The sequence below is a fragment of the Ylistrum balloti genome, unplaced genomic scaffold (genome assembly GCF_031769215.1).
Source record: "Ylistrum balloti isolate Yb309-2 unplaced genomic scaffold, AGI_CSIRO_Ybal_v1 Utg369752, whole genome shotgun sequence".
NCBI lineage: Eukaryota > Metazoa > Mollusca > Bivalvia > Pectinida > Pectinidae > Ylistrum > Ylistrum balloti.
Window position 1 is genome coordinate 911,182 of NW_026781955.1, and position 68,506 is coordinate 979,687.

At 35.7% G+C, this 68,506-nt stretch overlaps 4 protein-coding genes across 4 annotated transcripts; 2 read left to right on the top strand and 2 right to left on the bottom strand.

Annotated features, from left to right (window-relative positions):
• The first annotated feature begins 7,073 nt into the window (after nucleotides 1-7,073).
• On the top strand, nucleotides 7,074-29,768 carry LOC132543287 (cotranscriptional regulator FAM172A homolog). Its single transcript, XM_060206771.1, has 11 exons — nucleotides 7,074-7,161; nucleotides 14,353-14,377; nucleotides 18,184-18,234; nucleotides 19,693-19,793; nucleotides 21,584-21,649; nucleotides 22,308-22,432; nucleotides 25,363-25,495; nucleotides 26,991-27,110; nucleotides 27,758-27,874; nucleotides 28,649-28,739; nucleotides 29,242-29,768. The coding sequence occupies exons 2-11, from the start codon at nucleotides 14,356-14,358 to the stop codon at nucleotides 29,613-29,615; spliced, it is 1,200 nt and encodes a 399-aa protein (XP_060062754.1). The 5' UTR covers nucleotides 7,074-7,161; nucleotides 14,353-14,355; the 3' UTR covers nucleotides 29,616-29,768.
• A 4,489-nt stretch (nucleotides 29,769-34,257) lies between these two features.
• LOC132543313 (hillarin-like) lies at nucleotides 34,258-40,903 on the bottom strand. The gene is made up of 8 exons (XM_060206802.1): nucleotides 40,817-40,903; nucleotides 39,747-39,875; nucleotides 38,516-38,745; nucleotides 36,955-38,077; nucleotides 36,152-36,317; nucleotides 35,492-35,772; nucleotides 34,703-34,888; nucleotides 34,258-34,290 (listed from the first exon to the last, which is right to left on the bottom strand). Exons 1-8 carry the CDS (start codon nucleotides 40,901-40,903, stop codon nucleotides 34,258-34,260), a joined length of 2,235 nt encoding a protein of 744 aa, XP_060062785.1.
• Nucleotides 40,904-45,430: 4,527 nt separating this feature from the next.
• On the bottom strand, nucleotides 45,431-53,854 carry LOC132543276 (Golgi phosphoprotein 3-like). The gene is made up of 3 exons (XM_060206759.1): nucleotides 53,600-53,854; nucleotides 51,611-51,857; nucleotides 45,431-50,923 (listed from the first exon to the last, which is right to left on the bottom strand). Exons 1-3 carry the CDS (start codon nucleotides 53,777-53,779, stop codon nucleotides 50,499-50,501), a joined length of 852 nt encoding a protein of 283 aa, XP_060062742.1. The 5' UTR covers nucleotides 53,780-53,854; the 3' UTR covers nucleotides 45,431-50,498.
• Nucleotides 53,855-54,551: 697 nt separating this feature from the next.
• Nucleotides 54,552-60,654, top strand: LOC132543331 (cilia- and flagella-associated protein 161-like). Its single transcript, XM_060206821.1, has 7 exons — nucleotides 54,552-54,626; nucleotides 55,772-55,861; nucleotides 56,289-56,527; nucleotides 57,112-57,196; nucleotides 57,647-57,805; nucleotides 59,607-59,680; nucleotides 60,202-60,654. Exons 1-7 carry the CDS (start codon nucleotides 54,558-54,560, stop codon nucleotides 60,344-60,346), a joined length of 861 nt encoding a protein of 286 aa, XP_060062804.1. The 5' UTR covers nucleotides 54,552-54,557; the 3' UTR covers nucleotides 60,347-60,654.
• Nucleotides 60,655-68,506: the final 7,852 nt, after the last annotated feature.

Consider the following 68,506-nt stretch of genomic DNA (forward strand, 5'->3'; position numbering starts at 1 on the left):
ATTATTTAATGGCTGTCGGATCAGCTGTGATTCACAAGGAAGAATTTTGCCTCAAGGGGCTACTGTCAGCTTCGTCACTCTAACGAATTTCGCAATTGCACACTTCCGTTTTTGTACATATGTTGACGATATTGCATATTAGGCCTACCTGACCTGTGGTCACCAGGCCATCATCCAAACAGCTGATTGTTCGGTGCACTTTCGACTTACCTCTATATTGACAGCGCGGTACACTGCACCATGCGTTGCAACTGCACACAAACTACACGTCACTTACTACCGGTGTGACTGTGCTCGCGTTCCTCCAGCTTTCCCTAGATACACTAGAAGAAAAAGCGTCGATACGGTTCAATAGCTTTTCATGTCCTCACATAACGTGATAACCCTCGATTCTGATTGGTCATTTGAAGGTGTTCATGGAAAATCCTTTCCAGCATTTTAGTTCCGGTTGATTAGTCGAAAGCAGTCAAAACTGGTTTTTTCAAACAGGGACGTCTTCAAACCAGTTTTTTTTTCTAAATTTTACAATATTGTCAATCAGATATTCTTCATTATCATATTGTTTTCAATGAATATTACAAATGAAAAGATTATAAGCAAATTATGATCGTGATAAAAATATGTCTCTCTTTCCGTCAATTCTATTTCATTCTGTGTTTGTAAGTACAATGTATGAGCTAGTGTGTGAGGGTGTATGTAGATAATGACAATGACAAGTCTTCTTTGCTATTTTGTAGTTATGTCAGTGTTTTGTGAAAGCATAATGATATGATGAGGATATCAAGTTCTGATAATGATGACAGACTAGGATTGCGTATGATAATGAAATATTAAGATGATGATATAGGGTCGTGATGAATAGGATGATAGGTGATGATGTGACTGTGAGGATGAAGGTGAAGATATCGCTTATGACTGATAAATACAATTGATTGATTGATTGATGACAGTGATGATGATGAATGTTGGTGTTATAATGATGATTATGATGATGACAAGAATTAATGATGATAATAATTATAATATTGATAATTATAGTTATGAATGTGAATATCTATTATGAGGATGATGTCGATGATAATGATAGATGATGGTATTGTGACTATAGATGGTTATAATGATGAGGAAGAATGATGATACCATGATGATAAATATGATGAATGATTATGAGGATGAGACTAATGATAATGATGATGATGGATAATGACATTAATAATGATTGATTAGCAATGAGGATGAAATGTTGATACCAAATTATTGTAAACTACAGCTTGTTGGATGATGATGATGATGATGATGATGATGATGATGATGATGCTGATGTTGATGATGATGATGATGATGATGATGATGATGATGATGATGATGATGATGATGAGGATGATGATGATGATGATGATGATGACAGAGAAGAAAACATGAGAAAATGTGCGTGTGAGTGAGTATAGATGCTGTGTAATGGTGTGAGCGGGTGTATATGAATACTGTATATGATTATATTTCCTAAAGTCTTGAAAATAAAACAATTACAAAAACGAAAAGAAAAGAAAGTTCTCTAAGTACTGAGGACAAAAACGATAGAAAAGATTTCCACTGAGGTGTTAATGCTGAATATGTTGTAAACGTTATCATGACAAAATAAAGAGTTCAAATATCAATAAAAACAGGAAAAATGAAAAAGAGTTACGAGGATAAAATTGTATTACTTGAAATTATGCACATGTAGCTGTTTTTTTGGAATATGCATCGAATATTTATTACGAAGTTTAAATGTTGCCGGTTAATCCATGAACACCTACTTATGACTATTAGACTTTGTGTGATGATGTTGACGATAAACAGTAAACTGAGTGGAACTTTATGTGTTGTCCACAATATATGAACGACTGTGGGTTTTGGGCGTGAGGCAGTGAAAACAGATATTTGAGTGTCTTCTCTCCTGGGAAACGAATAATTTTTATAAAGTACTTAATATGGTTGTACTATTAAAGAGTAGCTCGAGCAAAGTAGCGACATTGTATAAATGAAGTATGCAAAATACACGCGTATTCATTTAATTCAGATGAAATCATTAGTGAGTGTAAGTAGTGGATTATTGATATACGAGCTTAATTAGACTGGACTACTATATATTCCGAAGAGTTTTCAGGAATAATTCAACAACCTTTAACACATTTAACTAACAATCGATAAACGCTCTGTAAAATAATCTTAATTTAATGACTGGTGGCATGTCCATATTTTTTTCCTTTGTTGTTTTCGCAATGTTTTACTAATTAATTTAGTTTTTTTTTTAGACTTTTCACATTTTAATTTTCTCTTTCACTAACTTGTTCACTATCCTGTCGAAACCGTTTTTGGCAAATACACCTAAATCATCAAAATACACGAATATCTATTGTAATCAATAGAAGGGAGATAACTCAAAATATTGTGCTTTCCTTTTGTATTCACATATTAAAACCGTGATACATAATTCTTTATAAGGATTTTATATACCAATTTCACTCGAAAAACTTTTTATTTTCATTGCCGGTGACCTTTAAATGCTCGAAAAAGGATGGGCATTATCGTTTAGTAGATAAAAACTGATATCAGATAAATGTATTTGTGATATTCATCTTAAAAACTATACATGCAATATCAACCAAAAAAAAAACCGTAGAAAAAATATTAGAAAAGAGATGGGCCATGAACATGAAAATACATATACATGTCAACATAATCATAATCCTAAATCAAATTATAAAAAAAGCAGGGCTAAATTTTGACAAAAGAATGATTTACATGGAGAGTCATGAAAAAGTATAAAAAAATTAACCTTGGCCAATCCAATGAGAACAAGGTATATAACAACGGAACTAACAAGCAGACACGTCCCGCTTCATACCGCACAAAGGAACAAAATATTTCTCAATGGCGAGACAGAAGATTAAAAATTGTTATATAAATGTACGTCGGATATGTTGTTATTATTTATTTATTTAGAGAGAGAGAGAGAGAGAGAAAGAGAGAGAGAGAGAGAGGGCATGGTTCATCAGAGAGAGAGAGATCCTGATCCTGTCTTTTAGATAAAGTAAAGTACATTTAAAGTTATACGTTTTGTTTTGAAAAGAAAATCTCCAGTTGTTAATTGAAAATTTTACCCAATCTATTTGCTTTTTGATGGCAATAACAAATAGATTGATTGAATGAAACCTTTTGATTACCTCTACATCATTTAGTAGAAATTTCGACGAATGTCTTTGCTCCGTAATAAGCCCGTCAGAAAGTTGAATTAATCAAAACAGGAAAAATTTAAAGACGCGTGCATGAAAGAGACGCTCTCTAAGCACTGTTCTTGTCGATTTTTTACTTTATCAGTTTGCCCATACTTTAAAAAGATACGAAACACGATGAAAAATTCGGACGAGAACTCTCTGAGTGGTCGCGACCCTGTATGTACACTACACATATGACCCTCGTCGATGTAAGGAAAGTAAATATGACTACGATTTCATTCAAAGTGTTAGATTCAAGAAAACTTTAAACAACTATCTCATTGGAAGTTTCTGCAGAACGGAGAGTGAATAGTATCCTAATCTATCAAATATTCCTTCACGAATTGATGTTGAAATAAGGTATACGAAAATTCAAATGATTTAAACAGAATTAACAAACATAGACACTAAAGATTTGAAATCCGTAATGTCAAAATCTTGTTTGTGAAAGATGTTAGCCAATCATTCCCTAAATATTTCATTTCCGGTTTACAGCGCGGGGCATAATAAAACACTCCACTACGAAATAGTAATATTTTTTTTAATCATACAGTAAGACGGAACTGAGAAACTGTGTTCTGTGGCAGGCAACCAGTCAATATAAAGAACTATCATTGCTTACCCATGTGAGCACCGTCTTACATTCAACCGCTGTCAATGGCTCTCACTAGTTTGAGTAAAATGTATAAAAATTCAAAATGGTTTTTGACTCGAGTAGCTAGGTGAATTTACACCTCATATTGCGCTTGCACTTCAGCAGTGTGTCTATTTCCTGTTATCGACTACAATTACATCAGAAATCACGTTGTTTAAATATTTGCATCATGACCTCTCAAATCAGTAATCTGGTCGCATTCATCGGAGTCGTCCAAGCAATAGATTTCTCTTAGTGTGACACATAGTCGATGTAATTGTAACGGCTGTATCCCGGAACGCATACATATCATAAACATGTACCTGGAACTTTGTTTTTACAGTGATTATAGTCTATATCATTAATGTTAGTTCGGTTTATCTGTGTTTTTACCTGTGGTTCTCACCTGTACATGTATAAAAAAAACTCAGCCAAAAAAGGAAATAAAATAAAATAATTAAAGACGTTATATGATAAAAAAATATATGGTGACATAATGTACATGTAATTATTATGCAATTTTTAATGATGTTATATTATTTTTGTTGTATATTCCAAAATAATGTAAACTATTGTGATATCATTTCCAATATATAATTTTTGATTATAATATTTTTGGGTTCAGATGACATTTTTCCAGTGAAATGTTTTAATATGAAAACTGTTCACTTATCTTAGTTCAGTCTTTTAAAACATGATTCAAAGTTAATTCAATTTATTTCTCTTTTTACAAATGTACATAGAGAATGTCATACAAAACACATATACAACAATTAAAGGTTCACAGAGGCTGAAACATTAATAATATATATAACTGATGTCATGGAGGACAAACAATTGAAAATATAAATCTGATGAATTTACACATTTGTTTTAGTAATTAATATTATTTGTATTCATTAATGATTGGAATTTAATTATATTTACTCTTTTACAATAATATTCACCTAAGTAATACTTCCTTTTACTCAGAAATCTAGAATATTCTAATAAATAATGAAATTCATCTCCAATTTTATAATCATTACAATACGTACAGAATCTTTCTTCCCGCGCAATACCATTCCATCTACCCGTTCCAATTATAAACTTATGATTAGTTGTTCTTTGCATATCCCATATATAGCTTAAACCACATTCATTCAAGATTTTTCTGATATATAACAGCCACGGACTAGTTATACCATTTTAAATGTTACTTTTATATAAAACAGTGTATAAAATATAAGAGTACTTGCTATCATGTGCCTGTAACCATTTAGACCAAAAGGTAATCATGCGGACCTTTACATGATTATGTAAATGATTATGCGTAGATTTATTATTTATCAATTTGACATAGTAAGAAGATGATTCAATTTTTTAGAAGGACATGTGCATGTACACATGTACTTTCTGTCTGCAATACTGAAGTATTAAGAGACAAAATATCAATAATTAATTGTTGATTTATAATGATACATCTGTAATATCTGTAAAAATTACAGGTAGATCCACAGGTAAAATATCTCAGGTAAATACAGCATCTATATGAAACAGATTATAATTACCCTCCCTTTGATGTTTCTACCTATTGTCATGGACATGGATGGTTCCGGGAACACCCCATTGTAACTTACGTGCTGACAAATCCCATGAAACTCGCCAGGTAATTAATGGAAGATTTACCTTAATGGCATCTGGCAATTATATCGACTATAATTACATTTAGTAAATATTTCATTTATTATACATTACATAATAATATTTCTGGTAATAGTGAGAGAAAATGCCTATTAAAAACTCTCAGGACATGAAATGGCTAGCAAGAGTATAATACAGCCAAGCCAGTAGCAATCATGTATGTAAGATTTCATTTTCTCTAGCTTACCCTGCTGGCCTTGTTTTCCAATGTACTCATTGTTGGCGTACGTAACCGCCGTAGTAACATTGCCGACGTGACTTCTACTTCTAAATGATAATGACCAACTTCAACATGTTGAAGATAATGTCATGACAGAAAAGGAGATTTACCTTAATGAAAAAGAAAGAATATATGTATATAAATATTTCATTTTAAGGGTACAGTGAGCGGAGATCAGTTTTGAAGGATTCAATGGTAAGACCGGAGGAGATGATATATGGTGAGATATGTTGGGTGTATGGGTCCCAAACAGGACATGCATACTATAGGAATGGACGAACTAAAGATTTAAATGCCTGTGCCCTAACTGATGTTGAACTTATTTTTAGATTACGACGGAGGAAGCCAAGAGTAGAGCTTGCTTTGTTGGTAATGCTGTTGATATGGGAATCCCATTTTAGGCTGGCCTGAATTATAGCACCAGCTATTTTGCTGTGTCTACATGACGTTAGCAGTGTCGATTAAAAAATCTATATGATATGAACAGAGATGTGTCAACCCATGGACCAAAGTTGCCTCTTGTTCCACTTTAAAAACATGATGCCCACATGTACTGCAGAGCTGAGATAACTGTCCATAACACACAGAGGTCATTGATTCTATTTCTCTTACATACTGTCGATGCCTTTGAAATTGTTGTAGTGAACACTTATACAAATGTACATTATGACATCATACATGACTCGTGAAATGGCTGTAGGATGACATTATGTCATTGTCACATGGTTACTATTCATTGAATTATGACGGAATGACTCTGATGTGAGAAATGACGTAAATGAAGAAATGGATTTATCTTTCTCCGAAAAAAAATTGAAATACGCAAGCGACTGAAACCGATATCCCCAGATCGCCGTCATTTTTGCGTCGCAACTCGTAGATGGCGTCACGTCAGCCGGGCATTCTCGTTTGTGACTTAGAAATACGGAAGGTTAAAAGGTAGAAGTTTCACGTTGTGTGAAATAATACACATACTATAAGAGAAATATAATTAAATAAATGTTACCCGTTTAAGTGTTATGTGTTTAATAATTTGTAATGCTATTTTTATGTTACTGATACTTTTAGCATATGTATGCAATATATCTATGTGACTATGCACATCTCAATCGCTAACTGAAGGGAGATGGGTCTAAAACAACATATCACCACCACTCCTTTCTCCTCTCCCTTTTATGTGCATACCACGGATCTATTTACTTGGCGAGAAATTGGCGCTCACCGGAAAAGGGGAGTCCCCATTTTCCAGAACGAGGCACACTGGAAATAGATGGTGGAAATTCCATGTTTCACACTGAATATATTTTTTCGTGTTCGTTGCTGTTTTAACGATTTGTTTAAGAATTGGCAAAGCTCAAAGTAGGGTAAGCATTATTCTATTTGTTTGTCTGATTGTTGTCTAAACTGTCAGACGTCCATTCATGTTTGGTAACTTTCGGTGATATAATTGTGGTGATAACCTTCGCCTAGCTTGTTTTGGAATGTCGTTTTACTTTTCTTAGCACCCTTCCCCTCTCTTCACTACCTGCTGTACAGCAATTTTTGTGGAGGTTTTCGGGTATGCCCGGGCATCATATCCAAAAATTGACGAATCCAATTACAAAGAGGCATAGTAGGTTCCCAAAATTTGAGCGTGTCCTACAGGAAAAGGATGTTTCTAGCCTCTAGGACTCAAATATCACTGGCTGTACCATAGCCAGTCCATCTGAATTTATTTAAGACAAAATGAAATACACGAAATTTTATGTGTGATGCACCAAAAAAACATTGTCAGTCCGTTGTCATAAAATTTTATTTGGCTTCATGTATATATGTTTCCAATATTATTTTAGTCAGCTTGTGTTTAAGTCAGAAGAGACGTACATTTCTTATAATCATCTCTGGATTTAGTGAATTGTACATGTATTTAACTTAATATAACAATCCTGAAGCAACTCCCGGTATTAGTGTACTGTAAAGTTAGTTGATCATATTGTTATTTTTGATGTTAGTCTGAATTATATTGACAATCAATCGACTTTCATATATCAGTGTGGAGTCTTTTGTCATTCAATGACTCCAAGCCACGCGATATGTAAAAGTGGATAGAATGTCAGAATAATTAGGAATATGTTAATGCCAATAATATTGTCATTGTGTATATACCATCTTTCAGAAAGTAAATTATGACTAAGTAGGGATTATAAACCATAAGTACAATTTTATTTCTATGCTTGCTCAAATCCAGCTGATTACACCAGTAATCTGTAATTATAAGGCAGCAGCCATTTTGTTTTGTTTGTTTTTTTTCTTTTAAGTTGTTCTAATATCAAGCTCAAGCCTGAATCGAGATAGTCTCCAAAAGATAGTCTATAGGGTCTGTCAGAAGTCAAAGCTATAAAACTGTAGTATCATGAAACAGTTTAAGGTTCGCACCATTCAATAGGTTCTTGAGAGTATGGTTTTAGCTCCAAAAATGTACTATGTTTGTTCGGTTAAAAGTGATTTTTTTTTGACTCATCAGATTTGTGAATCGACTTCTGAAATTTCCACATGTCACTGTTCAACTCTGTGGCCCTGATGCTGAATAAGGAAGCAGATTTAGAACAGACAGAAAACTGTTGTATATATGTATATATTTACAATAAGCCTATAGGCTAGCACAAACCTGTAGCCTCTGACTCTGAGTCATTGGTAGGAACATATATGGTTGGGGTTAAAATAAAGATATTACCAAATTTGGACTTATTGCACGATAAATACAGTTACACTACCCAAGCTTTGATAATTAATTGACAAACAAATCTTAGGCAGTTAAACCAGATATATTAAAAGTACATGTTATTTGGAGAATGATTGATACTGGTCAATTATTCTATAAATGACTACTTCATCATCCTGTGAGGTATGTTGCCCATGGAAGACCACCAAACATTTAACAATGAAATTCCTTTACTGATTTAATTAAGATATACTAGAATTATGAAAAGACTGGGAAACAAAAATTAATTTCCATGTAAATAACTAAGACATTGCAAGTTTAACGCTTAAAACATGAAAATTACAAGTGAATGTGGATATTTATTGTTTTACGCTTTAAACATGCTGATTTTATGATTTTGTTGATATCATTTTTAAGTTCTGGATTTCTTAACTCTGACTGCTTGATGTTTTATAGAGCTAAAATCATTTCAGTGAAGGCTTCCTCCATTTTATTAGAGGCGTGTACCCATGGGTAACTTTCTAAAGGTAGAGTTGCACTTGTTTTGTAATAATCCATGCTTGTTTTCAATTTTGTAACTACTCAGGGTGAAAGGTGTGTACTGTGTTCATGTAATTTATGTTAAACATCTCCCATATTAATGTTAAACAACTCCTATATTAATGTCAAACAACTCCAATAACAATGTCAAACAACTTCCATAACAATGTCAAACAACTCCAATAACAATGACAAACAACTTCCATAACAATGTCAAACAACTTCCATAACAATGTCAAACAACTCCAATAACAATGTCAAACAACTCCAATAACAATGACAAACAACTTCCATAACAATGTTAAACAACACCTGTAATGATGTCAAAAAAAAATATCATAATTGTTTCAAACAACTCCCATATTAATGTTAAACAACTCCCTTGTTAATGTCAAACAACTCCATATTTCTATCAAACAACACATATAACAATGTCAGAAAAATCCTATAAATGTTTCAAACAACTTAAATAACAACGCCAACACCCATAACAATGTCATACAACTCCCATAACAATGTCAAACAACACCTGTAATGATGTCAAACAACACCTGTAATGATGTCAAACATCTCCTATATTAATGTCAAACATTTCCCATAACAATGTCAACAATGTTAATGTCCATTAGTGGGGAAAGACTTTTTCATGAAGTATTTTGAGATTTTTTCTTTTCTTTTTTTCATCACCATTCAATTTTTCACATGATAAATTAATTTATACTATGCAGCTCAAGTTTTTTGTTTTGATCTGCTGCTTTACAAGTTGTCATTTCCAAAGGGCCAAGTGAGCTTATGCCATAGTGCGGTGTCCGTCGTCTGTCAAGCCGTCTGTTGTCCGGCATCCCTCCGTCCTGCATTTGTCCATCCTGCGCCTGTCAACTTTTCATTTAAAGAGCCAGACCCACTCGAAGATATAGAATATTGCGAAATGGATCTATCTAAAGCGAATATTTGATGATAAGAGTATTTATGAATATGATTTTAGAGTGATACTACACGAAAAAGCCAAACAGAGAGTGATACAGAGTATGAACCAGCCATCTACCTTTTCGCCTCAGAGTCCATCAAAACACATTTTCTTCCTTGTTTCCCTCGGACACTTTCTGCCATATTGGAAGATTTATTTATAGTACTTTGCGCATGCGTCAAACGTTTATTACGTTAGATTGGTAGCGTTTTACTTTCAAATTGTGGTATTACAGGGTTAGTCAGAACTTTTGCTATCCGAAAAAAAAATAGAAAATCAAGAATTTTTTTCAATATAAGATAATATCGATCAAGAAGTGGGTCTGGCTCTTTAAACAACTTCTTCTGAAATACCGAAAGGCGTAATCATATTTGGCTTGAAAGTTCCTTTGATGAAGCCCAACACAGTTTGTAAAAAGAAATGACCTTGACCCATATTCAAGGTCACAGGGGTCAAATGTGTTAAAACTTTTAAACGATCTTCTTCCAAAATACTGGAAGGCCTAGAATCATTATGTATGGCTTGAAGGTTCCTTTGATGAAGCCAAACAAAGTTTGTAAAAAGAAATGACCTTGACCCATATTCAAGGTCACAGAGGTCAAATGTGTTAAAGCCTTTTAGCAACTTTTCTGACTAACCAAATATAAACTATAAAATAAAAAAACCTATACCATATATTTGGCCAGTAAAAGTTTCACAGAGGCTTACATACAAATATGTAGAACCTTCCAATGGCTTATTAAAGAATATATTTGGCTGGATATTTTCTTGGCATAATATGGAATAAATTATAAAGACCTTTCACAGTGATGTCACACTGTTCCAAAAAATAGATTAGGCCAAGCCCCCTGGAGGTCTGAGAGGCTTGAGCTAAGTAATGTGAAAAACTACATGTTAGCCAATTACTTATGTTCTGTTCACAACATTAAAATACAGAAAATATGATAGGAAAGAGAATTGCAAGAGCTTCATTTTGATTTAAGATTCTTCATAATTATAGCATAAATAAATAAGAAATTCTAAGTTGATCCCATTTGCTAAGCAGTGTTTATAGGCCTACAGTAAACTGTTATCAGTATATCTCCAGTAACCGGGGCTTAACTGACCATGGTGATATCACATATGCATGAAATGTTTTATTATTGGTTTTGAGTCAGGATTATGGTTTATAATTACATGTACCTTAATTTTTGCTGTCTTTATATTTAATTGTTGCTATATATTGTTAACTTGTGCAAGTCTCAGATATGTTGTAACTGTGTTTGTAAACAATGATCTAAAGGGCAAGGAAGCTTCTGCTGTCCTGGGTCATCTGTCCAGCTATAGCTAAGATTTTTACTGCTATATTATTTGACCATCTTCTTTCCTTGATTTAAAAGAAAGCTATCAATTATATTTAGCTGGAAACATCATAAGAAAGTCTAAATTCAACATTGCACAGATGAGGGGTCTGACTACTAAGGGACAGAACCCATATGCAGTAATTTATCATATTGCTTTAAGCATCTACTGTGGAACATATGCACAGATATAGTACTGTTGGTCAAAAAGATCCAGGTGAGCAATACAGGCCCTCTGGGCCTCTTGTTTATGTATTCTCCTCAAATTGCTTTTAATACACATATATTAATCTATCTTATTTGTAAAATCAGTGTAATGAATAATTTTGTCATTCATTATCTGTATATGTATAAAGGAAGGTTCTTGTTTAGATTTTGTCACTAAATGAGAGTATAGCTCTTGGATACCACATGTGTCCAAGCTGAGCTTTTTTTAAAGCTGAGACATGCCCTCTGTTAAAAAGAAATTGCCTCCCTTCCCATATGTGTTCCCAGAATAATTGTGTTGTCCTTAAACAGAAATCAACATTCATACGGATATCGGAAGTATACTCTTAAACCATAGGGAAGCATAAGCTTTTTTCATAGGCACAACACTACAGAATGACCTTAAATACTTGTTTACACCAATTGTTTTGTTTATGTAAGTTTTAAAATTTTTAAATATTTTCATTCCTTCATGACAGTGTCAACAAATGTATGAATATCATGATGTCATAACAGACGCAATCACACAAATCGTGGATGTCTTAATAAAAACACGCTCATCACCTCAATCATAATTAAGAAATTGTCATCTGTTTTAAGTGAATCACACATAAGAAAATAAGAACTATTTTCTCTTGACAGTTCTTTCTATTTGATTTTGATTCAAGTTATGCAATTTACACTCTGTACTTATGCAGGTAATGGGTAACTTGCAGGTAATCAGCAATGTATTGTGTATAACAGGGGAATGGACACTCAATGCATGTCTCTTAGATGATTAATGTTTTGCATGTTTCCGCTTTGCAAGTCATACATACATGTACAATAGTTTTTGCATGCACATCCAAATGCTGCTGTCTAAATTTGTATACCGGCTTCTTAACGGTTATTGGAGTCTTATAACTGACAGTTTAAGAACATTTCAGGCAGCATAGATGGCCCTTCTCTACCTATATATGTATCCCACTCTCTCCCATCACTTCTTATTTTTCCATTATACCCATTTTCCTATCTTTTCTCATCTGCTGAAATGTCGAAAGGCCGTAATAGTGAACATAAAACCCGTTAAATAAATAGAGTAATAACAAATAGTAACAAGAACAAGCACTTACCTCCTGATACAAGGGTGGTGGGATGGGTTGGTGGGTATATCCATATGACCCTGCTTACCTGTACACCAGTTAAATACGACAGGAATGTAAGGGAAATATAGGCGTTGTTGCATTATGTTATCATAATCTGAAATCCTTTATTATCATTGCTGACATATTATAAAGGTACTTCTTTTGGTATAAATTCTTTCACATTATCACTTTCTAGCAAATTATCACAATGGTGAATTGGCTCGTCCATAATTATTGCTACTTGTATATGAACAATATATGATAACTGCTATTAGTACAACCATATTTAAGTGCATGGCTTTCAGCATTTATTACTGCTGAAATACATTCAGATTACTGCTATACAAAAGAGGAACTGTGTCATTACTGTGACCATCATCTTTTTTCTTTAGTTGTTTGTACGGTAAATACTCCATAGAATTCAATGTCGAGTGAAATTTTTTTTAATAGAAGTGTAAAAAAAAAAGAAGATAAATGATTCTGATTGGTTCTTCAAATAAACGCATGTGACCTGACAGAATTACTTCTTCTTTTTACATGAATTGCATATGAAAACCTGTGTCATTGCATTTTTTTTTACGATTTCCACTCCTGCGAACTTTGCACTTGGTGCACCCGTACAGAGCCAAGGAAATGTAGATCCACATTACATGACATCCCACAGTCAGAACATTCTCTTCGCTTGGTTATTATCACATTAATTCTTCCAGACCTGTACGTTTTCCTTTGGAAAGTAAACTTGATAATTCTTGTAAATATTCAGCCATTTTGGTTCACAATTTGTTTGCCACATTATGGTCGCAGGAGAACTTGTGAAAAAATAATTACATGATCAAATGTTGAAAAAAATTATACCTGAAGTTGTGTATTATCAAAATAAAATAAATTATAAGTATTGAAAGCTTGACAGTTTTTTTTTATGCAACTATGAAAGAAAAAAACGAATTGCCAACTGAACAAATGCACCCAAGTTTGCAATTCGTTTTTCTTTCATAGTTGCTTAAAAAGTTATCATGCTTTCAATGCTTAAGTTATACAATTAATTGCACCCCTTAACTCTATGATTTTGTTACTTTTTGCTATGGATTGTCAATGAGCTATGTAAAGCTATTTAAATGTTGTTGGTCAAAATACATTAACAACATTCAGGCTTGTTGGTAATTAATTATTGACTGTATAACAGTTTACAGTGAAAGGTTAAATGTCACCATGACTTCGTTCTTATAACAGTGATTTCATGATTCTGTAAGTTGGGAAACTTCACCTATTCTGTCCTTTTGTTAGTAGGGAAACAATAAGATCGTTTTAAAAGTTAGCGTGAAAAGTCAGGGGCAAAAATGAAAAGTTTTATGTCAGATGGTTGTTTTCTAATCATATAATTTGGTTTATTAGGACTCATTGAGAAGGCATTCAGTTGCCATTTTTTCAATATCAGCAATCTGCATGCTGTTACAGGTCTGGAGTTAAGCTCCATGTATATAAAAGCTTTTTATATATCAGGTATTTAAGTGTTAGTTTTTTTTGTATAAAAAATTACACTTTATGTATAAAAGAGTTAAACTTCATGCATGAAAGAGTTTAGCTTCATCATTATGTATAGAAAAGAAGTTAGTATAAAGATCAACGAATCATGAATGACAACAACTAATAAATTTTCTTTTCTTTTTATTTTTCAGAACATGTCAGATAAGAAAAGTAAAGGTATGAATATTTTAGATGTTATCATTATCTGGTGTTGTGATGTTATCATTATCAGGTGTTGTGATGTTATCATTATCAGGTGTTGTGATGTTATCATCATCAGGTGTTGTGATGTTATCATTATCAGGTGTTGTGATGTTATCATTATTAGGTGTTGTGATGTTATCATCATCAGGTGTTGTGATGTTATCATTATCTGGTGTTGTGATGTTATCATTATCTGGTGTTGTTATCATTATCTGGTGATGTGATGTCATCGTTATCAGGTGTTGTGATGTTATCATTATCAGGTGTTGTGATGTTACCATCATCAGGTGTTGTGATGTTATCATTATCTGGTGATGTGATGTCATCGTTATCAGGTGTTGTGATGTTATCATTATTAGGTGTTGTGATGTTACCATTATCTGGTGTTGTGATGTTATCATCATCAGGTGTTGTGATGTTATCATTATCTGGTGTTGTGATGTTATCATCATCAGGTGTTGTGATGTTATCATTATCTGGTGTTGTGATGTTATCATCATCAGGTGTTGTGATGTTATCATCATCTGGTGTAGTTATCATTATCTGGTGTTGTTATCATTATCTGGTGATGTGATGTCATCGTTATCAGGTGTTGTGATGTTATCATTATCAGGTGTTGTGATGTTACCATTATCTGGTGTTGTGATGTTATCATCATCAGGTGTTGTGATGTTATCATTATCTGGTGATGTGATGTCATCGTTATCTGGTGTTGTGATGTTATCATTATCTGGTGTAGTTATCATTATCTGGTGTTGTGATGTTATCATTATCTGGTGTTGTGATGTTATCATTATCAGGTGTTGTGATGTTATCATTATCTGGTGATTTTATCATTATCTGGTGATGTGATGTCATCGTTATCAGGTGTTGTGATGTTATCATTATCAGGTGTTGTGATGTTATCATTATCTGGTGTTGTTATGTTATCATTATCTGGTGTTGTTATGTTATCATTATCTGGTGTTGTGATGTTATCATTATCTGGTGTTGTGATGTTATCATCATCAGGTGTTGTGATGTTATCATTATCAGGTGTTGTGATGTTATCATTATCTGTGATGTTATCATTATTGTGATGTTATCATTATTGTGATGTTATCATTATCATTATCAGGTGTTGTGATGTTATCATTATCAGGTGGTGATGTTCTCATTATCTGGTGATGTTATCATTATCAGGTGTTGTGATGTTATCATTATCAGGTGTTGTGATGTTATCATGTTATCATCAGGTGTTGTGATGTTATCATTATCATGTTATCAGGTGTTGTGTGTGTTGTGTGAGGGTTGTGTTATCATTATCAGGTGTTGTGATGTTATCATTATCAGGTGTTGTGATGTTATCATTATCAGGTGTTGTGATGTTATCATTATCTCAGGTGTTGTGATGTTATCATTATCTGTTGTGATGTTATCATTATTGTGATGTTATCATTATCTGGTGTTGTGATGTTATCATTATTGTTGTGATGTTATCATTATCAGGTGTTGTGTTATGAGGTGTTGTGATGTTATCATTATCAGGTGGTGATGTTATCATTATCAGGTGTTGTGATGTTATCATTATCATTAGGTGTTGTGATGTTATCATTATCAGGTGTTGTGATGTTATCATTATCTGTTATCATTATCTGGTGTTGTGATGTTATCATTATCTGGTGTTGTGATGTTATCAGGTGTTGTGATGTTATCATTATCAGGTGTTGTGATGTTATCATTATCTGGTGATGTTATCATTATCAGGTGTTGTGATGTTATCATTATCAGGTGTTGTGATGTTATCATTATCAGGTGTTGTGATGTTATCATTATCTGGTGATGTTATCATTATCTGGTGATGTTATCATCATCAGATGTTGTGATGTTATCATTATCTGGTGTAGTTATCATTATCTGGTGTTGTGATGTTATCATCATCAGGTGTTGTGATGTATATCATTATCATTATCAGGTGTTGTGATGTTATCATTATCAGGTGTTGTGATGTTATCATTATCAGGTGTTGTGATGTTATCATTATCTGGTGTTGTGATGTTATCATTATCTGGTGTTGTGATGTTATCATTATCAGGTGTTGTGATGTTATCATTATCTGGTGTTGTGATGTTATCATTATCTGGTGTTGTGATGTTATCATTATCAGGTGTTGTGATGTTATCATTATCAGGTGTTGTGATGTTATCATTATCTGGTGTTGTGATGTTATCATCATCAGGTGTAGTTATCATTATCAGGTGTTGTGATGTTATCATTATCAGGTGTTGTGATGTTATCATTATCAGGTGTTGTGATGTTATCATTATCTGGTGTTGTGATGTTATCATTATCAGGTGTTGTGATGTTATCATCATCAGGTGTTGTGATGTTATCATTATCAGGTGTTGTGATGTTATCATTATCTGGTGTTGTGATGTTATCATTATCAGGTGTTGTGATGTTATCATTATCAGGTGTTGTGATGTTATCATTATCAGGTGTTGTGATGTTATCATTATCAGGTGTTGTGATGTTATCATTATCAGGTGTTGTGATGTTATCATTATCAGGTGTTGTGATGTTATCATTATCAGGTGTTGTGATGTTATCATTATCTGGTGATGTTATCATTATCTGGTGTTGTGATGTTATCATTATCTGGTGATGTTATCATTATCAGGTGTTGTGATGTTATCATTATCTGGTGTAGTTATCATGATCTGGTGTTGTGATGTTATCATTATCAGGTGTTGTGATGTTATCATTATCAGGTGTTGTGATGTTATCATTATCTGGTGATGTTATCATTATCTGGTGTTGTGATGTTATCATTATCTGGTGATGTTATCATTATCAGGTGTAGTTATCATTATCAGGTGTTGTGATGTTATCATTATCAGGTGTTGTGATGTTATCATTATCAGGTGTTGTGATGTTATCATTATCTGGTGATGTTATCATTATCTGGTGTTGTGATGTTATCATTATCTGGTGATGTTATCATTATCTGGTGTTGTGATGTTATCATTATCAGGTGTTGTGATGTTATCATTATCAGGTGTTGTGATGTTATCATTATCAGGTGTTGTGATGTTATCATTATCTGGTGATGTTATCATTATCAGGTGTTGTGATGTTATCATTATCTGGTGTTGTGATGTTATCATTATCTGGTGTTGTGATGTTATCATTATCTGGTGTTGTGATGTTATCATTATCAGGTGTTGTGATGTTATCATTATCAGGTGTTGTGATGTTATCATTATCTGGTGATGTTATCATTATCTGGTGTTGTGATGTTATCATTATCAGGTGTTGTGATGTTATCATTATCAGGTGTTGTGATGTTATCATTATCTGGTGTTGTGATGTTATAAGCTTGTTGGTGTGACATAATTAACTGGAATTAACATAAACATTAACATGAAGCATGTGTTATGAAGCCCATAGAAAGTCAGGATATGAAGAGCTATCACATCAAATGATATTACATTATAAAACCAGCTGCAGCTTGAACTCAGTTTTGTGATTTTATTATGTAGAACATGTGCCATTCAGAAGTTATATCTGAAGAACTTAACATATTAAAGAATTTTTAGTATGGAATATAGAATGTTTAGAGTAATTCATTCTACAAACTGCCAAAATGTGCACTTCATTAAAAAAGAGAAGATGGATAATTTTGATAATAGTATGTGAATTTTGATGATTTTTTCAAATACAGTTTACTACAAAATCTAGATTTTCATGATACTATCTCATGAAGTTTGTCTTAAAAATGATTTCTTTTCTTTTCACAGAATATAAATTCCCTGATACATTGGAAGGGTTTGGGTATGGTTTCAACGATGGTAAGTAAGTTTTTATCTTACATTATCCCAGTTTCATGACAAAATTTTGTTGAAACTTTATATCACACCTATTTCATTATAAAGAATAAATGGCATCCAGAATAAGTCTTCTTCTCGTTAAACTGAAAGGGAAGGGAGACTATAGCTTCATAGTTTGTTATTAAGGTCTGACCTATTTCAATAGCCACTTGTCTGGCATTGTAAACTTAATATTTTTGACTTCTTGAAAACTCCTGAACCAATTTCAATGAAATTTTGCAGAAACCATCCATGGCTAAAGGCTAGCCAAATTTAGAAATTGTATATGGTCCCTAATGCCCAAGGGCTTGAGAGGCATGGCCAGATTGATTTAAACTTCAAAAATCTTCTACTGAATACCTGGGTATGGTAGAATGGAATACTTTTCATGGATGGAAAGGCTTTCAGATGCTTTACCAAATTATGTGAATTTCATGGCTTCAGGGTTTCACATTTCCCCCTGGGATGGGGGTAAATTTCACTGGTTTATAAAGGAAAGGGACATTTTTTAGCATAATTCATTTATTTTCTGTTGGAAATAGTTTAAGAATCATAACAACAAAACCATGTCATATTAAGAATCTCTCAAAATAGATTTGATTCATATTTACACCTTAGTGTATTAACATCAAGTTCTCATCCAATCATATTAGCTGGTCATCAGTCAAGATGAAGGGTCAAAGGTCATATAAGGAAGCTTCTGCAAATTCATCAAACCATGATGTGTTTATTTTGATATGCATGGAGCATGGGCATTGATTTCTCAGGTAAACACTAGTTTTTAAGTTGGTAAATGTTTCTACAAAAATTGTATTTTGATTTTTGTTGATTGTATCTTTCCAAAGTTGCAAAAATTTGAACCAAAAAAATTTGTTCATTCTCTCTTAATATTCTCTAAAGGGACTAATGATTAGATTTTTTTGTCTGTGTGTTTGATTTCAGACAAACGTAAAATTTAAAGTTAGACTATTCACAAAATTACAACAGTTTTTAAGAAAAGTTTATATAAGATTATTAGCTTCAAAATTAACACTAGTCAACACTTGCTGCTGTTGAGTCTACTGCCATTCACTGTTTTAATTGGAGGTAACCAACTTCACCACTTGACCATTTGGAACCTCGTTATAACCCTCCACTTTGTTGTGATATCTAAATTTTCCCATATTGTGCATGTGCACTCCTCGAATATGAATTAGTGGTGGGTAGCTCCTATTTAGTTAAATTTTTTTATGTTTTTTAATAGAATGGTTATACAAACTTTTAAATATAATAATTAAAAGAAAGTGCACAACTTTTAATAGATATTTAAATCTTATAATACTTTTCATCAGTTATGAAATGAAAATTAAACTATTTAGTCCCTTTAGGTAATTTCTTATTACTATTTGGTTGTTTCTTTCAAATGCTCCTATGTGGTTCTATTAAAAATATATTCTGCAGAGGGACAACTTCGTCATCTCGAAACCAAGGAGGCATTTCAATTCCAGGTGAGGGAAGATGATTTGGATTATAACCAGAAACACTATGAAGCGATGGGAGAGGTGAGTGAAACAGATCAGGGAGGACAATCTGGAGTTTAATCATAAATACTAGGAGGGGACGGGTGAGGTTAGTATGACAGGTCAGGGAGGACAGTCTGGAGTATATAACCAGAAACACTAGGAGGGTTAAGAGAGTTGAGTGTGACAGGTCAGGGAGGACAGTCTGGCGTATATATAACCTAAAACACTAGGAGGGGATGGGAGAGTTGAGTGTGACAGGTCAGGGAGGACAGTCTGGCGTATATATAACCTAAAACACTAGGAGGGGATGGGAGAGTTGAATGTGACAAGTCAGGGAGGACAGTCTGGCGTATATATAACCTAAAACACTAGGAGAGGATGGGAGAGTTGAGTGTGACAGGTCAGGGAGGACAGTCTGGCATATATATAACCTAAAACACTAGGAGGGGATGGGAGAGTTGAGTGTGACAAGTCAGGGAGGACAGTCTGGCATATATATAACCTAAAACACTAGGAGGGGATGGGAGAGTTGAGTGTGACAGGTCAGGGAGGACAGTCTGGCATATATATAACCTAAAACACTAGGAGGGGATGGGAGAGTTGAATGTGACAGGTCAGGGAGGATCGTCTGGCGTATGTATAACCTAAAACACTAGGAGGGGATGGGAGAGTTGAGTGTGACAGGTCAGGGAGGACCGTCTGGCGTATGTATAACCTAAAACACTAGGAGGGGATGGGAGAGTTGAGTGTGACAGGTCATGGGAGGAGTGTGATCGTCTGGCGTATGTATAACCTAAAACACTAGGAGGGGATGGGAGAGTTGAGTGTGACAGGTCAGGGAGGACCGTCTGGCGTATGTATAACCTAAAACACTAGGAGGGGATGGGAGAGTTGAGTGTGACAGGTCAGGGAGGACAGTCTGGCGTATATATAACCTAAAACACTAGGAGGGGATTGGAGGACAGTCTGGTGTATAAACTGGAAATACCAGGGTACAATTGTAATATCTTTTTGTCCAGTGTCTGCTGTCCGTCGTTTGTCTGTAAACTTTTTACTTTTTTGACATCTCCCAAAAGACCCGTGGACTGATTTCAATGAAACTTATCATTCTTGATGGATGGAAGGGTCTTCAGGTGCTGTATCAAAACTGCAAATTTTACGATAACGGGGCTCACATTTCCCCCGGGAAAGGAGGTAGATTTTAGTTTAGAATATTTTGAAAAATTATATTTTTGAGTGTAATTTGTTTAATTTCTATTAGAAATAGATCAAACATGGTTTAAGGATAACAGTTCAATGTAATGCACATATTGACCCTGACTGACATCCAGGGGCTGATGGTTGGGGCCAGACAGGATCAGAGTGACTGAAATTTCAAAAATCTTCTTCTTAACACTCCAGTGTGGTAAAATCAAATTCTCTTCATGGATGGAAGTGTCGTAAAGTGCTGTACCCTGGCTGACTCCCAGGGTCTGATGGGCATGACATAAAAGATTCAAATTGAATGAAATTCCAAAATTTTTCAATACTCAAATATGGTAGAATTAAAAACTCTTCATCCATAGAACGGTCTTAATATGCTTTACTTGACTGACCTCCATGGGCTGATGGGCATAGCCAAAAAGGTTCATATTTACTGAAGGGGTCATGAGGTAAACTTTGTTGTCCCTATACAAATGTCATTTCTCATTTTGTCTTCTCTGAACTTAACATTTATACTGATTCTTTTGATTTGCCAGTTTACTCAGGTGACTGTTAAGACTTCTAGGCCTCTTGTTAAGTGTTAGGGTCTTTTGTATTGATGATATATACATAATCTCATGTTTCAGGTCATAACAGATATGGTTTACAGTATGATGGAGAAGGACTGTGCACTGAGGCGGATTACACTCCCTGTAAGTACTATACCCTATACTTTACTCAAGCTTTCTAAAAAAGTTCATGTTTTAAGATTATTGTGACTTAATGATCATGACTTTTTGAGAAAGTTGCTCAGCTGAAGTGATGAAATACCAACTTGATACAGTAATTATATCCTGTTTAATGCGTAGTTTAGCTAAATGCCTGATGAAATACCAACTTGATACAGTAATTATATCCTGTTTTATGCGTAGTTTAGCTAAATGCCTGATGAAATACCAACTTGATACAGTAATTATATCCTGTTTAATGCGTAGTTTAGCTAAATGCCTGATGAAATACCAACTTGATACAGTAATTATATCCTGTTTTATGCGTAGTTTAGCTAAATGCCTGATGAAATACCAACTTGATACAGTAATTATATCCTGTTTAATGCGTAGTTTAGCTAAATGCCTGATGAAATACCAACTTGATACAGTAATTATATCCTGTTTAATGCGTAGTTTAGCTAAATGCCTGATGAAATACCAACTTGATACAGTAATTATATCCTGTTTAATGCGTAGTTTAGCTAAATGCCTGATGAAATACCAACTTGATACAGTAATTATATCCTGTTTAATGCGTAGTTTAGATAAATGCCTTACCCAGATGCCTCTGCATATGATATGGCATATGATTTTATTTCAGGAAGATGCTGAGGAAGATGAGCCCAAGACCTTTTTCTTCATGTCAAATGATACAACGAGTGCCAAAAGATTAATGCTACTCATACATGGGTCAGGGGCTGTGAGAGCAGGGCAGTGGGCCAGAAAGTAAGTAATTACAGTCATATACAGGCATTGAGGGGTCAGGGACTGTGAGAGCAGGGCAGTGGGCCAGAAAGTAAGTAATTATAGTCAGATACAGGCATTGAGGGGTCAGGGGCTGTGAGAGCAGGGCAGTGGGCCAGAAAGTAAGTAATTACAGTCAGATACAGGCATTGAGGGGTCAGGGGCTGTGAGAGCAGGGCAGTGGGCCAGAAAGTAAGTAATTACAGTCAGATACAGGCATTGAGGGGTCAGGGGCTGTGAGAGCAGGGCAGTGGGCCAGAAAGTAAGTAATTACAGTCAGATACAGGCATTGAGGGGTCAGAGGCTGTGAGAGCAGGGCAGTGTGCCAGAAAGTAAGTAATTACAGTCAGATACAGGCATTGAGGGGTCAGGGGCTGTGAGAGCAGGGCAGTGGGCCAGAAAGTAAGTAATTACAGTCAGATACAGGCATTGAGGGATCAGAGGCTGTGAGAGTGGGCCAGAAAGTAAGTAATTATAGTCAGATACAGGCATTGAGGGGTCAGGGGCTGTGAGAGTGGGGCAGTGGGCCAGAAAGTAAGTAATTACAGTCAGATACCGGCATTGAGGGGTCAGGGGCTGTGAGAGCAGGGCAGTGGGCCAGAAAGTAAGTAATTACAGTCAGATACAGGCATTGAGGGGTCAGGGGCTGTGAGAGCAGGGCAGTGGGCCAGAAAGTAAGTAATTACAGTCAGATACAGGCATTGAGGGGTCAGGAGCTGTGAGAGCAGGGCAGTGGGCCAGAAAGTAAGTAATTACAGTCAGATACAGGCATTGAGGGGTCAGGGGCTGTGAGAGTGGGGCAGTAGACCAGAAAGTAAGTAATTACAGTCAGATACAGGCATTGAGGGGTCAGGGGCTGTGAGAGCAGGGCAGTGGGCCAGAAAGTAAGTAATTATAGTCAGATACAGGCATTGAGGGGTCAGGGACTGTGAGAGTGGGGCAGTAGACCAGATAGTAAGTAATTATAGTCAGATACAGGTATTGAGGGGTCAGAGGCTGTGAGAGCAGGGCAGTGGGCCAGAAAGTAAGTAATTACAGTTAGATACAGGCATTGAGGGGTCAGAGGCTGTGAGAGCAGGGCAGTGGGCCAGAAAGTAAGTAATTACAGTCAGATACAGGCATTGAGGGGTCAGGGACTGTGAGAGTGGGGCAGTAGACCAGAAAGTAAGTAATTACAGTCAGATACAGGCATTGAGGGGTCAGAGGCTGTGAGAGCAGGGCAGTGTGCCAGAAAGTAAGTAATTACAGTCAGATACAGGCATTGAGGGGTCAGAGGCTGTGAGAGCAGGGCAGTGGGCCAGAAAGTAAGTAATTACAGTCAGATACAGGCATTGAGGGGTCAGAGGCTGTGAGAGCAGGGCAGTGAGCCAGAAAGTAAGTAATTACAGTCAGATACAGGCATTGAGGGGTCAGAGGCTGTGAGAGCGGGGCAGTGGGCCAGAAAGTAAGTAATTACAGTCAGATACAGGCATTGAGGGGTCAGGGACTGTGAGAGTGGGGCAGTAGACCGGATAGTAAGTAATTATAGTCAGATACAGGCATTGAGGGGTCAGAGGCTGTGAGAGCAGGGCAGTGGGCTAGAAAGTAAGCAATTACAGTCAGATACAGGCATTGAGGGGTCAGGGACTGTGAGAGTGGGGCAGTAGACCAGAAAGTAACTAACTATAGTCAGATACAGGCACTGAGGGGTCAGGGGCTGTGAGAGTGGGGCAGTAGACCAGAAAGTAAGTAATTATAGTCTGATACAGGCATTGAGGGGTCAGGGGCTGTGAGAGTGGGGCAGTAGACCAGAAAGTAAGTAATTATAGTAAGATACAGGCACTGAAGGGTCAGGGGCTGTGAGAGTGGGGCAGTAGACCAGAAAGTAGGTAATTATAGTTAGATATAGACATTGAGGGGTCAGGGGCTGTGAGAGTGGGGCAGTGGGCCAGAAAGTAAGTAATTACAGTCATATATAGGCATTGAGGGGTCAGGGGCTGTGAGAGTGGGGCAGCAGACCAGAAAGTAAGTAATTATAGTCAGATACAGGCACTGAGGGGTCAGGGACTGTGAGAGTGGGGCAGTGGGCCAGAAGGTAAGTAATTACAGTCATATACAGGCATTGTGGAGTCAGGGGCAGTGAGAGTGGGGCAGTGGGCCTGAAGGTAAGTAATTACAGTCATATACAAGCATTGAGGGGTCAGCGACTGTGAGAGTGGGTCAGAAAGTAGGTAATTACAGTCAGATACAGGCATTGAGGGGTCAGGGGCTGTGAGAGTTGGGCAGTGGGTCAGAAAGTAGGTAATTATAGTCAGATACAGGCATTGAGGGGTCAGGGGCTGTGAGAGTTGGGCAGTGGGTCAGAAAGTAGGTAATTATAGTCAGATACAGGCATTGAGGGGTCAGGGGCTGTGAGAGTTGGGCAGTGGGCCAGAAGATTAGCTTTCACAAATACAAACACAGTCTTTAGTCAGTTTTAATTTCATATAAGATTTTATGAAAGAAAATTTATCGTTTCTACGAGCTTTTGCAAACAAAACTTTAAACTTCCAGACAAGTTTGATAAAATTTGATATGGAATGAAAACAAATTTCAGATATTCTTTTGAATACATAACTCAAAAAAGTAATAATTTAACATGTTTTAAAGTACCAACATGGAGGACAAAAACAATGGGAGGCAATAATTTTATTACATCTTATGTATATTGTGATGTCACAATCAGTTTATGACTGGTGCAGTCAATTCAAAATGCCTCAGGGTATATCAAACAAGTGACCTATGCAGAAATATTACACAGGATAGCATATATGGCTTGTGGAGTATGGATCAAGGTTATGTGAGCAGGCTTATTCTGATGTAAAATGTAGGACCTTATGTGCTTTTTACAATCTTATGTATACATAACTATTTCCCCTTGTATGTTTCCTCAGACTGATTATCAACGACTGCCTTGACAGTGGCACACAGCTTCCCTTTATAAAGTGGGCCCAGGAACATGGATTTGGCGTGATAGTGGCCAATCCCAACCTCAACCGGGCCAAGGTGGAACGTACCTTAATTAGGGTAGATACTTCATTCATACATTCAAAAGGTGTTCTCACATTCAACATGCATCATTTCTTCATCACACAACATCACTTAATTGTGACTATCCTAATTTCATGCCATTTGTATAACGGTAAGAAGACAGGGCAAGGTCATTCAAGGTTAAATCCTTCCATTTGATAGGCTGAAAAATATTTTGTCCATAACTGTCTTAATTCTTGTCTATATGACGTCCTTAATTTATGTGAGGTGTAAGGAGACTTCTTAATTTCATCCTTATCTTTAACCCTTTCAGTGAATATTAATACAGAGGATCTTCTTGTGGTTTCTACAAATCATACAACAACAATTTTTTCTGTTAAATCTATAGTTACATTTACATATTAAATCTGAAGACAGTTTGCGTACTAGTTATCAGTGTAATAACACTCATCACCTTAATACCCTGTTATCAGTGTAATTACACCTATCACATAATTACCCTGTTATCAGTGTAATAACACCCATCACATAATTACCCAGTTATCAGTGATATTATCAGTGTAACAACACCCATCACACAATCACCATGTTATCAATGTAGTTACACCCATTATATAACTACCCAGTTATCAGTGTAATAACACCCATTACATAATTTTCTGTTATCAGTGTTACAACACCCATTACATAGTTACCCTGTTATCAGTGTAATAACACCCATTACAAAATTTCCTGTTTTCATTGTTATAACACCCATTACATAGTTACCCTGTTATCAGTGTAATAACACCAATCACATAATTACCCAGTTATCAGTGATATTATCAGTGTAACAACACCCATCACACAATCACCATGTTATCAATGTTGTTACACCCATTATATAACTACCCAGTTATCAGTGTAATAACACCCATTACATAATTTTCTGTTATCAGTGTTATAACACCCATTACATAGTTACCCTGTTATCAGTGTAATAACACCCATTACAAAATTTCCTGTTTTCATTGTTATAACACCCATTACATAGTTACCCTGTTATCAGTGTAATAACACCCATTACATAATTTCCTGTTATCATTGTTATAACACCCATTACATAGTTACCCAGTTATCATTGTTATAACACCCATTACATAGTTACCCTGTTATCAGTGTAATAACACCCATTACATAATTTCCTGTTGTCATTGTTATAACACCCATTACATAGTTACCCTGTTATCAGTGTAATAACACCCATTACATAATTTCCTGTTGTCATTGTTATAACACCCATTACATAGTTACCCTGTTATCATTGTTATAACACCCATCACATAACTACCTTGATATCAGTGTAATAAATATGAGTACATAATTTTTTTAATATGACAAAGAACAGCTTTGATTTAACTTCGATCTCATATGAGATTTATGAAATTTGTCATTTTTCATTTTATCTCAACTTTTCTAAGAATCATTTCATACCAAGTAAATCTAAGAAATCCTAAGCCACTTCATGATATAATGTTTTTGTGTGTTTTAGGGCAGCTCTTCTCCAGAGGAACACCTTGAAACATTGTGGTCTGACTATGTGGCCAACTCCAAGGCTAGAGACATTGTTATTGTGGCCCACAGCTTTGGAGGAGTCTGTACACTAGAACTGGTAACGTCAATTACTTCATTGTCAATATTTAGCATATCATTTCCTGATTAGCTAATGGTTTTCTCACAGAAACATACCATAACAGATTTGATCAAACGTATGTTAACATTAGTTCAGGCAGTTTTATCAATAACTTTGGTGATAATTTTGTTAATTTTATATCAAATTTGTCGATCAAATTTATTTATCAATTTGGAGAAGGCAATTAAATGTAAAAGTTTACTCTGAACTGTATTAAGTCTTTTATAGTTTGCTTTTGGACAATATGAATAACGTGTTGGACAGTTTGTCAGCACTGTTTGGCATACTGTACAGATTTTTATTTTTAAGGGTTCTTTTTTCATTTGCTATTTTCTAGAATAGAATAAGATCACAAAAAAAAAGATATCTTATAACCAGAATTTATGGAAAAAAAATCATCATTTAACAGATTTATAACTTCTATGAAAAGTACATCTTTTTGGATTAAAGTTTTTCTTACAACCACAAAAATTTGAACCACCAAAACAAACAAGTCCTTTACTATATATTTCCCAAGAATACATCAGTACAACACATTTTGTTAGAGACATGATATCTGTAAATTGCTGTTTATCTGTACATATTTTGTCTGTCTTATGTCTCTCTTTTATTTCTGATTATGACAGGCTAGAAAATACATTAAGGACTTTGAAAAGAGGGTGAGGGCTGTTGCGTTAACTGATTCCGTCCATAGCTTTACTCACCAAAAATCTTCTGAGCGAGTCATCAAGTTTTACCAGCAGGTAATATATAGACTCTTATATAAGAAGAAAACTTGTTAATGGACTTATGGAACATGTGAACTGTCTTCATCAGTCTCCACTCACCTTGGACATTCAGTCAACTGAGGCTAACACTCTACTGACAGAGCTATCATCCACACACACACACACACACACACACACACAACCACAGACACACACACACACAAGACACACACACACACACACACACACACACACACACACACACACCCTTTCCTCTCAGTGTTAGATCAGGGGGGTGGGCTTATTACTGGAGAATTAAATAACATTACCGTTCATTCTGCTGTGCAGTAATAGATACGGATGGACTTATTACCAGACATGGGCTTTATGCTGAATACAGTCAGTCTGTCAGGTTATGTAATTCAGACTTATTCAATCTCTAATGTCAAATGATCTGTCTCTCAGCCAGAGAACAGGTAAATGATGGAATCAATAGCTGATCACTTGAAATCAACATCTTTCCAGGATTTTCACCTTTATAACATCACTGCTACTGACATGTCATGGAATAAAAATGTTATATTGTACAGTCACATGGCAACATAATGTTTTTTCATGGAAAAACAGAAAATAGTTGATTCTAGTATATAGAGTAAACACATAATTTATGTCTCAAAACACTGATCCCTGCTTCCACTGTGATTATTTGTGTGTGGATGTCCTCCACCTGTGTACATGGAGGCTGACACCGGAGGCAGTACTTATTGGTGAAAATATTTTCACAAACGTTTTTGTTGATTTGTTTTTCAGAGAGGAAGAAATTGGGCATCAGCTGGACCCCAGGATCCCCTAGACACCCCACTAGATTCCAAAATGGACTTCTGCCCCACAGTATCAGCAGGCAAGTACCGATCTATCATCAGTAGAAGGGTAATGGTAATACAATTTACCCATGTGCCTGTCCAACACATGATGGTCTGTAGAATAAACATAGCATACAATATATTTCATGAATTATTGAACAGATTTAGTTCATTTTGATTTCAAATTTCCTATGCATAACATGCAAAAAGTGTGTGTAATTTATGATTCTGTGATTCAATCCGATATGGAGTCCTCTCCTCCCCTCCTCCACCCACCCACCCCTCAAAATAACCTTTATATATTCTTTTTAATAGATGATTAAATTATATTCCATGTCAAGCCTGTTCATTTATTCTGTTTTATTAAAGAATGATTGAAAGAATATGGAATAATTGAAAAAAAAACCCACTCTTGCATAGATTAAGCAATCAAATATTGATTCACATTATACCAATACAATAGAGGCTTGGACAAACCATTATCAAAATTTATACCCATAGAAATACAGATATGATATCTTTATTCTCTTATGTATACAGGAACTGACCGTCATGACTACACGAGCTTCAGCAGTATGAAATCAATATTTAAATTCATAGAGGAACAGATTGCTGAATCCATGAACAGTAAAGACAATGAGATAAATAAATCAAAATCCAGTTCAGTTGATCCTGTGCCTAAAGCAGAAAAAGACAAAGCAAACCAAAATGTGAAAAAATCTGATGAAAGTAATTCTCCCCCTGATGTGTCAGGGGAGACAACTGTGAATGTGGACAGTAGTAACACACAGGAAATGTTGAGTCAGACGATGTCAGAATCAGAACCGATGTCACAGGATACAAACAGCCAAGGAGCCTCTTATGATGCAGAAATGGACTCTCAGGGACCTAATACTCCCAAGTCTGAATTGTAATTACACTGTAGATGGTATTTCAAGCAATTGTGATGGGATTCTTTTTCATATAGATACATTGAAGATCCATTTGACTGTCAGCAGAAACATAGCTTTCACTTTGTATGATGTTATTGTTACAAAGATAAGAGAACCTTCAAACATAAAAATAAATTTTCTATGTATGGGATTATTAAGGGAGATTTTACGCTTGTCTTTCCATGGATTTGAAGAAACATTTCCAAAATTTTATGATGAATCCACACCTTCTAACATTTATTGTTATTATGTGTGAATTTGCTGTCTTGTTTTTAAGTAAAAAATGAGACTTTGTCTTCTTAACATATTAAGAAAAATGGGCTTCTTGACTGATCTGAATTTTAATTAATTTATGAATTGAATAAACCAATGTTGACATTGTGTTATATATGAAGAGTAGTTGGTTTAGCATAGTCAATCCATATCAAATGTATAAATGTAAATGTTAACAGTGTGATGGATGTGTGATGAGGAGGGATGGGGAGAATTATATTGGAAGACCTTTGGTTATGGAGAGAATTCCAGACATCGCTTGCTGATATCAACTGTGATACTAATATTCATGAACTCATTAATAGCTTGCAGAAGTATATTGTGACTAGAACACTCTGGTTTGTAAGGGGAGGTAACTTAGTTACTTTAGTTAGGACTTCCAACCATAACCTAGTCATCAGAAAGAAATTATAGCCATAACTGTAGAGTTGAGCTGACTTTTATAATCTGACTGCAGACACTGGAGCTTTCTTCATTGATAAAACCATGTTTATGCCAGACATTATTTACCTTACCTGTAAATGTTATTGCTGATCCTGTACATACCATGTTTATCAGCACCCAAAAAAAGTAAAAATCATAATTATCTGTAAAGGAATTGAGCCTTAGTAAAAACGGATGTATTGAACACGTTTATCAACAATTTTTCATCGCTTTTTGAAAGAAAATGAAATACAAAGAATGAAAGTAGTCTAAATTCATGAGAAATGGGGTTTCTTTTAGGGGATGGGTGGGAATGATTCAATCTGTGTGGTTGAGACAGTTTTGCATCAATTAATAAGTGAATCATTGAGAAGAAAAATATATACTTGTTTCATGCCCTAGAAATATACATGTAATTATCTATTATTATGTTCTTCATGATTTATTGTATCAAAATCAATACAGAAACAGAAATTGCAATCCATTGTATGTTATCAAAATGCTGAGAGGAAAAATAGTGCTTTAGATGATGAATTAAAGTACACAAAGTGTTAAAGGAAAGGATTAAAATCTGAGAGAAGAAATTATATCTAAATGCTAAAAACAATAAAGGGCAATCACTTTTTTAAATACTGTTGAATCAAAATGATGTTCAAGCAAACACAATCTTATGTTCTGATTATAAAGCCTACAAAGTTTCAAAGAAATTGGTTAAAAACTGAGAGAGGAGGTCACAGGTCAAGTTTAACGTGACAACAACAAGGGGCAGTAATTCTTCCAAATACAGTCGAATCAAATTGCAGTTCATGAAAACACAATTTTATGTCACGGTGATTAAGTCAAACCATCGGGTGAAAACAGAGATCTCTTTACAAATGAAAACTTGAGATGGATGTACAAAGCTATTCCTTAATTAATATGTCTCATCAGAATTTACTTTGAAATAAAAAGCAAGTTGACTTGTTATATTTTCTCTACATCTCCTATCAGCATTTTTAGACCAGCTTTAGGAGGACAGCTTGTTTTTCAAGTGATTTTCAGGTAAAAATGTTTCGTTATGTGGCCCTCCTACAAAAATTAATTTCCTTCATCAAGGATCCTCTGACAAAAATAACAAAAAATATTTTTTAAAAGATACCTTGAAGATAACATTCTTTATCCTTGGTCCCCTTGCCTCCTGTGGGCGCAGAGGTTCTGTTTATACACCATTGAGTTCCAAATATCCAAGTAGGATGTCTCGGACCATATTTAGACAAAATACCTACCATATAACGTTCCAAGTTCTGTCATAAAATGCCTGATGGATATAGAACTAACGATTATTAAATGAGGAAGAGTTGCATTATCGTACTTTCTCTTCCTGCTCTTTAATGGGGAAATATTACATGGCAAATATCTGATACACCGGTTTTGACACGGGATGGAGGCAGATGGAGAAATAAGCACGCAGGGTTCGAAATTAACTATATACAACTAACAAAATTCCAGCTAAAATCTGGTAATTGCTTGCTGGAAAATAATGAACTAGCAAAATTTTGCTAGTGGAAATGAACTATACCTAATCACTATTTTTGACGAAACATCTGCCACAAAATGCCTTTCTCCGTCTGCCTTTAAATGAGTAAATAGGTTACAAACACTAAAGTGACATAGATTATCAATACATTCGGAATTCCTCCAGTTTTTCCCTTGATAGTTATGTGTAAACCGAATAAAAAGTTGTCTTGGAAAAACTCTACGATTTCTGTCTGCTCATCATGTGAAACGCGACGTATCAGCTATGATAACAAACTTTTTCAAAAGGAAAGCATCTGACAGTGCTTGCGATGACCAAGACAATAGTCAACAGCCACAGCCTGGCCCTTCTGAAAAAAAAAATCGTCGAAATCGGAGAACGTTTCTCCTGACGCCGCTGATATAAAATCACCGCCACAACAACGTGCATATACGGCCACGTTACAAACGGTACGGAAATCGAGAAAAAGAATTGAATATTATTCTAGGATACAACAAATCATCTAGTAACGATGTTGTTAATACAGTATGGCGCAATGACTGCCGAGAACACGGAAGATAGTTGTCTTGATAATAATTTATTGAAATGATCGTTAATGTGAACATTTTGTTAAATAATATAAATTTGGGTACAGTTACATTTATAAATGGATCTGATCATATGACAGTCAGATTAGATGTAGCTCATACATGAAAAAAAGAAAACTGATAAATTCAAAGTTATATAGATTTAAAATGTTGATACAGGTAGCAATCAGCCATTCTTATCCAATGCCTTGGATAACTTTTCCAATATCACTCAGTTCCTGAAAAAACTCAATATAACAGTAAATAAAAGTCAAACCTATTCACCAAAAAATTGCTAGTTTGTTCATCATTTTTGCTTGTGGAAAATTTTAGGCACTAGCAATGGTTTGCTAGTGCCTAAAACAGTTAATTTCGACCCCTGGCACGCTATTCAGTATATTGATTTACTTATGATTTCTTGTTGAGGCCCCACCCCTCAGTCCCAATGTCCCTATTGAGCCCCATCCATCAGTCCCTAGGTCATAATTAAACTCCACCCGTCAGTCCCGATGTCCCTATTGAGCCCCACCCGTCAGTCCCGATGTCCCTATTGAGCCCCACCCGTAAGTCCCGAGACCACTATTGAGTCCCACCCCTCAGTCGTTCATACAAATTAAGCCGCTTCATCAAAGGATGTTTCTGACGAAATTTGGACAGTCCTGCTACTCCTACGGGAGAAATGTATCAAATCCCTTATACCTTCTTGGATTCCCCCCAAGGAGGATTTCCAGAAATGATTATCCATTCCCCTAAGGATGACCATGCTTCCAATGGTTAAAATGCGTTTAGTCATTCATGATTAGATTCAATTTCAAGGGGATGGGTGAAAAGGGGCGTGCGTTACACGATCTCAACACACATGTATCTATCTCAAGAGTTATATAAAATGGACGTTACTGTGGACATCATTGGTGTATAATGTCCGGATAATGTCGTGAGCGACATAAATAATTCGATATGGAGCCACAATGCGTGAGATTATCCCCCGCGCCCAGCTGTAGGTATAAGCATACACACAGACATGTATATCTACCTTATAGCAAGTTAGTATTTTGATGCAGAGTCTGTTATTGATGGTTGATAAATGATTGTCAAGCTGTGGCCTGAAACATCTTGTGAACAGTAAATGTTGAATTTCTTAAATTGTTTACGTGGTAACAGAATATTTCAAAAATGAAATATCATTGATGGAAACATGCACAACTAGGGCCTGACATGTATACTAAATTTCGTTGTGACTCGCCGAAAAGTTTTTATGTTGTAGCACTGAAAGCTCCTCGGATATACGAGCGGACCGAACCCATATGTAATACCCACGCGTTCTGCCGAGAATAATTATGAATAAAAATTTCTTTTACACGACTCGGGTCACGGGACTTCTAGAAACCTCTCTATTTCAACCACAAGCATCAATCTTAACTTTACTCAAGACTGCAATAATCCGATATAAAAACTCAGACATGACATTTTTTTACTTCGTGTCCACACTTTGATTTCTTGGTTTAAGTGACAATTTTACAAGCAACACTTGAATATGCTGATAGCCATGCTCACAGGAAATCATCTGATTTTTGGCAAGTTGCTGTGAAACAAACCGATCAACAAGAGAAGAATGGGCTTTGTAACTGTCTTTATTTATACTCGGAATTTGGAATGGCAGCGAGCAAATACACTACATGTATCTAAAAATTATACTATTAAAGTATACAAAATTTTGTAATTCACATCTAAAAACAATGAGTTTCTCTGTTAATTAATAATCCCTCAATATTTTATTTTAACCATAATGTCATTTTCTCAACAAGAAATAATAATTCGCCATGAAATTTTCTCCGTGGATTTTCCATCAGGTCTCATAGTCGTGGATGGTGGTTGTGGCCTGAAATTATGAAAATGTGGTATCAATAGATGTTTAAATCTTGCATCAGTATATGTAAGAGGAAATTTGGTGGAAATGTCAATAAGGTTTCTGCCTATTCAATGTCCGTATATAACTTAGATTTACGCTGTCATCGCACTCCTTATTTTGTGTGCACTTTTTATCGGCATGAATAGAAGAAATTCGGGAAATCTAGAAAGACTAATTTTAAGAATAATTCGTGGACTTATCAATTCGTGAATAAAAGGTACTCACTAAAAATATGAAAATATATCTCCCGCTAAAATGTACGTTTTCACAGTAGCAGTGGAGTAAGTCTTCTGGACGTGTCTATTAATCCTTATCGTGAAACTACTATTTATTTTACATATATATTCAGTCTGGATTTTCCTTGAACGCAAGCGATACATACCCACTGGTAGAAAGTGGCAGCCCCTGCACTGGCGATCTGGACTGTCTCCATGTCGTACTTGCTGATGATTTCTTTGGCTCGGATCACAATGGCCGGTCGGAGCTTCTTTATTTGAAACGCCGCCACTCGGCGTTTTAGTCCGTCTTTTCCTTTCTTGGAAATCAACCCCTGGACTTTTGGCCATTTCTAGATGACACGTAGACGATACGATAACATGTGTAAGAATGTGTATATACACAAAAAAACAAGAGGGAAGAAAGACTTTTATATATACTATAATCATCAATGACTAATCATTCTTCGAGATGTTTAAAGCCATGAAAATCCAAATTTGACATCAGAACAGGTCATGATTCATTTTACTGGCCCTGTCTAGAATCTCGAAATTCTAATAGAAAAAGAGTCTTCAATTTTGATCTTGCGGATAAGTCTAATTCCAGGTTTTAGCGAGGGAAAATAATGAACAATTCTTCTTTAAAAAGTCTTCAGGGCTTGAAGGCAGTCGATAGTCACTATGTACTATACCATATGTTCAGAAAGATATCAAATCTCTGGATGCTTGTGTACACAGTTATTGTTACTGACGTTTGTCAGACTACCTTGTTTGTTTCATAATGCAGTTCCACATTATCTCTTTTATCAGATATACACAAATATCGGATGTGGTGGGTCACAATATGTAAATATGTCTCTGCACAAAAAATATGAATGAATTCACAGAAAAAAGCGACAAAAGCGACAGGAAACAACTTGATAAGATGTAAACCGTGATATCTACTGTCAACTAACCCGTAAATCTGCCTCTTTGCTGCCAAGCAAAAGAAACGTCGCTGCCATCACCGCGTGTACGGCAGCAGGAGGTTTCGGATAACTCCGGATTTCGGAGATGCTCTTGGCGTCCATTTCTAAAACGGCCTTCCGCAATCTTTTCAATTTCCGAAGCCGGATACGCATAACCTCGGCGTCTTCCAAGAGTGACCCTAGTTCTTTCTTGAGGGACGTCTCGCTCAGGTTATGCATGGCAGTGTCTAATTTCTCAAGATCTTTAGACTCCATGGCCTCCTTTAATTCTGTGTGTGAGAAAGAGGATTTAATGTATTGCGAAAATTATGATGTATTCTTTCTTTATCAAGCACTTAAATACAAATATTGCAAATATTGACATGATATAGTTTCATTATCGAAATCATTTTGATCACATTTCCCATTTTTGTGCATCCTCTATTAAAATTCTGTATTTTTTTTCAATCAAATTTTAGAAGAGTTGAATACGGTTGAAACAGCCAACTTTACAAAAGAAAGTGATGGAAAGTCAGGCATGACAAGTTTTATGTACAGCTAGCGTTACATAACCAAAAGTTGGTTGATATCGAACAAAAACAAATGCTTAGCACTCTCAGACAAATTCCAACTCAATCCAATTTGCATTATTGATATGAAATAAACTACCGTTATTGAGGCGGTTAAGGAGGAATTTTCGCTTAGCCTTCGTGAAGTCGCCTTTGTCCTCCAAACCTCGTTTAGAACACTCGTCCAAAAGTGAAGCCATTCCCCGAGTATCGCCTTCTGTTGTGGCCATTCGTAACTGCTCGCGAAGCTCCGCCATACTGGCGTTCTGTTATGGTCAGACAATAATTTAAAATTTAAAATTCTCACTTTCTCTCTGTTTTCCGTTAAGGAATATTTCCTAAGATTTGTTAGATGCTGATCATTTGACTTTCATAAAGTAGTCCTGTTGAACGGACGTATTAAAATTATTCGAAACCACTTTAAGGATAATTGCGGTCACAGGTTTTAACAGCTAAAACACCTATACTAAGGATAAAACAGAAAAGAAAACTAATCGTTACGCAAGTGTTTGCGAAGCATCAGATTTTGAAGAAGTTTTGAGGCGATGAAATGTTAGATTTTGTGAACATCAGAAAAACAACAAAACTCCAGAGGACTGTTCAGATAACAATCGAAAGAGGTTATCCGCGTCTGCAGTAGTGATCCTCTATAGAATCGTTGGAAGACAATTGACACACGTGCACATCACGTTTTCAATTCAATGTAAAGTTATTATTTTGCGCACAATGTAATATTAACAAATTTATGCATTTCTTCTGAAACTATTTTGTCCTCGTTATATTGCTTACATACTATAAATGAAAAGTTCTAGCCACCAATTGCACGTTTAACAGACACTCGGCTGATGGTGTTTTTCGAATCTCCAAACTTTCAAACATATTTGAACCGAATGAAATACTTACCTCCACGACTTGAGTCCGTTGAAGGAGGACGTTGTACACGTTCTCTAGATTTAAAGCATCTTTCTTCTTGCTGAACACCTGGAGAGCATATTCTCCTTCTGATGGCGGTTTGATGCGGACAACAGTTTCTGAATCTTCATTTATAAAGGTCTGCGAGAGACATTCGGCAAGTTCGCTCTTAGATAAAGAGTTATGGACAAGCTCTGTGTATATTTCTGTTTCATCATCGTGTTCAAACCATACCTCAGTGACTAGATCCTCGTCTACATTATAGACTCCGTCTGTGTGAGTACGGGCCACGATGTTGTGACGCTCGAGTTCCGGCCCTGCACCCCATCCTATGGACGGTACAACTGGAAGAGGCTCGCAAACCTCCATTCCGTTTGTGCAGATTACTTTAAAGTCACAAATCCACTCCGAGATCAGTCGATGTTTTGGGTCCCTACAATGTAGTTCCAGTTTATACGCTCCAGTAGCTACCGGAGGGAAACGGATCTCTGTTAAGGCAGTCGTGCCCTGACAGTACTGGAGCACAAACCGTTCCAGTTTGAAATATTCATACTCGCCTTCATCCTCGCATTCTCGTGAACGATATAATTTGTAAGCAAACTGGAGTCTTTCGTAGCAATCTTCAGGCATTTCGATCGCGATTTTCACTTTTCCGTAACGTGATTGGACAACACATTTCTTATGACTGGTCAATTTCAGGCCGAGTTCGTAGAATGATGGTTGTAAAAACGGCGTGGCTTCAAATGCCTCCTTGGTAAATGGCGTCCTCAATAATTGCCAGCGTTCATCATTCGGAAAACATTTCGTGATGAATTGATCCGGATCCGTGAGGAAGAAGAACTCGTTGACCATAGAATGGACAATGTATGACTTACTTCCGCCTTTTGGTGAAAAGTCCTCGTGAAACTCTGGACATTCGACCACAGTCCAGCGTCCAGTGTTGTAACCTTGTGCAGACATAGCGGCCCAGTAAGGGTGAACGAAGCGCCAGCCTCCCTCCAAATAAACAGCATTCCATGAATTCTTCATTCTGATACGGTCGATTTTCTCCCCAACATCATAAGCCACACCTTTTGCTATGCCATGTATGGTCACACAAGGGATACCAGCTTTTCTGAAACGGCACACAATAATATGTATGTATGGATTTCAACTTAACTATGACATATCAGGTTGTGCCCACACGTTATACATAGGCACTATTTAGTTCTCCCCATCCTCCGGAAGCAATGCTTTGGGTTCTGCCCCAATGGCCGAGATATACGAAAGTGAGCTCTTTGAAATGGTAATTTCTACGCTATACTTTTAACTCAGCCTTGTGATGCCACTACTGATGTGTGATCAATAGACACTTGTTGTGTTCATTATGAGGAGGAAAGATTTAAAACACGCAACAATGGCTCAAAAGCATTTACATTTCGTTTGTTACAGAACTGAAAATATTCATACTTCATTTGTCGCTATCATTTTCAAGCAGAAAAGCTTCATGGAGTAGTCGACTGAAAAAAATCAATGTCACACGTGCTGTTTGAAGCATCTACATTATCCGTACCTGGAAAGAGTTGTGAACATTTCGGAATAGCTTCCCTTGCGTTCCCGAACCAGGTGTAGGTAACCGACTGGAGTATCCGGGGAAGGAATATCCTTCTGACATAACAGCATCGGGACCTTCTGTAGGATTAGCCAATAAAATAAAGCGCGGATCCTCTCCAAGTCAGAACCCGATTCATTGATCAAGTACTTCAACAAAGCTTCATAACTCTCACCTGTTTCTTGTGGTGCCTAAAATAGTCATTTTCACGCAATTACTCATACTGCAGCTCAAAATATCAAAGATCATTTTATGATCGTTGACCGCGCATATAAAATAGTTGTGTTATGCTTCTACCGGTAAAACTGTTCTTTGAATAGACTTCAGAGAGGTCCGATGGTTGTATTTAATTCCATGCTACATTACATGTGTCAAAATGTACCCTATGATGACTAGAATTTCTTCTGTGAGTGGTAATTAAAATTCGATTATCCACCTGGACAGTACCTGTTTTAGGAAGGTGATATCGTTGTTTTCATATTTTTTCATGCTTTTTATTTTCTCTCCGATTGCACATGCATAAAATGCAGTTTGGGATAAGCACGAAACATATTTATATATAACTTACTAATTATGCTATTAGGCCTAGATACTTAATCCACGAAAGTTTTGTGCTCATGCAAGTTGCCCTTAATCTTAGAAACAAACTTTTATGACTTCAGGTGCATTTAAATGCTTTAGCGATAATAGTCTTGAAGTCGGGGGATTGTCATCAGTTTAGGTCTACTCCAAAGCTGTGTATTGAAACTACTTTTCTAATGTAACAGAGGTCATTATTCAAATGTTCCGACAGGATTTTAACCCGCTGTTAATATTTACCTGGGTTACATTAAAATGTTATTTATTATTACTGAACTATTAATCAGAACACAAAATTTACTCGACTACATGAGTAAATAAGGCAGAACGTTTGATGTTGCATTGAAACATAATATTTGGTATGTATAATTACTACAAGTAATCTTAATTTTTTATGATCAAGATTGAAGATCAAACTTTAAAATTCTTAAGATCCTGTTTCATTCGTCTTGAAAATTACAAGTCGTACTTCGTATATTGCTATTTTAGTTCACGAAATGTGTACATTCTGTTTACGCAATATAAAAGATGACGGTGAACATTCCTTTCATTGCGTTTTTGTGACAGTCTGGAGTCTCATGTTATAATGCAATCACTAAACATGAATACCCACCTTTCGCACATAATTATCTACATGAGAGAAATCTTTCACGTCAAAAAATTCTTTCTTTCTTTCCTCGGGAGGCGCTGGTCCCGGGTACCCGGGCTCTGTATCTACATCTAGGAAAACCTGTCGGAAGTTCTGAAATTGTATAGGAAATATATGAAACGTAGTATTACCATTAAGAAACAAGGCATCGTACGATATAAATATACCCTCGCGCCTCAATTTTGTATGACATGGTAAGAGTAAGTGGAAACCTTCACGTGTTCTTAAACATCACATATCTGGTGTAGATATGGTCTAAAAAATTACTAGAATGATGCGTGGGTGACATGATGTGCTGCTGGTAAGTGTTTTTTATGGGTTGCAATGCATTTGGTGTTTTATTGATGTCACAAATGAAATCTCCTGGTTGTCAAATTGCAGTCTGTAGAGCGGTGACATCGAAATTTTAGTCAAATATTTCTTTATAGACAAGTTCATATAGTTTTTTTAACTACCGAGAGTCAAAACTTGAACTCGAATGAAGGTGATCTTTGTGAACACGTATGTGAAGTTGGGTACGAATGGGAGAAGCAGCAGAGCCTTTAGGGCAATGACGAGAAAATTGTGCAAGTTTCTATTTATTGAAACATTGACCTATCATTTGACTGCGCAAGGTTGGAAATCGAAATAGTATACTGAGTGATGTTTGTGAACATGTGTGTGGAGTTTTGTACTAATCACTTTAGAAATGCAGCCTGTGGAGCGGTGGCGTTTAAATTTCTTTTGATTTCTATTAATAGTAACAGCGACCTAGTTTTTAACTATACAAGGTTGGAAGTCAAAATCTTACAATAATTGATGTTTGTAATCATGTGTGTGGAGTTTCATGATATTGGATGCAGCCTGTAAAGCGGTTATTTTTTACGCACGAACTTACATGCGTACGTGTAAAGGGGAGGGGTTATTCCTATATACACTCGGCCACTTGTCGCGAGGGTATAGATAAACCGTACAGATTTTCTTTTGCAAAATAGTCCAATATCATTCACATAATGAGATACTCTCAATTAAATCTGACTGATAACGAGACGTACCGGTGAACTCTCACGTCTTCTCTCCTTACTGACGGCCTGTCGGAGAAGTTTGGAGCTCCGTTTCTGTCCTAGGTGATGCCTCGACATATCAACATCTGAAATTGTTCAAAATGTCGTGAAATTTTGGGACAGCATGCACGGGAACTTTAAAATATTTTGTAAAGCCGTGAACAAAACACTAGCCGTTTAACTTTAACTTGACTTGAGTTCGGTTTCCCTTTCGCAGCTGGACAACGTAGAATTTTCTTCATCACTAATGTCTTCAGTGAACGTGAATCCAATAATTGAGGTACTCTGTTTTTTGCTGAAGCTTTTTGTGCTTTTGTTTTTCGTTTTATTCTGTTTAAGATATTTGGAGCCCAATTAAGTAAAGCATCGCCAAAACTAGCTTGCATCTTAAAAAAGTTAAATTCTTTCTGTTGAGCACAACGTTGGTTAAGATGAAAATGACTGTTATTTCATAATTTCAAAAACTGATATTTCACATTTTGTAGCAAGGCAATAAAAGCATAGTGACTTGTATCAACTTACCTCTCAGAGTCTTGTTTCCGCGACGGTCCAGTCGGTATCTATTGAGACTAGTAATGACGTCATAATCGTTTAAGCTTCTATGACGTCACAATAAATTCTAATGATGCCTTGTCGTAACCAGCAAATTGCGCGTGTAAGGCAGTACAAAATATGTGTGTACATATCTTTTGATGCTCTTGGTACGCTCATGAATATTCACACTCTACATGTCCGAAACCATGCAGATATGGGCTTTAAACCACAAAATAAGCTACATTGTTAACATACGTGAAAAGATATTTTCTATGACTTATCATTGGAGAACGGTTCCTACATATGAAATATATTAAAGTGAATTTAGATAAAGAGAAAACGCGGTTTACATTTAAATATGACACAAATTCTTATTCTAGTGAGGGGTTAAAAACCTCAAGGATAGATGAGAAGCTAAGTTTGGTTATACATGTTTTAATAATACGAAAATGTCTTTATTTGCATTCATATAAATACCTAGAAATGTGTATTTGATACAACTCAATAAAGAAAAACACGAACGCTGATTTTCGTAAATAAAGTCTTAGAAGTCTTAGTTGTGGCTCTATAACGCCCTAAAGTGAATACGTGCATTCCGCAAGAGACGTTGTGCAAAATTTGCAAAGCAATTTAATATATGGTATGACCATAATGAATTAGCGTTGTCACCTAATAATCTAGTAATATGAACTACTCATTATGGTGGAATTATGGTTGGAATAGGTGATATCACCATAGCGAAACAGGCGATATCACTATAAAGAACAGGTGATATCACGATAATGAACAGGTGATGTCACTATAAAGAACAGGTGATATCACTATAATGAATAGGCGATATTACTATAATAGATAGGCGATATCACTATAATGAACAGGTGATGTCACTATAATGAACAGGTGATGTCACTATAAAATAGAGTTGTAACTGTTTATGTCTATCATCCCACGAGCGTCATTTTGAGACGGAATTTCCTGATTGCAGCTGGTGGTTACCTCATTGAACCGTATCTCAGCTTTCCGAAAAGCACGAACAGCCACGGTTAGAGAGAGTCAAACCAAGGTATATCAGAACTTCAATTCAGGCTACGTAGACCAACGCTCTTACTCACTGTCGCAGGCAGTACTTGTACTACCTGGAACGTCTGTAAACCTACTGTCGCAGGCAGTATTTGTACTACCTGGTACATCTGTAAACTTACTGTCGCAGGCAGTACTTGTACTACCTGGTACATCTGTAAACTTACTGTCGCAGGCAGTATTTGTACTACCTGGTACATCTGTAAACTCACTGTCGCAGGCAGTATTTGTACTACCTGGTACGTCTGTAAACTCACTGTCGCAGGCAGTATTTGTACTACCTGGTACGTCTGTAAACTTACTGTCGCAGGCAGTATTTGTACTACCTGGTACGTCAGTAAACTTACTGTCGCAGGCAGTACTTGTACTACCTGGCACGTCTGTAAACTTACTGTCGCAGGCAGTACTTGTACTACCTGGCACGTCTGTAAACTTACTGTCGCAGGCAGTACTTGTACTACCTGGTACGTCCGTAAACTTACTGTCGCAGGCAGTACTTGTACTACCTGGTACGTCTGTAAACTTACTGTCGCAGGCAGTATTTGTACTACCTGGTACGTCTGTAAACTTACTGTCGCAGGCAGTACTTGTACTACCTGGCACGTCTGTAAACTTACTGTCGCAGGCAGTACTTGTACTACCTGGTACGTCTGTAAACTTACTGTCGCAGGCAGTATTTGTACTACCTGGCACGTCTGTAAACTTACTGTCGCAGGCAGTATTTGTACTACCTGGCACGTCTGTAAACTTACTGTCGCAGGCAGTATTTGTACTACCTGGCACGTCTGTAAACTTACTGTCGCAGGCAGTACTTGTACTACCTGGCACGTCTGTAAACTTACTGGCACGTCTGTAAACTTACTGTCGCAGGCAGTATTTGTACTACCTGGCACGTCTGTAAACTTACTGTCGCAGGCAGTACTTGTACTACCTGGCACGTCTGTAAACTTACTGTCGCAGGCAGTACTTGTACTACCTGGCACGTCTGTAAAGATGTTGCATTATTTAATGATTCTGCTGTGAATTTCGTCGCGGACTTTGGAAGTATTATGCTGTGCAATAATATTTCAGTGTCTTTCGTAAGGTAGGGGACTGGTGTGATTTGTTGTTTGAGGTGTGAACACTTTTACAGATGAATCACTAAATAGTTGTCGGTGGAGTACATATTTCATTAGATAAATAATAATCAGTTACCGAGAACGCTGTATAATCTTCACACGCCTTCTTCCTCTGACCTATTTCCATTGTTCATTTCTTCAGCAAACTTTCCAAAATGGCTTCATTAATTTTGCAGACGAGACTATACAGCAATAAAGACGTTCGCGAGTACGCATGCTCATCAGCAAATCTAGAATGTGATTGGTCAGTGGCTCATGAAACGACATCACGCCACATTTGAGTGATCGGTAATGTCACTTTCGAATGGTTTACATCATTGAGAACCAAAACTGCAATGGACATCGCTGTGATGATATTTCAGTTGAAAAAAATGGAAACGTAATTAATCAAATTTATTTTCAATAGCTGCTGCTTTTTTTAATGTTCATGGCATGCTTGGTCTCGTTCTCATGATTGTTTGCGTTCTACGTGAACATAGCGATTCTATAAAAGTATCTAGATTCTACGAGACCACAGCTTTACCAAATGCCTGTTTACTTAGTAAATGGCAGAAAGAACAGGCCAGCACATCAGCTTGCGATACGTTTGCTAGCAAACTTCTTCACCAGTACTTCATTTTTAGACATCAATGTGAGGTCCATATTACGTTAAATTTATGTCACCCAAGTTTTCATTCTCATTGCTACAAACCTTATATGCAAAACGTATTTATCCAGCATTAAACCATGGGAACTAGATAGTACTTTTAACTCAATGGGACAGGATGGGCTTATTACTGGACAATGATTTAAGATCTGTTTCTCGTTTTTCTTGTTATTTTGGAGATACCATGAAATTTAAATATATAAAGGCGGTATATACCACAATTCCTTGCAAAATACTATTTTTCCTGCAAACATTTGAATATTTTTTAAACATTTGTATAACTGAGAAAACCTTTTCAGTACATGTTGGGCTACCAGGCTTGGGCTATAGTAAACAGGAGATCCCAGAGGCATTTGGGCGTCCGCCATCGTATATCTGCTCTTTTCATGTTGGATCCTTTCTCATGTTTCCTTATGACTGTGTAATGGTGATAACCGTCAAATCCAAAATGGCCGCCAATAGACTGTTTTATTTTACTGATCATTTCAAACATGACCAATGCACAACTTGGCCAGGGACCAAGTGGAAACTTACCAATAAAATAAAGGAATGACCCATCCAGTACATTTCTATAAATAAGGATAGACATTCAATGACAAAATCCAAATGGATGCCCATCAGCCATTTTGATTTTTTCGACGGGTTATCTTAAGGGCATAACCAGGTACCAAAGGAAATCTACCTATTAAATTCAAGAAAGTTCCATCCAGTATTTCTCAAGAATTAGCACATCAAATTTTCATTATCAATATCTAAGTTGGTCATCTTTCTATGATCAGTCCTAAAATCGAACGGGGACATGCATGAAATATGAGAAAGATCTGTCCAGCACTTTTCAAGCAATAGCCATAACAAACTTCTAAGGTCAAAATCTTTAACAGCTCTCAGTCAGCTATTTTGTTTTCCTGATCAGTCCCAATATCAAAGGGCACAACAGAGAACCAAAGGAAACCTTCCTCCTTGGAAATCTGAAAAAACTTTTATCCCCTTAACCAGAACTAAAGACAGAAGATGGACTAGGAATGTAGGGTGATATAAGCATACCACCATTTGCTGACTGGTTTAATAAAATAACAGAGACAAAACAATTAAGCATACCACCATTTGCTGACTGGTTTAATAAAATAACAGAGACAAAACAATTAAGCATACCACCATTTGCTGACTGGTTTAATAAAATAACAGAGACAATTGCTGACTGGTTTAATAAAATAACAGAGACAAAACAAGTTTTTTAATGATTTATTCCAGCTTCACTTTACAAATGATTATTGGGTTACAACACCCCCTGGATCAAGTACTAGGTGTACTTTACCAAAACATCTGTACTGAAGCGAAATAGTATATACACCTTTTAATCAATACCCTCACAATAAAATGTCTTATCTTGATAATAATAATGAAAGAAACTCTACAATTTTTTTTAATTATCTCTCTCTATATATATATATAAAAAAAATCATTCTGTCAGAAGTCATTTTAGACTTATACAATTTTATCAAAAAACCAGTTTTTCTTTCACAATGATCATGCATGTCAAAATCCCAAGATTTACTACATCAGAAGTATTAAGATGATGATCACAAAGATACACACAATATTTACAAATACCTTACTTCATCTGTACAGTTTTTTTTTTATAGATTGCAATTAAGAAATGATTTCTCCAAAACATGATAGTTCAAAGTTCTGATGATTTCTTTTATCTTAATTAAGATTAACAACATATAAATCCTACCACAGAATCTGTTGCTACGTCTCACAGACTGGAAAATGCAGTGATAGTCTACAGTATAATACAGTTAAACTCATTTTTATACCTTGTGACATTTTACTACAAAACCCCAATTACAACAAATGAAAATCACACTGAAGAGATTGTTTTGACCTGATAATGGTAAACTCAAGAAAACAACAAAAACAAATGTTCCTTAATAAAATTTTAAATATGATAACAATGATTCTGAAACATCTTCCAACCACACTTAGTGTATAGTTTAGTCATAAAGACCTGTCATGTTCACCTTTCCTGATCATGTTGATTGTGTGCAAGTCAATATTCAACTGAAATTTCAGGTAGATCAAATTACACATGGTTATGTACTTCATTACATACACCTGAAGGGTTATACCTCAGAAAAAATATGATCTTCTAATTTGAATATTTCATGCTAGAGTTTTTCTGGTCTGGTCAGTTAAATACCTGTAATTAAAATGGTTACAAATAAAGAGTATTGTATATAAATTTCATCATAGTTTAGCTGGTGATCAATTCTGAAAGTTTGTAAATCAAATGTGAAATGGAACTCTCTATAATGGTGCTAAGTCACTGATGGATATGTAAAAAAAACACTTAGGTTCAGAACCACAAAGTATTGGAAGATGGAGCCTACCAATAGAAAACAGCCATAGTTAACTAGGTCTGACCTGAGAGTTGATAGAAACAGACAAAAAGTGATAGAAATATAGATCTTACTGCTCATTTACTGCTTAAATACTATAGAATATACAGCAACATACAGAAATTGCAAATCTTATTTAAACATGTTTGTGTATGTATAAAAAAACCAATAAAACTTCAATGTTTCTCACAATAACATCATTAACAACCAACAGTTAGGTAGGATCACACAGTCAACAATAACACATATTCTACTTTGTGGGTAGCACTTTCTTTTTTCATAGAATAAATAACAAACTGAATGACAGCATGCAGCATACTTATTTAGTCTGTAATACCACACTCAGAGCTGGGACAGCCAACACAAACATACCCCAAATGATTAAGTTGGAACACTGCTGACACCAAAAAACACAATGATAATGTGTCGAATGATAGTGCTCAATGATGAAACTAAGACACAGCTAACGCAAACAAATTCTGAATGATAAAGCTAGGTCATGGCCAACACAAAGTTACTACTGAATGATTATACTAGAACCAGGCTAACACAAACCTTAGCTACTCCAGAATTTTCTAATTAAGATACGGCCGACACAAACCTTGTGCAGAATGATAAAACTGGGACCAAGCTGACACAAACCTTATGCAGAATGATAAAACTGGCACCCAGTTGACACAAACATATGCCGAATGATAAAACTGGAATCCAGCGGACACAAACATAAGCTGAATGATAAAACTAGGACCAAGCCAACACAAACCTACATCAGAAACAAGTACAATTTATTATTTGTATACTATGATAATTTTGTATTAATATTTCTGATCATTATGAAATCAACTTGAGGTGTAGCACTAGATGTCCCAATTGCATTGCCTATATTGTTAAACCCTGGTGATGCAATCATGAAACCAAGCACAGACACCCTATATGACCTCTAAGCTGTCGTACCAGAGATGTAACCTCAAATCATCCAACAGTGTTACTAGCTTCATCATATACTGCACACAATTTATTTTCAAGACATATTCCTAGTCTAGTTGTAACACTTGCAAATTAATTTTTTCTAAAGGAACTACTGCATAAAATGGGAGTTCATCTTGAGCAAACAACACCATATCCAAAGAAATTTGTTTCGATAATTTAAATATCACCAACCAAACCACCTGTAATTGATGTATAATAACAATCAACAATATGGATTTCATTTGAATTGTGTTGTGTACAAAATAATGATGTAAAATAAAAGACCACACAGCAACTACATATACATACATACAGCTGTAGTATTTTTTCACCAGGTATCAACCAGTATAATACTTTCACACTATTGTGTAGTGGGTTGGAGTTGCCATTCTAGGAGTAAGAAATCCTTCAGGACGTGTACGTGTAATACTTTGGGGCTACTCTGAGATTTGTTGTTACCAATTGCTTAAACTGACAGAAGAAAACACTCCGAAACCGAAAAAACTTTGTAACATTGACATGAAACAAATATGCATAACATTGAAAAGGAATCAACACTCAAAACATTTAAACCTCAAGATCACTTACAATGTTGGTCATTCTTAAATACGGACTGCAGAAATCACTCGTAGAGTAAAATTTATATATCATTACATATTTTATGACTAGGATGTTGTACTAAATGCCTTGACGTACACATTACTCAAGATGCATGGATGTCATATTAGGAAATATTTATCAACTCAAAACTAAACAAAATACTTTAAAAAGTTGAAAGTAAATAGCAAAAACTGTTTTATGCAAAATTTCATGTAATAAAAATAGATGCGAAGACTGATCCACTATGGTTGTTGTGAGAGTTATGTTCAGCTGAAGATGTTTTGAAAAAATGTTGTTTGTAAAACCTAAGTGCTGAGAATAGTGAACTGCAAACAATTTTTAAGTGCTTCAAGCAAAATTTCAGACATAATCATATACTACTATCATATTTTCCTAAAAATTTCCCCCCAAATATCACCATGCTGCATGATTTATGATGAATGCAAGCTACAGAAAAAGAGACAAATTGCTATGATGCCTGGACCATCTTAGATAAGCCCCATCCAATGACGCACATCAACGACACTGATCAGAATGACAAGCTCTACGTGCAGAAAAAACCCACTTTGAGACAAAAAATTACCATTCTGCCCTCCTCCATGGCCCATATAACAAATATATATCAATATATATTTCAATCTGTAGAGGAATTCTTGATAGATAACCATCCCACTAAATCACCAATGTTTACAGAAACTTTCTAAATGTATGTTACATAAAATATTGACAAGCAATTAGCTAATAATTGCAATAATAAGTTCAATGCTTTTTAACTACAGTATCTTAAGCTTTGTCTTGCGGTTTGGGTAGACAGTGTTGAAATACATGTCTGTGCAAAACTGAAATTGAAGCAATACGCAACAGATGGTTTTTCCTTATATCCAACACAGGCAGTTTACGAGTTGAAAGAATCCCAAGACAAATGTATATCTTTCCATTTGTTTATAGTCTGTTACATCCAAATTCTGATTTCCTGAAATCTACACAAACAGAATCTAGTAAAACAATATCTCATATAGCACACAAAGGAGTATAAGCAAAAACCATCCTGCATACACAAGTAACACAAAATCTTACACTATTACCCAACCAATTCTCAATGTACAAAGTTAATCACTGTATGAGTGAAATAATAGCCGTCATTTCTTTTCTATTCCTCCTATACAAAAATTATCAGTGATCAAACATACATAAATCTCCCGAGAACCAAAATCTACAAAACTATGGCAAATATGTATAATTTAGGTGAAATTACAGTTATGATAGTGCAATTTACATTAAGAATCTATCAACAGGAGAGTGCTTTGACACAGAAAGACATGCAGGAATGTTCATTATATACAAAATTAATGAAGGTGTATTGCTACATACATGAACTGTTTATTTCTAGAAATGCGAAAAAAAATTACCTGCATTAGAAAATTTACATATGATCCTTGGGAAATAGTTTATATCAGAATTAAAATTCCAGGTGCAATATATAACATAGGATTAATACCAGACATAAACTCTGGGTATCTGTTGAAAGATAGATTTCAAATTCCTATTCTGATTCACAGGTCTATATTAAAATGAATGTATCTGCCATAAGCTTACCAGGGAACATCTACATTTCGTTATATTTAACTTTGAACCAATAATCTATATGTTGTGAGTATATGCTGTTAGTGAATGGCAACACACTGTTAAAGAAATTAATTTTCCCATGTCTATACTGTCCAGTACATACAAATATATAAATAATTATTATGTAAGTGTATCTTGTTTTAAAACACTGTGACAATGACATCAAACTCCATGAAGAAAGTGAAAATCTAGTTTATGATATCAGAATAAAATAGAAACCCATGGACAGAAACAAAGATTACTGGTCTGGGAGAGACCATCAATTCATTGTTAATACATGTATCTAGGGAGTTAAAATTAATTAAGTACAGCAATCCATTTAAAATGTTAATAGGCCTGCAGTATACCACTACACAAATTGCTTCCCTGCCCCTTTCTTTAATCATTTATTTCCCCCAGTCCTCCCTAAGGTACATTTGGAAAATGGCCAATATCGAACAGACTTCAAGGATTGTGAATTTTTAGGTCTTTATCATCCTGTTGGCAGTTTGGGCAAAAAGTATATAGTGCTACACAACTAAAACAACCAAAAGTTCTGGCATCTGTCATACACATTGCCAAGTACCTGCTGAATGCATGATAAAAAGTTGAAGTACTCTTGATAATTAGTGTGTATCAGATTTTTATCAAAGAAACATCCATTCTCCAAACTTGCAACAAAGCAACAGTGATCCCACTAGGTGTTATATATAAGGCTGTCATTTACTAAAGGCTGCAATCACAGCCCACACAAGCTCATTGGTCCCCTCTTTCATACTTTCATTTTCAAAGTCCAAATCTAGCAGCTCTCGCACACGCTTCATTGCAATTTCATAATCATCATCGGACAAAGGTGCAAATGCATTTTCAAGAACGTCTGAAGCATGTGCAAGGTAGATGAGAGAAAGAAGTCGTCGGTCCATTCTGTGGGCGTCATTCGTCCAGCGACTGAGGACAGCATCCTGGACCTTCTTTATGAGTTTCTGTTTCACTCCTGAGTCTGTGAGTGGATGCGTGGTCATGTCAAATAGAAGGAAATTTTGTTTTTCCGTAGAACATACTCCTTTTTCCACCAGGTTTTTGGCCAGCCTCTCTCGGACATTTCGCAGTTGATATCGTAGTTTCAAAGGATTCCATGTTTCACCTCAAAAACACAAAAGTAAAACTATTTGCTACATACACCTTAATGAAGCTCCTATAGAGAGGTGTGTATACCTATAATGCAGAGAGGTGTGTATACCTATAATGCAACAGCTTCTAAAAACGAGTTTATCAATAACACTTTTATTTACTTTGCCACAGGTCATACTGTCACAGGACACATTCTTCTTATACTGTATTTAGCATATATGCAGGGAACAACAGGAACCAAGCTTAACACTCTGTCAAACCAATCCTTAGGCCTCGTGCATACATACTAGTAACTATAGTTTTATTATATGCTTTTCCATAAGAAATTATTTTATCATATGTTATATAATGTAAATTAACAAAAGAAGGGTGCCATGTATCTTGTAACAGGTAATGAACAGGATACAGATAATAAAACTTAATGACTATAGTTTTATTATATGCTTTTTATCATATGTTATATAATGTAAATTAACAAAAGAAGGGTGCCATGTATCTTGTAACAGGTAATGACTTACAGGTGTAGAGCTACCTATAAACCACTATAAATATTGAGACTTTATTTGATACAGATAATAAAACTTCACTGATTGTTTTTGACTGATGATATTTTCCTGTTATTGTCTCTGTTGTCAGATCTTCATGTAGATAAGGTAAAATCTCTTTCTTAATGAAAAAGATCAGAGCAGTTAGAACTTACCACTTAAATATTCAATCCAGCTTTGAACAGTCTCTGGGGGATCAGTCTCCTTAACATGCCGAAGTGCTTCATCTAATAAGACATCACCAGTCGGATTATTATTCTTGCACAATATTTTTCTGTTTAAAAGACTGCGTCTCCTCATTCCAGCTTTTTCTAACTCTACTCGTCCTCTCAGGGCCAACTCAATCAGTATACATCCCCTTAGTCCTGACGATATGCAGTCATTCCAGAATGATGTGTAACCCTAATTGGGGAAAAAAACCATTAAAAATGGCCAGAACATGTAAGGACACTTCACAAATGTTTATAATTAATTTTTGCAATTTTCTAGAATATTTGCTTTAAAAAACACCATAAAAACCCACATAACCTCAAATGCATTTCTCTTCTTTTGGAGAAAGGAAATTAAAGTAGAGGATGTGCACTTTATGTAGCTTTTTGTAGAAAAGTTAAAGATTCATTTAAGCTGGCTTCACTGATTGTTGAGATTGCCTGGTATGAAAACCTGACACAAGACAGATTTGATAAATTAATTACAAAAATTAATAAAATAATAACTAAATATATTAGTACAAATTATCTGAGTCATAATCATCTGAAATCAGGACAAAGTGTTTATAACTTTTATAGCAACTAGCAAGACAGGAAACTACCCATTTGTAAAGACAGTGGCCTGTTTGGGACAATGAAAAATTTATCAATTAACTATATAAAAGATTATTATCTTTTCAAAACTCAATGGTCCACTGTATAGAAATTCACAGGATTTATTTTATTCTTCTTCACATTGGATATTACGACGAAGAAGCCATTTTCATGTGTATATTGATGGAAGTTGACTGTATGCAGAATGTAGATTGTGACTTAACGTCAGACTATGGATTTAATTATTAACTTTATATTGTTGGTCTAACATTTTAGTTGAACATTCTCCTGTCCATTTTTTTTGGCTCCCATAAATCTTTTGACTGAATTCTTTGATATGCACATAATGGAAGTAAAAGCATATTTTCACCAGTTTCAAACCCTGAAAGTACATGCACATATTATGCAGGCTTTTTCAATATATGCCAAAGTGCATGACAAATATCTTACAAATATAAACAAATGTTACAAAAAATACTAATGGCCACCTACACATGTCACTTAATAATTTTTAACACCAATCAAAGTTAAATTTGCAGAGTGTAAAGTTTAAAACATCATTCCTGAAGGAGCTCTAAACCCCTGAGAAGATTTCAGGGCATTTGAATTTTTTAAAATGCTTTACATTGGAAATATATCTACTCAAATTTCAGACATAATCCTAAAACTATAGTGCAATAGAAAAGGAGTATGTGGCGTGCAATATCGTCCCATAACAAACTCAACAACATGCGTTTTTTTAAAAATTATCGCCTGGATAAAAATAATTTCTAAGTTAAAATTATAAAGTCTAGTACTGCTTCTCGTTCAGATGTGTTTCACTTAACGTAATACGCCTCCGACATATTCTCTAAGCGAAAGGTGTTTGGAGGACTGCACTTATTTATTTCAACTGGTGTTGGCTCACACGTACATCTACACCATAACTATAGGGCCTGGCTCCACTTGTATAAAACATCTCAACTTGAGATTTTCCTCAGGTGATATCTCCTCAAAAACGGCTTGTATAAAATTTTATCAAGGAACAGGAGGAAGGCATCGGCTAGGATGTCCTGAAATTCCTTGAGGAATTTTCATACAAGATATTTTCAAGGAGATATTAGCTGCGGAAAATCTGGGCTTGAGGAAAATCTGGGCTTGAGGAAATCTGAAATTGAGATATGTTATACAAGTGGGGCCTGATGTAAGTCCTATCCTGATCAATGACGTATACGCTACACGATTATGAGTCCTTCTGTTCTGGCAAGAAATATCGATTGCTCAAACAATTGAAAACATGCCATGGTAATGAGCATTTCCGTAAATCACTATGATAACTTGAGACTTGTCGTTAGAACAGACCTCTCTGTCCTTAAGTCCTAATAACAAGACCTCCTCCAGCAAAGTGAGACGTGTTTCCTTTGAGTCGTGATCTTCCTCGTCTTCTTGGTAATTATCATCCTCTCGGTGTTCCTTTCCACCTTCAGCTCCATGTGATGATACAACCTTGCGCTGAACAAGGCCACTGGACCTGCTTGTCATTGCTGTCACCAAACACCAACCAATTTATTTTATCTTGGCAAGTTATTGCGGTCACTCTCTTTTCCGCTTTGCCAACAACAAAGATGGCCGATGAAATTATTTTGACGTAGACACGCGATTTGACGAGATGTTATATGATATTTAAATATAACACGTAATCCATATTCAAACACACCAAAGTTTACATTTGTTATTCTGAAAGTAAGCATTATATTTCACCAATCAATCAAAAAATATATATATAATTTAACGGAGAGAAAAAAAATGAAATGTCTAAATTACAAATAGGAAGCGGTTATGGGAATGTACGAATTAACCGAACCATTTAATTTCACATTTCAAATAATTATTACAGTTTGCTCAATTATGTCTTGTAGTTTTGGGATACATTGACTTTTTCATCCGTTATTCTGTAAACAAAAGATAAATTTGGCGATAAAGCCGGATTTGTTCGGTAGCTTTTATTAAAAAAAGGGAATAATCCGGATTTGATTCACAGTCATGTGTTCATATTTGTATTTACTTTATAATTGTAGACTCGCACATGATATCAAATGATTAATTACAAATAATGAAAATGGTATTTAAGATATGCAATAATTTAAATAGATCAGCTTTTCTGTCACTGACATAATATAAATATTCATTAATTAAAGATTTGTGTTAAAATCATATCCACTGCTGGACTAGTGTTGTCAAGGTAAACATCCATTGCCTTTTACTTGACAGGAAGCTGTGTGCAACTATAGGCCGACGAGAAGATAAACGGTGACTGAAAATGAATGTGAGAACGTATAACCCATCTGTTCGGGTTGGAAATTGGAATGAAGATATCCAGTTGGAAGAGGTAATTCATTTTAGTATTCTGTGATGCGTTTGTGAGGGAATTATCCATTCAACGCTTGACTCCGACTAGCTAGAATACAGCTCGTTTTAGGCCTATACATGTAGGCTAGTTATGTCTCGTTATTTTCTTATTTCTATTACAAAGTACGTGCTGAATCTCGGTAACTGATGAAGTCAATGTCTGTTTAATGACGTTTTGACCTCATGGTACATGAGCACCATTAATAGTTCGGTAGATACAAATGAAGCCATCATGCAATTTAAACACACAAGGAGTAAATTTAAGCAACGGAAGTAATGATAACTTAGCATCATGTACAATATTCTGAATGTATGTAACAGAGGTCATTTATTTCAATGCCTCCACTAGGAATCGAACCCGGGACCCCTGACTTACTGATCTGACGCTCAACCAATCCAGCTAAAGAGAAGTTCTCCCTAGCCAAGTGGTATATTGCAGCTAGTAGTTTACCAGGATTATATACTCCCCCTCCAGTAAATAACTCATCCTCGAGTTTCCAGGGGTTACAGCGATGCTTATGGGGCATGGCTAAGTACTATTCCCAGGTCCCTACATGGGCGCCAATGTAACAGAGGTCATTTTTCATCTCAATGCCTCCGCTAGGAATCAAACCCAGGACCCCTGGCTTACTAATCTGACGCTCAACCAATTGAGCTAAAGAGAAGTTCTCCCTAGCCGAGTGGTATATTGCAGCTAGTAGTTTACCAGGGTTACACATATTTTAGTGATGGGATGAGGATTAGGTGAAATTGATTGTTTGATTGTTTAACCAAAACTTATATAATGATTGGTTTTAATTTTTCATAATTGATCCTCAAGAAAATGTACCATACTACCTTTTTGTGTGTATTATCTAAACCAATTTCATAAATAATGTGTCACACATTTCATTCTTATGCAAATTTTAGAAAGACTGACATGAAGCATTTTATGTGAAGTTACAGAATGTTTGAAATATTGCTGCAATGGGGAATGACATTCACTTTTTATGAATTTGAAATACAAGTCATGCAACTAATTACATAATTGATAAACTACTTTGAAAAACCTATCACATTTGAACTGATAATCAATTAAAAATTTGTAATTGGTATCCAACCTCAAATATGTTTTATCATTTACAGGACACTTTGAAAGATTTCCTAGAGAAAAGAGAAAAGGGGGAGCTCTCATCCCAGAAGCGCTCCAAACTCTCACAGATGCTGTTCAAGCCGGTAATTTTTTGTGTTTGCTTGTTTATTTATTTATTTTTTTTTTGTAATTTTCTTGCATTATTCAGAATATTCATGTAGTTAACATCTTTGTAAATTATTCAATATTGACTAAATTCACTGTGGTTTAATGTAATGCACCTCCCCATCTGGTTTTTTTTTTAAATATATATCTTTCAACCAGGTTTGAATTTCTTTATTCATCCCCAAGGTTTCAATAATTTATGCCTTTACAGCCTTACTGACAAGTCCTAGAAGGATGAAACATCTATTCAACATTTGACTATATTCTATAATCAAAGATTTTAAAGATGTACTATTCATCTGTGTGTCTTTTGAACAATGTTATGACTTGCTTGTAAATGTTCTCTTTTAAGCCTTCTCATCTCCACAGATATAGATATGATGGCTTTGTGTCTTCTATCCATAGGTCTCTCTGAGTATCTCCAGAGATGGATGTGTCCACTATGGAGATGTTGTAGTCTTACAGTGTCTTGGGGCACAAGACCGAACCCAGTACACAAATAACGGACCCCGCAATACTTGTAATTTGGCTGTTACTCCTCAAGCTAGTAACCTCTTACAGTTGACAAAGTTGGAGGGTACCTGTGATGTGTCTGGAAGTACTTCATTGGAGCCAAATCTCCGAAGCTCCTTTGTTATCACGGGGTAAGTAACAGTCAATGAGGATAAAGATATCATGTTCATATTTCTACTATAGTCACACTGTGTTTTAGTATCTCATGTCAGATCAATCGCCAGGGTTTCATTGGAAAACAAATTAGAACATTACCTGTGTTTGATGGATTACATTGACTTGATAATAGATCATCTTCGATACTCCAGGGATATGCTCACTATTGCTTTCTATACCCCTATATGGCAAAATTGAAGGCTCTGTGTGCTTCACCTTGTGGATAAGACAAGAGGTTAATTTGATCTTGTAATGTACACCAAAAGAATCTGAAGATCACAACAGTATGTTGTAATAGCTTTGAAGTTGGTGTAACTCTTTTATAATCTTCGAAGAAGCTTTTCAGTCTGTGATTAGTCAGTTTTTTCTCTCCTGAAACCTGTTCAAAACCAATAAAATTACTTTGATTGTGCTTGCAGATTTGCAAGAAATGTTTGTAAGAGAGACTGCTATCAATTAATGACCTTCCTTTAATTTGAAGGGAAAGATTTTTTCACTAAAATATATTAAGCTTCAATGACTTATAATTATGACCGACATGTCTGCTGTATGATTGCAGATGTGAACCCTACCAGGCAAAAGGTCAAAAGTTGTGTTATGGTCAGGACTTTTTCCTCTGTACAATGGATGGAGATGGTGGTAATGTAAGTACCAGTTACTTTCAAGTTTACATTGTTTTTTTGTTTTTTGCTCATCTGGTGTAATTTCCTTGTACTTTTATAATCCATATCTTATCACAAGGCAAAGCATTAGAGAATTTGCGTCTAGTTTTACAGGACATGACTGATATATTGCTCTTTGGTATTGGTGAATGTTCTGACCATCTTTTGGTGGTTTAACTCCAGAAACTCCAAGTTTTCTCCACAACTGAAACCTTACATCACCTTAAATGATCCAGGTTCTTAATAGGACAGCAACAATTAACAAATGTTGATGAATTAACCAAATGACATATTTATTATTGAAATGAGATCTATAGTCAGTTGGTTTGAAGGATCATATTGAGTTTGAGGGCTGCTTCTTGATTGAATCTTGTTACATATTTCTGTTTATGAAATGTTTTTGTGCTCTGTACAGAATTTTTATGTTTACAGTTATACCTACAAAGTGACAGGGCAACATTGGAGAAGTCTGCCAATCGTTCTCGTCATCAGGCTGTAACATTTGTCCCTCAACCTTCAGCACTCACAAAGTGGAGGATACTCTACTATGACCCAAGGATGAGGATGGAAAATGAAGGTCTTCCAGTGCCAGTATGTATCTTGTTCAGAATCCTGTCCTGTATCAGGTTCCTGTCCTATATCAGGTTCCTGTCCTATTTCAAGTTCCTGTCTTGTATCAGGTTCCTGTCTTGTGTCAGGTTCCTGTCCTATATCAGGTCCATGGCCTATATCAGGTTCCTGTCTTGTGTCAGGTTCCTGTCTTGTATCAGGTTCCTGTCTTGTATCAGGTTCCTGTCCTGTATCAGGTTCCTGTCCTGTATCATGTTCCTGTCCTGTATCAGGTTCCTGTCCTGTATCAGGTTCCTGTCCTGTATCAGGTCCCTGTCTGTCCTGTATCAGGTTCCTGTCCTATGTCAGGTTCATGTCCTATATCAGATTCCTGTCTTGTATCAGGTTCCTGTCTTGTATCAGGTTCCTGTCTTGTATAAGGTTCCTGTCCTATATCAGTTTCCTGTCCTGTATCAGGTTCCTGTCTTGTATCAGGTTCCTGTCCTGTATCAGGTTCCTGTTTTGTATCAGGTTCCTGTCCTGTATCAGGTTCCTGTCTTGTATCAGGTTCCTGTCCTGTACCAGGTTCCTGTCTTGTATCAGGTTCCTGTCCTGTATCAGGTCCCTGTCTGTCCTGTATCAGATTCCTGTCCTGTATCAGGTTCCTGTCCTATATCAAGTTCCTGTCCTGTATCTGGTTCCTGTCTGTCCTGTATCAGGTTCCTGTCCTGTATCAGGTTCCTGTCTGTCCTGTATCAGGTTCCTGTCCTGTATCAGGTTCCTGTCCTATGCCAGGTTCCTGTCCTGTATCAGGTTCCTGTCTGTCCTGTATCAGGTTCCTGTCCTATGCCAGGTTCCTGTCCTGTATCAGGTTCCTGTCTGTCCTGTATCAGGTTCCTGTGCTGTATCAGGTTCCTGTCCTATATCAGGTTCCTGTCCTATATCAGGTTCCTGTCCTGTATCAGGTTCCTGTCCTGTATCAGGTTCCTGTCCTATGCCAGGTTCCTGTCCTGTATCAGGTTCCTGTCCTGTATCAGGTTCCTGTCCTATATCAAGTTCCTGTCCTGTATCAGGTTCCTATCTTGTATCAGGTTCCTGTCCTGTATCAGGTTCCTGTCCTATGCCAGGTTCCTGTCCTGTATCAGGTTCCTGTCCTGTATCAGGTTCCTGTCCTATGCCAGGTTCCTGTCCTGTATCAGGTTCCTGTCTGTCCTGTATCAGGTTCCTGTCCTGTATCAGGTTCCTGTCCTATATCAAGTTCCTGTCCTGTATCAGGTTCCTGTCCTGTATCAGGTTCCTGTCCTATATCAAGTTCCTGTCCTATATCAAGTTCCTGTCCTGTATCAGGTTCCTGTCTGTCCTGTATCAGGTTCCTGTCCTGTATCAGGTTCCCATCCTATGGTTGGAATGTTTTCGAGCACTGGTACAACCCACTTTGTTATAGGAATCTTTTGTCAGATATCTATACAGTAATTATTACTATACTGTAAACAAACATTTTTTAGCAGTAATCATATTTTTGTTTTTAGCACTTATACAATATATATATATGCAAAATGTACATTTTTATGAAATTAGTACAGGACATTTCTATCTATAGATGTGATGGCAGTCATCGGCGAAAATTATGATGAAAGGATGAAAAGCAAGATATCTTTTGGATTTTGATATTAAATCATTGCCATCTTACATGTTATCTCATCAATTATGACTTTTATAATAATATTCATCTTAATAAACAGCAATATCTGGGCCCTTATGGTGGCGTGTGGCATACATTACCTACCTAGATTTGTTTATTCAGATGTTTAAGTCATCACATGTTGTTCATCTTCTTTTTCAGGCGAACAGTATAGTGATCATTAGCCACATGAAGACCAACCACAACTTAGCAGTGGAAGAGAACTTTGTCATGAGGTGTGTTAAAAAAAAATAAAAAAAAAAATATATATATATATATATATATATATAGTAACACCAAAATACCAGATTTTGGTAATGTGACCTTGTGGATCAAATCTTAATTGTTTTTATATGTCGGATAGTTTCACTAATCTCACTAGATTTATAGCTACAGATAACACTTGGTCACAACATACTACTTAAAATGTTATTATGATATTTTATGCAGTAAAATTATAGATTTCTATTGGGGTTTAAATTTCATCTGTTGCATCTGTCGAAAAACCTTGTCACATCATGTTCTCCATCTGATTATATTGGAGTGGTAATGAAGGTCAGGTTTAATTGGTGAAATGTCAAGGGATGGGGCATGCATCTAAAGCAGCCCTTACAAAATTTATTTTTTTTTACAATTTTTGAAAATAATGTTTTCTATCAAATTAGATAAATTGTTAAAGAAAACCAAAGAAGGAAGCTGTAATATAAAATATTTGCTGATACATGGTATTTAATGTATTATTTTAATCCAATTTCAGAACTCCTTTTGGACACAGAGAGTATGAAATTTCTGCCAACACATACCTAGATTCTCACCGAGCAGAGAAGGATGTGAATCGCTGGATGATAATGATGGGTGTACCTGGTGATGAGATCCGTCCAGTTGTTCCAGACAGCCAATGACAAAATCGTTGTATGAGTGAGAATTATCAAAACATTTGGACTTATCTGTGATCATATTGACCATTTTGAAAACTTTTCACCAAAGTCTTAAACAAACTCTTATGCAAGTGAACAAGGATACATCAACGTTTTACACAACTGAGGCTGTTTTTTAACAAAGCAGATCAATATGCAGAAAATTGTACACACACTGCAGGACTTATATGGAAATATCCTCAGAATGTGTATGTATAGTGAAATGTTATAACAATATGTACAACTTTCTGCAAATTTAAGATTGAAATGAAATAATAAAAAGGTAAAAAGAAATCAACTTATTTAAAATTCTACATATGTTTAATGTAAATATAATTTGGTATCTTTGCAAGTTTGTGTATTTCAATACTTTGTAGAAACAGAGATGTTTAACGCAGGAGATATACTGATCATACCCCATGTATAGAAATCAAGATTTTTAGAAATTCCAAGTCTTACATAATAAATCCAAAATAACTTTTAAAAGAAAAGTGAAAGTCTTTGGGAAATAGATTATGGGGATGAAACAGCATACAGGAGGTATTATTTTTTGTATGTTAGTTTTTATATTATGTCAAGTTTATATGTAAATATTTGTACAAAAAATGTAAAATACAATAATACAAAATCTAACATGATAAAAATCTGAATCTTTCCTGCTTGTTATTATTTCAGCTAAACTACTGATGCCTTTATGTCATGTGAATACATTATTTGTACATGAAATATCTGATAAGGAAAAACTGTGCTCATCACTAGTATTCATATTCATTTTGGTATCTCAAATTGAAGCGTCACCAGATATTTGATATACAATTGCTTCAGCATCCACTTGTTCATATTGCAGAGGACAATGAGAGTGAAACTGCCCTCAAATTCAGTTGATTGGATTTGTTTTGTGAACAGCCATAGGGTTATTTTGAGGCATAGGGTCTGGTGGCTACTTCACTGAGCAACATACATGTACACAATCAAACACCAGTCCATTTCTCAACTTTGCAAGAAAAGCAAATGTCAGCCATCAGGCAGGATGCATCATCAACACACACCTTACATCTGCACCCAAGGTTGCAATGTTCAACACTTTACTGATTAAGCTAGATATTATGACCCGCTCTGATTATGTCAATTTATTGTGACAGTATAATAAACCAGAAAATCTAATTCTAATGTTTTTAATTGGTTATTTGATGTGCTATCTCAGATTCAGTTCCTTTATGCTTGGGAGTTTTTTGACACCAGGAAACAGTTGATAAAAGCTTAGAGTTCACTGGTTTATACTCAAATCAAGCTCTGAGCAACTGGAGCTAGAGCTCTGAACTATCATATGAGTCACGTATTTAATGATTCAGGTGTGACTTCGTGCAGTGACCTAAACTGTTAGTCAGTGTATACATGTATCATGATTGTGTCAAATTGTTTTTGTCCTCTTTTGTATCTGTACATTCGAGAAAATGACCTGGTGATGTAATATTAAGTTTGTGTCTTGATTCTAGTCTAGTGTATAATTTACTCTTGCATTTGAAACCCTAAATCCAAGGTCAGGGCCACAGGAGAAATAATATGCTATATCAATAGTAATTATTGATCATCTACAACATCTAGCTTATCATTTAAGACACAGTAAAATTCATATATTTTTGTGGGGCTGAAATTCTATGTTTTCCAGATACGTTCACTTTCATTTGCACTTGATTTTGTGGACTTATGAATTCTTGCTTGTATAGTACCCACAAAAATAAATCTCCCAAGAAAATCGATGATTTCACAGTATATGACTCAGATATGTTGGATACTGTACTGTTTCCTTACCCTGGTACATGTGACGGGGAAATCTCATGCATGACCCATTTCTCTGTCTCATCCACCTATCTAACTGGTGTTTTAATTTACAAGCACAATTTAAGTGACTTCATAATTAAAATGATATCAAGTCAAACTGTCAGTCAAACTGCCTTTCTGATGTATAATCAGCAAGGGAGATAATCTAGTTAAATGGCAGAATCTAGAACTCAAAACAGTTGAGAAAAGTTTTAATGCAATTTGCACATTATGTACAAAGAATAAGAAGCTAAATCAACTGTATGTTTAAAAACCCAGGTAATTAGCACAGTTCTTTTTGAGGAAATCAATGTCCAAAGTGGGAGGTCTGCACATTATGTAGCTATAGGATTTTAAAGGTGTTTTCTCATGGAAAAATCCAATATTCTGTGAGACCGCCATCATTGATTATCTGGTTCTCAAAACTGACACAAAAAGGATTTCAGAATTTATTTAGGAACAGCAATAATAAATAAGGTGATTACTGTATTTGTTAATGCAAACTATTCAATTCGATATCATGCAAAATCGGGACAAAGTGTTTATAGACATGATAGCGACTAGCAAGACAGAAAATAATATGTCAATAATTATATAATTATCTTATAAACAGTTACATGTTCAACTGTTAAGAAATTGACAGGTTTCATTTGATTCACATCTGATATCGTGACGAACCAGAGGCAATGAACACACAGTCAGTTTTCATGTGTAATGGTGGACATTATCGTTAACATATTAGTATGCAGAGTATCGATTGAGCCTTACCATCGGACAATGGATTTAATTCAATATTTCTTTAAAGTGGTCTTTTGGTGTTTATAAATGACATCTATATGTCTAATAATAACAATTTTTTAACCATTTTCATCTCCAAAATGTACCTGTGCACATTACATGGGTTTTTACAGTATCTCTGTCTCCCACTCATGTATTGTTTATATACTGTAATATATTCTTTACCAAAATAAATTGATTTCTGAAACCGATGAGGTAACCAATTCATCTCAGGGTAGAGCAAAACACTTCAACTTCAGTCAGAATGAAGTATACATTCTTACTTATAGTGAGGTGTTTGTAAAGGGCTATCCTGATTGTACATCAAATTTGGACAATTTTGCAGATCTGCAGAAAATTACTTTATGGTTATAAAAACCTTTGTTGCTCATGCTGAGATTCACTCTTTGAGTTCAAAGAGATCAACCACATAGGCACTTCTGAATGTTGACAAGCATGTATAGCAGCTTTGAAAAAATACATATCATTGAAGCTTCAGAGAAAAGGGAGATTACTCTCCATGATAATAATTGCATCAGCAGGCCGAGATGCCAGCTCATTGACACATTTTCTATCAAAGTTAAAATAATAATGATAATAAAAAAAAGACAAAACAAACAACAAAAAGAAAACTGACACAGAAATTTGACAAAAAAAGAATCTTTTAATTCTTCGTGGAACACTCTGATGATGGTTCTAAACTCATCAGGAACGTGACTCCAACATTTCATCTTCTGAAATAAAACTATCCATGATATCAATCTGAGGTACATTTTTCTTAAAGTTGGTGAGTTTTGAAGCTCATTGGTTACACAGAGTATAATTAAGTGTAAAATTTTGATATAATTATACTGAACTTGAGTATATACTTGGCGACATTTTAATGAACACAATTACATATAGTAGAGCACACATAAACAAAATTAATTAAGAAAATTATGTCTGTGATATCAACATTAAATCAGATTGATGATACTGCCTTCACTGTACATATTTACAAACATCATCAACAACAAAAACATGGAAACATTTATATTCTATTAGAAAAATTTACAATATCATCCATCATGCATGTATCATTTTTTAAGAATAACTTTTGTAGAAAGACCTTTCAGAAATAACGGTACATGTACTTGTTTTCTGTACACATAACATCCCTATTTTTCACATTCCAATTAACAAGAAATTGATTTAAATCTTACAAAAACTGAAAATTATTCTCTTTGTAGAAATACCATACAGTTATAATGATAAATATTCTGTACACATATACTATGTCATCTTTTTTTTACAATCAGATATAGTGATTAGATACAATGTATAAAACTGGTGTCTCCTTGAGTCCAGGAGTCGAGACATATCAGAGAGAGACAGATGAAAATTACTTCACAATGATAAACTGTTCTCTACAGAAAAACAAAAAAATGCCACCTGTACTTCATTTATACGTATCAAATACTACTGTGGATGCTGGCTTGTCATTTTCAAAGTACTGATAATTCTTTATTAATAGATTGATGAGAGTGTGGCCAACATCCTTAAAGAAATGAAAAAAAAAGGTTTCAATTAACAATTATGAGAAATATAGACCACAAGTAAAACTTTACCTGTTGGGTATTCCGATATGTATTGTCAAAAGAAATAAAAAGGATTTTATTCTTCAGCATTGTGATCAGGGTATATGATTACCTGGTAAATCAATGCATGAGGCAAAAAAGTCCATTACAATTTGAGACATCTTGAACAAGACAATTTTTATTCCCATAAGTTTAATAATATAAACATATATCACCTGTCTGGGCATCATACATCACTGAGTTTGGTTTAAAAAAATTCGGAAGACAACATGTCCTTTTAATTGTAATTTGGAAATTATCAAACACCATACAAGAATTTTTTTAAATTGATGTAATACAAGATATTTACAGGAAATTCCTCTAGTAGTATGAAGCTTCTGTTGAAGTACTGCTTCTTAAATCTTATAACCCTTCAGTAAATTCCTCTTATTGTCATACCCTTATTGTCAAATTTCACTTTATATCATGCTCCCAGATAGATGACATTAACAGGAATGTAATACTTACATAAAAACATATTATCACTTTTGATATAATGAGATAATACATATATATATTTAATATGACTTATATCTCCTCTGATATATATGCAGTAAATATTTTGATTACCATTATGTGACATTTTATCTTAGCAACAAAACCAGCTAAATTGTCTATATAGCACATGAATTTCCAAGGATTAAACTTCAAAAATGGATTGAAGGCAACACATTGGCAGTATTGAAGTTTATTTTGCAGAATATTTCAAATCTTCATAATGGTGATAGTGAGGCTAGCTTTCAAAAATTTTAAAGCCAATTATACAGCCTACACCATGTCATATCAAAGTCTTTCTCCCAATGTCATTAATTATAATCAGATAATTTCCACTGACACTTGATAAAGTTTTTAATTTTTTACAAGAAATTGAGAAGCCAATTAAGGGTTTTGGTGGCCATCTTGTACTTCAAAATTAATCATTTATCAATCATGCATATATTTAAATTCCTTTAACAGGTAGCCTCCAACGAGAAAAAAACCAGAAGACTTGACAGATGCTGTATAGCATATCAGCTTATTAAATGAGAAAAATAATATGAATCAAAAAAGATAATGATATACCAGGTAATGAGACATTACTAGGAAAAACAACCAATTACTTAATAAGGGTTAATATTATACCTATATTGCACACAATAAATACATTCTTAATTATAAAAATAATATTTTTAGGCCTAATTCAGAGTTCAATTGGTACACTGAACGCTGAAGTATAAATGGCCTTAGAGTATAGATAGCCATTTACAGAATAAATATAGAATATATAGTTTTGATATAATATATTGCATAGATACAGTGAGTCCCACTCATTTATCTGATATTGTTGTCATTTCTACTTTAATTGTTTTCTCAATTCACACCCATAATGTCTGGCTTTAAGCAACAGAATAATAACTTGACATATTCCATCACTGCGGTTTCTCACGGACTAAAAAGTCAGATAGTTACTGCGTTTTTTTGAAAATACAAATCTGTTTATTTCTGAACTATGGCCTCACCCTGACTAAAAAAGTCGCAAATCATCACCAACAGTCTCTGTAAGACAAGTCACCAAGACCCTCTGTAGTATGATTCTGGCATATTCCAGATTTACAAGATCTGACACTGAAATTCCATCCCTGCCACACCTCCAACTAAGTAAAAATTTTAAAGTCAACATTGAGGGAGGCAACTTACTACTAAGCTCCATTCTACCAAGTTGCTTAACAAAGTGTCTCCAATGATACAATTCAGAGATAGTCACTACTTTTGGCGATTGTAGTAGTATAGTCTAGATTACGGAGATTTGACTAGGAATTCCAGCAATAAGGTTTCTTCCATGACCAAAGAGATACCCACCAAGTCTCTTTATCCTAGTCATTGTCAGATCTGATCATTTCAAGAATTGGAAGAGTAAAAGCACTTCTCTAATCCAGCAGACATTTACTATTCTTGCTTTCAATAATCATCAACCAGATTTTGATGCATTCACTGGCCAACTGAGAGCTGTTAATAACTGGATCAAATCTTTTTGAAACTGAAAGCGCTTTCCTATTGCCAGTTGACAGAAAGACCTAGAAGACAATGTGCCGTGACCATATATCCTTACTGTTGGACTTTCTTTCTCCAGATCTTAAGCCTGACTTCACCATCGTCTAGAAATTTGAGATGTTGCCAGGCCTCTGAATGTCTCATGTCTGTTAAGTCCTCACCATTGACCTCACGAATTTCATCCTTGACCTTCAACTGACCACACTTATCTGCTGGTCCATCTGAAGAGAAGCATTCGCTATATATAGTTCGAACTTAATCACAGTGTTGTGCTAACTATCGAAAGTTCCACCTAAGAATTATTTATTGAAACAAAAATTAAACTTTTTGACAAAGTTTGGAAAAGTTGATCCTGTAAAATCCTTTACTTCTGTAGGGAACTTATTTTCATTGAGTTTATGGGTACTCTTTATCCACAAATTTATATGTCCCCCAACTGTTAGAATTATTATAAGGAGATTTTTATTGAGATATACTTATCCATAAAATCAAATGTCCAGATAACAGGATTGTTTTGGAAAACCACCAAAATGGAGCCCAATGAAAATACATGATTTTACAGTAAAAAACTGTAGAGAGTAATTTAGAATAACTATGACTGTATATCTAATGCAAAAAAGATCATAGGGCAGTTAAGATGATCAGGATCTGTAACATATGCATACTTTTAAGAATCCTTCTGATGATAAGGGGAACGTCTCCCCGGGGCGAGGCCTTGCCACCCTCGATAAGGAAGCCCAGTCCAGTCACACCCTTCGTCATGACAACATCAAATTCTTCCTTGTCTTTGTCATCCACTGGCTCATCAAACACAGGCATCTCATATTTTATTTCTGAAAAATACACACATACATAAAGATGTGCCTATAATTACAGTAACATAACACTATTATAGATCCATTTAAGTATTAAGAAAAAATAGCGTTTTGAAGCAAAATCATTGACTAATATTCCCATCTGGTGCCTGCCCCAGGTCCCTATGGATCGTACCAACTTTCTGAGAAATCATTCCCCACCCTAATCTGATGTTTCAGATAAGATTTGGTTGAAAACTGCCAAGGCTTTAAGCAGTAGTGATTTAAAGGGCAAGTTTATGTATGGTGCACGACAACCAATGATGCATGATAGCAATATGTCATCTTGACCTTTCTGGTCAGATGACCCAAAAATGATAAACCAAATATCCATGAACTAACTTGACTGACCTTTGACCCCCGATTGCTTAGCAACATCAGCACTGATCTCAGGAGGTGTGGTGGGGACCTCTGGTGGCATGGTCGGGACTTCTGGTGGTGGGTTGGTGATCTCTGGTGGTGTGGTAGTGACCTCTGGAGGTGTGGTGGTGATCTGTGGAGGTGAGGTGGCGATCTCTGGAGGTGAGGTGTTGATCTCTGGAGGTATGGTGTTGACCTTTGGAGGTGTGTTGTTGACCTCAGGTAGTGCGGTGGTAACCTCTGGAGGTGTGGTGGTGATCTGTGGAGGTGAGGTGGCGATCTCTGGAGGTGAGGTGTTAATCTCTGGAGGTGTGGTGGTGATCTCTGGAGGTGTGGTGGTGATCTGTGGAGGTGAGGTGGTGATCTCTGGAGGTGAGGTGTTGATCTCTGGAGGTGTGTTGGTGATCTCTGGAGGTGAGGTGTTGATCTGTGGAGGTGAGGTGGTGATCTCTGGAGGTGAGGTTTTGATCTCTGGAGGTGTGTTGGTGATCTCTGGAGGTGAGGTGTTGATCTCTGGAGGTGAGGCGGTGACCTCTGGAGGTGAGGTTGTGATCTCTGGAGGTGTGTTGGTGATCTCTGGAGGTGAGGTGTTGATCTGTGGAGGTGAGGTGTTGATCTCTGGAGGTGAGGTGGTGACCTCTGGAGGTGAGGTGGTGATCTCTGAAGGTGATGATGGAGTTTTAGTG

Coding starts and splice junctions, on each gene's coding strand:
- LOC132543287 (XM_060206771.1), top strand. CDS start 14,356: ATGTCAGATAAGAAAAGTAAAG. Junction 19,794..21,583: donor ACTATGAAGCGATGGGAGAG/GTGAGTGAAACA, acceptor CTCATGTTTCAG/GTCATAACAGATATGGTTTA. Junction 21,650..22,307: donor TGAGGCGGATTACACTCCCT/GTAAGTACTATA, acceptor ATTTTATTTCAG/GAAGATGCTGAGGAAGATGA.
- LOC132543313 (XM_060206802.1), bottom strand. CDS start 40,903: ATGTCGAGGCATCACCTAGGACAGAAACGGAGCTCCAAACTTCTCCGA. Junction 39,876..40,816: donor GAAGACGTGAGAGTTCACCG/GTACGTCTCGTT, acceptor ATACAATTTCAG/AACTTCCGACAGGTTTTCCT. Junction 38,078..38,515: donor ATGTTCACAACTCTTTCCAG/GTACGGATAATG, acceptor GTGCCGTTTCAG/AAAAGCTGGTATCCCTTGTG.
- LOC132543276 (XM_060206759.1), bottom strand. CDS start 53,779: ATGACAAGCAGGTCCAGTGGCCTTGTTCAGCGCAAGGTTGTATCATCA. Junction 51,858..53,599: donor TAGGACTTAAGGACAGAGAG/GTCTGTTCTAAC, acceptor TTCCCCAATTAG/GGTTACACATCATTCTGGAA. Junction 50,924..51,610: donor CTGGATTGAATATTTAAGTG/GTAAGTTCTAAC, acceptor TGTGTTTTTGAG/GTGAAACATGGAATCCTTTG.
- LOC132543331 (XM_060206821.1), top strand. CDS start 54,558: ATGAATGTGAGAACGTATAACCCATCTGTTCGGGTTGGAAATTGGAAT. Junction 54,627..55,771: donor AAGATATCCAGTTGGAAGAG/GTAATTCATTTT, acceptor TATCATTTACAG/GACACTTTGAAAGATTTCCT. Junction 56,528..57,111: donor AGCTCCTTTGTTATCACGGG/GTAAGTAACAGT, acceptor GTATGATTGCAG/ATGTGAACCCTACCAGGCAA.